The sequence below is a fragment of the Lissotriton vulgaris genome, unplaced genomic scaffold (assembly GCF_964263255.1).
Source record: "Lissotriton vulgaris unplaced genomic scaffold, aLisVul1.2 SCAFFOLD_1193, whole genome shotgun sequence".
NCBI lineage: Eukaryota > Metazoa > Chordata > Amphibia > Caudata > Salamandridae > Lissotriton > Lissotriton vulgaris.
This window is the reverse complement of record NW_028249262.1, coordinates 393,286-445,213: the sequence shown is the minus strand read 5'-3', so window position 1 is coordinate 445,213 and position 51,928 is coordinate 393,286. Positions and strand designations below refer to the sequence as shown.

Genomic DNA, 51,928 nt, shown 5'->3' with positions numbered 1-51,928 from the left:
CACGCACGTGCATGCGTGTTGTCTCATGTGCATGAGATGGCTGCTTAGACACACTTGTATCTAACAGCCATATGGACATCTGGGTAAGGACAGATGCTGTCCTGTAGGGGCTGCAATGGCATATTTTATGTGGCCTATTACATTATAGGTCCAATATGTCAAAAGGGAAAAAAAAAGGGGGAAAAAAAGAGTTGTCGGTAACTCACTACCCCCCTTGCATATGGCTCTTTCACTGGACATGATGATGCCCAGTCTCTGATATATACCCGACTCTGTGGGGCTCGAGTTGGATTAAAATTTACTTTACAACTCATATTTACTTCACAATTTGTATTGTGTCTTTGATAATAAATAATACATACCAGGAGTGCTCTTAGCAAGCATTATGGCGTGGCTTTGCTAAAAGGTAAATAAATTATCATTCCATGCATTTTTAGAAATAAATTAGAATTTTAAGTCTTTAGACTTCACTTAGCTACATACAATTTATAGTTATCTCTAACTCCAGATGGATGCCCTTGCATAGCACCTCCGTATGTCACTGTTTTTAGTTAGCAGGAAGTGAATATTTGACGCTTCTCGATCATCGTGTTTAGTCCTTTCTCTAGCTCTCAGAAATGAGGCCAAGTGATCTACACGTCACGGATAGCGTAGAAAGAAATGATGTACTTATACCTGCGAACGATGCGGGTTAGTTGTTTATTGCTGAGGACCCCAAGCTACAGACACGCGGGACGCTTTATCCGGCGGCGCGAATAGGTATGATTTTAAACATTTGTTTCGCTAATCGAAAAGCCATCTAAATCCCGCGATTGATGCACGCACAGAACCTTTCTAATTCTCGGCGTATTTGACCCCTAGGGAACGCACGTTTGAACTACGGCGGGTCCCGACTTGTTTTCAAGTAAGTAATACCAAGTATAGGAGAATAGCTAATATATTTATGATATTGAAGGATATCATCTAACCACTAGGTTTCTGCCCACAGACCTACTTTGCCCGTTACGGAAGTCAAAATAATCTTCAAACACAGAGACCCCGTTCTGCCGGGTTTAATTAACACTTAGTAAGTGATATTCCATCCTGATATTTCATCTTGGTTAGGCTGGGGTTTATTCTTATATTTAGTTATCAAAGTCTTTTTAAGTAAGCAGGGGGAGTAAATAGAATATCATGGAATAAGCTATAGCCTTTTGTTGTCTCCCTCTTTTTCACAGCCTTTCGATAAAAAACTTTTTCTATATGTGAGTTTAACATACCGCGTGTCAAGACTGACAATATCTAACGACTTCGTAAGTATAAATTAGCTAACCTTTGAAGCTAACTTATGAGCAGTCATTCTAGTCATTCCGATCATTGGCATTCGGTCTTGGTCCTATTAGGATATGCTACGAACTGGTTGGCTATATATTATCTTCTCGCATTGGTTAATGATTTGAGCATATATCCTTATCTCGCACTCTACACTTCGGTTATACCTTAGGTAGATGAGCCCTAATGTTATCATGGGCTCTTTATGTGTGCATTTTACTATTAGGAATACTCCTAGTCTCCGTATGTGAACATACAGCCAACAATGTTGTAGCTACTACTGTTTGCTCGTACCAGTAATCAAATCACTTGAGCACGGTCAAAATCTGGGAAGCCTTCAAGTTACGGTTATCTACCTCGTAATGGATTTAATACCGTTTCCAACTATTACAGTTTTTCTGAATATGTGGTATCAATGAGGTTAATAGATATATCTGACTCTTTAGTCTTTCTAGAATACTAGAGGTGAAGACCATTCACCATACAAGCTATCGCTAATTTTTGCTCATTTCCCTACATAGGACTCTTTTTATACATTGAAAGTGTGAAGATATTTCGCTGGACGAATATCTTCTGCCTTGGGTAGAAAGGAGGCTGAGTACCCCTTAAATACGACCCTAATGGTTCAATGAGGTAGGTGATATATTTGATATTTGATATTTATTGGTTTTTGTAAAGCGCTACTTTCGCTCCGGAGGGAGCATCTTGGCGCTAAGCCCACAGCAGATCTACTTTGGATAGCATGGATCAGATAGCTGCGAGAACTGAGGAGTCGGATTGAGTGTAAATCCATGTCTTCAGGGATTTCCTGAAAAGGCTTTCTGAGGGGGCATGCCTAAGATTGGGGGGGAGGCGATTCCATGCCCTAACAGCAAGGAATGAAAAGGTCTTTCCGCCCTTGGTTTTTAATTTGATTCGGGGTTCAGAGATGAAATTAGCGCCTGATGACCTCAAGCAGCGAGTTGGAATATAACGCTGAAAGCGCTTGATCAGGTAAGATGGGCCCGTACCCTTGTTAGCTTTGAAGACAGTGACTAAAAGCTTGAACAAGATTCTCTTATGGAGGGGCAGCCAATGGAGTGCGTTAAGGGCTGCAGAGGCCGAAGACCTGCGGGGGAGTTTCAGAACGAGCCTGGCCGCTGCGTGTTGAACAATTTGTAATTTTTTTAGTGAGGACTTCTTAATGCCTGCTAGGAGGCCATTACAATAATCCAGCCGGGAAAGGATGAGCGCAACCGCGACTGATTTCCTGGCTGAAATGGGCAAGAAATTAAAGAATTTCGTTAATTGCCTGATTAGGCTGAAGCAGCGCCCTGCGGTGATACGCACATGTTCATCGAAGCTGAGGGAAGCATCGAATTGAACTCCCAGATTGCGGGCTGACACAACCGCGCTTGGTGGTGCTTCGGAGTTATGAGGCCACCACTCTTTAGGGGAAAAGAGTGTACCTTTACCGAGGGGTATTATTTCGGTTTTGGCGCTGTTGCATTTCAGATGATTCAGGTTGAGCCAGGAAAAGACTTCTGACAGGCAATTTTGGAATCTGATGGCAGCGTCAGGGATTCTTTTGTCGATAGTGACGACGAGTTGAGTGTCGTCAGCATAGGATGTCACTAGAATCCCATGTGACTCAATCAACGTGAGGAGGGGGGCCATGTATACATTAAAAAAGAGAGGGCTCAAGATGGAACCCTGAGGCACACCTGAGGTGGTGGGGCGTTCGCCAGAAAGATAAGGGCCTAAGGAAACCGTTTGAGAGCGGTTGGACAGAAATGAAATTATCCAAGCAAGCGCGAAGCCCGAGACACCAATCTCACGCATTCTATTGATAAGAATAGCATGAGAGATGGTGTCGAAGGCCGCGGTTAGGTCGAGCAAGATGAGGACAGCCTGCCTGCCCTCATCTTGCAAGAACTTGATGGTGTCAGATAACTCAATCAGAGCGGTTTCTGTGGAATGGCCGGGGCGGAAGCCAGATTGCTGTGGGTGCAAGATGTGTATATTTTCCACAAAGTGTTTTAGTTCCTCATGGACTAATTGCTCGGTGATTTTGCCTAGAACTCGGAGAAGGGAAATTGGGCGCATATTAGTCAAATCAGTAGGGGATTTATTTTGCTTTTTCATAAGGGGCTTGACTATGGCCTTCTTCCAGTCAGTGGGAACAATACCGGAGTGGAGAGATTGATTCACAATAGCATTGATCAGAGGATTAACGGCCTCGATGAGGTGGTGTAGGATGACTGGGGGGCAAGAGTCCGTGGGGGCACCTGATTTACAAGCCAAAATAGCTTTTTGCGTTTGCTGTAGGGAGACTGGTGTGAATTGGCTAAGTAGGGGCGTGGTTGTGTCGGGTTCTTGGGTTGGAATGGGTGGGGAGGGAAAGTCCTTATGGATATTGTGAATTTTCTCCTCAAAGAAGTCAGCGATTTGGTCGCAGAGAATTTGTGAGGGGGGAATTTCAAGTGCCAGAGCCTTGGGATGAGTGAAGGATTTTACGATGTTGAAAATCGTTTGCTGTTTCTGTTTAGCTGAGTCTATTTCTTGAGTGAAAAATACAGTTTTTGCCCTTTTTATATCGGAAAGATATTGTTTTCTCTGAAGGATGTATAGGATTCTGGCAGTAGGGTCATAGGTTTTTCTCCATTTTCTCCCCATAAGCCTACACTTAAGATGGCAGTCAGTGAGGGCTGGAGTATACCAGGGGGCGCTAGGCTTCTTTTTACCACGAGCTGGTTTTTGAATGGCAGGTATTGAATTAGCAGAGACCATTCTGTCAATCCACTGATGAAAATTTATGGAATCTAATGTTGCATCACCCATTATGGGAGGGGGAGGGACAGTCGGTAGGGGGTTGAGTTTGATGCACTCAGCTACCTTTTTCCAATTGACGGGAAAGGGGGTATGGGAGTGTTTAGTGGGGGGAGGGAGCAGAGTTTTGGATTGGATGGAGAAAGGGATGAGACAGTGATCTGTCCATATTTGTGGTAGGGGGGGGGAAACTTCTAAAAAGGCCAAGTTTGTGCAGATGCCGTCCAGGGTGTGCCCGGCACAATGAGTGGGAAGGGAGACTAATTGGGAGAGACCAAAAATCTCGAGAGAGTGGTGGAAATTAAGGGAGTGTGGGTCAGTACAAGATTCCAAATGAAGATTGAAATCCCCTAGGAGGGTGAATGAGGGGTAGTGGGTAAGGAGGGCTGCCAAGGTTTCATCAAGGGAGTCCAAGAATGAAGTGGCATTTCCAGGGGAGCGATAGACAAGCCCTCCGGAGAAAGCGGAGGAAGAGCTAATTTGGATAACAAATCCCAGGGACTCACAATCCTTGAAGGCGGCCAGATCGAATGTATGGCACTTGAATGTTTTCTTTATAATGATGGCCAGCCCGCCTCCCCGACCAATGGGTCTGTCCTGCCTGATGATGGTGAAATCAGGAGGAAGGGCGGTTGCAAGATCAGGGTTAGAGGCATCATGCAACCAGGATTCGGTAATGAATAGGGCATCAAGATCGGCTGATACAATAAGGTCGTGGATGTCTTGTCCGTGGCGTGCTAAGGATCTGGCGTTAATGAGGCCACTATTGAAAGAGGTAGTCTTAAGGCAAGTTTGGGAGGGAAGGGAAACATTAGGGCTGGCGGGACAAGAGGATGACCAACCACATGATTGACAGAAGAAAGGGCCCCTGAGGTCGTCTGAAAAGGCGAAAACATGACAGGAAGGACTAGATAAGGTAGGACGCATAGAAAGTAATGCAGGCAAGTCGTACCTGAGGACAGGGAGTGCGGGAGCAGCATGGCCCGCGCTCGGCGCGATCCTGGCGCGGACGGGCGCAGACGGGCTTGGTTTAGGCGCGCTTCGGCGCGCAACCGGCGCGCCCGCTGCGCCAGCCCGCTGCGCCGTCTGGCTGGTCTACACATAATATAGGGAGAAAAGGGGGTGGGAGTATGGCGCGACTAGAGCGCTCTCCCTGCCTCCCTCAAGATGGCGCCCGCCGTCGTCGAGAATCAGCGAGGCGGCAGTGCCAAAAATAGGCTTGTAGAATGTGTCAGCGGTGCCAGAGTGCCTAGTAAGTATTTCCCCTTAACTCTGATGAGCCCCCCAAGTATGACACAACAGTAAAATCAATTTACATAAAAAAACGTTCTGGTGCAATTTTAAAAAGATAATGCGCTTTTCCAAATTGACGAGTTACTGATAATCACAACGCAGCTCGCAGCCCCAGTTGCCTCACCGGGGAGAGCTACTGTAGGGCACCAAGCGCGAGAAAGAGGCGGATTAAGTATTCCAAGGGGGCGGGAGTATGGCGCGACTAGAGCGCTCTCCCTGCCTCCCTCAAGATGGCGCCCGCCGTCGTCGAGAATCAGCGAGGCGGCAGTGCCGAAAATAGGCTTGTGGAATGTGTCAGCGGTGTCAGAGTGCCTAGTAAGTATTTCCCCTTAACTCTGATGAGCCCCCCAAGTATGACACAACAGTAAAATCAATTTACATAAAAAAACGTTCTGGTGCAATTTTAAAAAGATAATGCGCTTTTCCAAATTGACGAGTTACTGATAATCACAACGCAGCTCGCAGCCCCAGTTGCCTCACCGGGGAGAGCTACTGTAGGGCACCGAGCGCGAGAAAGAGGCGGATTAAGTATTCCAAGGGGGCGGGAGTATGGCGCGACTAGAGCGCTCTCCCTGCCTCCCTCAAGATGGCGCCCGCCGTCGTCGAGAATCGGCGAGGCGGCAGTGCCGAAAATAGGCTTGTAGAATGTGTCAGCGGTGTCAGAGTGCCTAGTAAGTATTTCCCCTTAACTCTGATGAGCCCCCCAAGTATGACACAACAGTAAAATCAATTTACATAAAAAAACGTTCTGGTGCAATTTTAAAAAGATAATGCGCTTTTCCAAATTGACGAGTTACTGATAATCACAACGCAGCTCGCAGCCCCAGTTACCTCACCGGGGAGAGCTACTGTAGGGTCAATAATAGCATGTTACTTACCTCCCGTGTCTATATTGAAGGAGTAAGGGCACTAGTATTTAGAACTGTCATGGTATTAAAACACTTCAGGGATACCCAAGAAAGAAAAAAAGAGATAAACTCTGGATGTGTTTTATAGATACAATGATGGAATGATCAATGGTATTAGCATATTGTGGCAATACTTATGATTATTATGTTATATTATTTTGCTATGTTATACTATGATGTTTTTTGTAATGTCTGTTCTCTGTGTACATGGAAGCAGTGTTGTCAGAATTCCTGTTAGGGTAGCAATATCTGTTTACACTATATTTTTTAAGAAGTAGATGTCATTATGTTGCCATTAATAATAATTGTAATTAAGAATGGTTTTGTTTTAATTTTAGAATTAATTGGGAAACTATCTTAAATGTCCTGATGAAGGTGGTAAAAGATTCTTTCACTCCACCGAAACGCGTTGATGCCTAAGGAGGAATACATGGTCAAGGAATAGAGGAGAATTCTGTATCATTGTGTGAATTTAATCCTCTACCTGTACCTCCTTTTTTACTGGAATGTTTTAATGATTGATTGTATATGATTTTCTTCCTGTCTGTTTCCCATTTTTTAACAAATATAGTGTATACTAATAAACTGTTTAGATTAATTTTACTAGAGTGTTTTTCACTTGTTTCCAATTCTGTTTATATTGCTTCCTGCATGTCCATGTGTTATGTATTGTTGCATTTTTATCTGTTTGGTCTGTAAGAACTAGCTGTTCTATGTTCATTCGTCCAAAGGGAATTCCCTTTTTTGACTTATAAATGGTCAGTCCTGGCACTCCTACAATAGAAATAGCCAATCTAGTATACTCTGTTCTTGAAAGCAAGTCAATATTGGAGTCACAATCCTATGATTGAACAGCGGCTCTAGAAGAGCGAATACATGTGACATAATACATGGGAAAAAGCATAAGACTTAATCGTGATAAGGCACAAGGTCCTCCAGTTATGTTAGCTGGTATGTAAGTGTATGAAATAGTGCCACACGAGAACAACCATCCCTTAGGTAATTTCACATGGTTAACATGGCTAGCGGCTAATACTGTGTTATTACAGACCATATAATTGGCAACATTAGTACAAAAACTGCCAGGTCGTGACTGACATAATGTTTGTTGATCAGTGGTCAATTGTTTTGTTTTCTCTAGTTTCAGTTGGCCACACTTGCCAATTGTGGCAGGGTCACAAGTTAGTTGATAGCAAACGTCTGCAGTAGAGATATTGTAGGTAACAATGCTCGTCATGTACCTCCAGAGGCTATCTGTAACCTCCGGGCAAAAGCAACAGTACTTATAAAGACTCAGATGTGTTTGTACCTCAATTTCCTCCACTACCCCTTCAAAGTTAGTTTGGTTGAAGATGTGCAGAAGCACATGTGCAGGGTTAGGTATGGCGACAAGATAAGTGGATATCATATCAGCTGTATTCTGAAGATTTCTCATACAGAAGTGGGAAGTGTACAGCACATTCCCGGCAAAATAGGTCCAGATGTGCAGTTACGTGATCAGGTATCATTCATCGGACCCTTGATATGTGGTGTCCCGCAGGGCTCGCGTTGTCCCCCTTGCTCTTTAATCTATACCTACAACCACTGGTGGAGACCCTGGCCCAGCTGGACTGCCAGGTCTTCAATTATGCAGATGACACCCAGCTACTCAACAACTCCAGTGTTACTCAGGAACACGTTCAAGAGGTGCTGCGCTTCAAAGCAAGCTGGATGAACGACAAGTCTCTTAAAATAAATCCAGACAAGACGGAAATTCTGTCTGTCCCACACATCAACAGCCCCTGGTGTGACCTGTTTTGGCCAGTGGTTAGAAGCTTGGGCATCAAAATCGACGCCGAACTCTCAATGAACAAGCAAGTGTCGGCAGTGGTTGGTACCTGCACAGGGCTTTTGAGGTGTTTGCGAAAACTTGTCCCCCTCCTCACCACAACTTCCCTACAGGTTATTGTTTCTGCCACAATAATGTCCAGGTTGGACTATGGGAATGGCCTTTACATCAGCCTCCCTTGGAAACTAACAAGAATATTACAGGTTGTGCAGAACGATGCGGCCCGCCTCATTTTTGATCTACCAAGACGGACTCATGCCTCTCCACTGCTCTCCAAATGACATTGGCTCCCTATCAGGCAGCGAGCATCTTTCAAGGGCCTTTGCATTGCCCATAAGGCCATCTACGGTCAGGACCCAGCATACATCAAGGTTCGCCTGACGAGTTACATCCCTGCTCGGACCCTCCGTTCCTCTGTAGCTTGCCGCCTGGTCACCTCTCGGTTTCATTCTTCTCGTAAAGGGGGCATAGCCTTCTCCACCTTGATTCCACAGCTCTGGAACAACCTACCTGAAAACTTGCGCAAGGAACCTGTCCTCCTTTCGTTCCGAAAAAAACTCAAGACTATCTTGTTTGTGGAGGCACTGACCACGAAATAATCTCGTCCACACTAGCTCACACGCACTGTCTGTTGTAATATTCCCCTCTAGAAGCGCGAAGAGACCTGATGGTGAACCAGCACTATACAAAAACCAATTAACATAACATAACATAACAGATGTTATCTGGTTGCTGCAACAATGCTGTCATTCGAATTGGGCGGTTGATCCCCTTCGGCATTCTGGGCCCTCCCGGACCCCTCCGGACACACCCAAACACCGACCACACAGCGCAAGCGTCGCAGCGGCAAGCCATACTGTGATCTAGAAACAGAAAACAGACTGGTATAATCACTGTCGCAAATAACATTTCTCAGCAGTTACATTTTCCTACTTTTCCTGTCTGGGTCTCATGATGACTAGAATATTATCCTTGCCCTTAGCGATTAATTCTGCAGGTTTAGGAGGTTTGTTTGGGGACTCCACCCACAATTTCGCCCCTGGGTTTTTGTCAGTAGATCCGAACCCACCCTTTCTTCGCACAGTTAGAGGGGCTGGGGCCGTCCCCTTCATGACATTTCCTCCATAAACCGGCATGATGACCATTTGGGCATCACGGTCACCGGGTTGCACAATCAGATCATTGTCTCCACTGTTCAATAGGATAACTTTGATCTCCCCCTGGTAATCGGCATCGACCACCCCTCCTAAAACCTGGATGCCTTTAAGGGCGAGCCCAGATCGAGGAGCAATTCATCCGAAATGCTATGGGGGAATCTGAACTCCAATTCCTGTCTCAATCAAGGTAATGTCTTGTGGTTGCAATTGATAGTTTCAAGGCATGTAAATCAAGACCAGCAGCCTCTGGTGTGGCACGATATGGAGCTAATGCTCCAGGAGCTGTCTCCCAATACAGAATCGTGTTTGTGGCCACATGGGGCTTAATCTGCAAAGCTGGGGTCAACATGCACATCAAAGGAGTCTCTGCATTGGCAAGGGGTCGGTTGTTCAACATTTGAAATGCATCAGGCAAGTGATCCCTCCACCCCTTCAATGACCCATCAGACAACTTTTTCAACTGCTCTTTCAGCAAAACATTCATTCTCTCAATCAAACCCGCTGCCTGTGGGTAATGGGGTATATGATAGATCCACTCAATGTTATGCTGTACACAAAAATCTTGCATCATATTTCCTTTAAAGTGTGACCCATTGTCACTTTGGACCTGCATAGGAATTCCGTAGTACAAAATCAACAAATTCAAAGTTTTCAAAGTGTGAGACTGGGTTGCTCTCTTGCATAGAAAGGCCATGAGATAGCCAGAATAGGTATGCACCACCGTGCATGCATACTGACATCCTCGACTCATTGGCCCGATGAAATCAATTTGCCATATTTGCCCTGGCAACTTCCCTCTGCCTAGCTGGCCTCACACTACCTGTGGAACTGGTCTGTGCTGAGTATGCTGACAAACAGGACAGTGAATGATCACAGTCTTAATCAAATCTAGGGGAATATACATCCCTCTACTTTCAGCCCACCTGCTGGTGGCTCGCTCGCCCAAATGTCCGCATTTCTGATTCGCCCATTTAGCCATGCCGTACCAAGTCGGAATTCTGCGTCGCCACCACAGCTTTACAAATCTTTGCTTCTTGGTCTGCAAAAGAATTGCACGAACGCTCTAGGGAGTCAGTCGGGCAATGAGCATCGACATGATAAACTGTGACTGTACTCTGGGACAACAATTCCCAATTCTCCTGCCACAACTCCTTTCCCCAAACCTCCCTGTTGTGAATCATCCAATTGTGAGCTTGCCATGTGGGTAGCCAAGTGGCTAATCCATTGGCCGTGGACCATGAATGAGTATAAATGTGACATGTACCAGGGAGCTCTTGCTTTAACGCCTGGTAAAACGCGTACAACTCTGCAAACTGACAACATCTTCCCTCTCCGGTAGTCGACAACAACTTTTTGGTCACAGGATTGTATGACACCGCCTTTCAAAGTCTCTTGGTCCCCACATATCTGGCTGAGCCATCTGTAAACCACACATGCTTTTTGTCCTCCGCGGACAACTCTGAAAAAGGCTTGCACCATTTCACCGGGGACTCTCGCACTTTGGGGACATCTTGCAACATTTCTGCATCTGCTACAGGAGTTTGCACCACTTGCTCATGCAGCACTGCGGTACCTTTAGGACCAACTCGTGCTCTGTCATGTATGTACCACTTCCACTTTATTACGCTAGCCTCCTGTGCATGCCCAATCCTGTGTGCCTTGGGTGAGCTGATCACCCATTGCATGATAGGTATCTACGGTCTCAAAAACACCTTGTGCTCCAGGGTCAACTGCTCGGTATCCACCAGAGCCCAATAACATGCCAACAACTGCTTCCTAAAAGGAGTGTACCGCTCTCCAGCATCAGGTAATTTCTTTGTCCAAAACCCTAGGGGCACCTTCTGTCTCCCCTGTTTTTGCCATAGGCTCCAGGTCGCATACTGATCCTGGACCATAACATTTAAATCAATGCCTCCCTCTCATATGGGCCATAAATCCAAGGCACGCTGTATAGCCTCCTTCGCTAACTCAAACGCCTGTTGCTGAGTCTCCCCCCACTCAAACTCATGCTTCTTCCGCATAACCTTGTACAGAGGGGCCAAAATCTGACTCATATGGGGAATGTGCTGTCTCCAAAAACCAAACAATCCAATGAAACGCTGTGCCTCCTTCCTGTTTCGCGGCACTGCAAACTCTTTGATCTTTTGCCTTACTTGTGGCAGCACCTCTCTATGCCCCTGATGCCACTGAATGCCTAAAAATTTCACACTCTGGGAGGGTCCCTGCACCCTCTCGGGGTTAATCACCCACCCTTTGCTTTGCAAGTGCTCTACAATTCTGCCTAGTTGAGCCTGCACCTGTTCTTGGGTCTCTCCTTGAATCAACACATCATCGATGTAATGGTAAAGATGTACTCCAGGAATAACTGACACCTCATCCAATTGCTCTGCCACCAGCCGGTGACAGATTGTAGGACTATGTAAATACCCCTGGGGTAAAGATGTGAACGTGAATTACCTACTGCTCCAGGAGAAGGAGAATTGTTCCTGAGACTCGGGGCAATTGGAATCGTGAAAAAAGCATTGGCAATATCAAATGCCGCATACCATGTCCCATTGTGTTTCTGAATTTTTTCAATCAAAGTCATGGTGTCTGGGACCGCGGCTGTCAACGGGGGCGTATGCTTATTCAGCTCGCGGTAATCCACTGTCATGAGCCAGCTCCCGTCCGGTTTGCCCACGGGCTACACAGGGTTATTCCACGCCGTGGTAACTGGTCTGACCACCCCCGCCTCCACCAAGTCCCGTATGGTTGCGGTAATCTCATCATGTCCCCCTGGAATCCTGTACTGCTTTATGTGAAATACTTTTGTTGCTTGGGGCACCTTCACTGGGGAAATCTTCAAGCTCCCCACCCTCACAGCAGCCACCGAGAAGTACTGCTTTGACCCAAACTGATAGCATCCATCATCTAAATATAGGGTCATACCTTTCAGAATGTCAATGCCAATGATGTACTCGGGAATAGGCACAATCAAAACAGTGTATGTTCTCTTGGGAAGTCTGCCTATTTTCATCTGAATTACCATTTGCACTGCTGGTGCTTCCTGTCCACCCAAACCCGTGATAGTGAAATACTGTCCTTTAAATTTTCGTGGATTGCCATGTATCAACGTGGCCTCCACTCCGGTGTCTACCAAAGCCCGCACCTCCTGAACGTTTCTATTTCTCAAATAGAGCTCAACCCTCACTTTTTTTTTTGTATTATTTTTTTTTAGAGTTTTATATAGCGCAAACTTGACCCGACTCGGGTATCAGAGCGCTTTACATAGCACCAGATATGTTACATGAGGACACATTCATTTTTGTTAGGCACAGGGAGATTAAGTGATTTGCCCAGAATCACAGGATGTTTGGCCTCGTTGGCGAGACTCGAACCCAGTTCCCCAGGTCCGAGGTCGAGCTCCCTAGCCGTTAGGCCAACTCCTCTCCACATGCGGTCTATTATCTTTGTGAGCCCATCCCTGCACCAGAGCTTGGACCATTTCCTAATCTAATTTTCACCTGCGCAGCTCTGCATCTGCCCGACGCAGGTCCCGGCGTAAATCTAAATACAGTGTTGGGTAACCCTCAGGGAACAGCTCCTCCTCTTCCCGGTCCCCATCTGAATCTGTGCAATCTCGGTCCCAACCTTTCTCTTTTGTCACTCTCACATGAGATTCCCTCTCTCTCTCTCTCCTGACTTGCTTTTTCGTGCTTCTCCTCAGGCTCCGCTTCCCTGCGACTTACTTTCTTGTTATCTTTTCTATTCACATGCCTACTCCCCTCCTTCCTATCAAGTCCTCGCTTGCGGTACATTTCCCACATGCTTTTGGTCTCAATACCATCAATCTCACTCCTTGACACCCCATCCTTTAACAGTGCCAAAAACATATCACGTTGCGTTACTCGGTGTTATCAGCGCGGGACTCTGAGCGCGAAGCCCTGTCTGGCTTAGCCCATTCCCCAAGCTCTCCCAGCACACGGACCGCCTCAACTACTTCTCCTATGGTATTGCCAGTTTGTTTAATTAACAGAGTTATTATAATCGCTTTGTATGCAGGTGGTGCCAAACAAATGATTTTGTTCCGCATCGACACAGTCATTATCTGACCCATCAAATTATGAGCCTCATTTATAAGAATAGCCAGCTTCATCCCCTCCTCCTTGATTCTCTGCGAGGCATCTCTTAGGGTGAACCATGGTTTTTCATTCCCAGGTCAGTCTGAATCTGTGGGGTACCTGTGACCCCACCCCCACCCATGCGCAGCTAGCTGCAACAGGGTAGTTTGGTCATCACCGTGGAAAGTCCGGAAGTGTCCCTGCACAGTGGGATCAGTACTGAGAGTACAACATTTGGCAGCATCCCCATCGTCTAACATGAACCCAGAAGCGCCCTGGTCATAGAAGCGCACCATTCAATAGCGTCTCGACAGGCTTCTGTCTAAACCTCTGTAAAATATCACTGATTTCCTGCTGAGTGAAATCCTCCAGACTATTTAACATAACTCCATCTGGGTTCCCTGGAGCGACTTGAAGTTTCTGTCTTAGAATGGGCTGCGCTTCCACTCTCTTACTATTTTTTCCCTCCTCCTCCTGTCTTTCTCTCTGTAAGGGCTGCTCTCCTTCTGAGGAGAACTCTGAGGAGTCCCAGATGTTAGAATCCCAGGTGGACGGATCAAAATCTAAGCCAGCTTTGGCAATCGCTAAATGGACTTTCCTCTTGCTCACTCGCCCCCTCCTTTTCCTGTATCTGTATTCAGCAACACGGACTGCAGCCCGTTTTGCTATATTTTGATATGTTTCTAATTTGTCTTGTAATAACGTATTCTGACAGGAAAGAATCGTGGAAATATCCTTAGCTTCAATAAGTTGTTTTTCTAAGCTCAACTGTTCCCACTGCAGAGATAAACATTTGTCAAAAACTAAACGGTAGACATGCAACAGAGCCCAACCTCTGCTGCCCACTGAACATAATTCTTTACCTTTCTCCATAGGAACCTTTCGTGAACAATTTAAAACATCTTCTGGCGTTGCTTCGCCCAAACAGTCGAACCAGCTCTCACTTTATCCTGAGCTTTTAGAGTACTCATGCGGAGTACGGCGTTGCCTCCCATCCAGGAATTTGAATGGGGGCTAATGTGATTTCACTTTGTGCCAAAGAACCAAAACCACCTTTTGTCTTTTTAAACATGTTCCTCCCCGCGTAATTTACAAATTCTGCCGACTACGCCAAAATGTATTGCCTTGCCCACTTGCGTAATCTGAACTTACGCACACCACTTACTCACACAGAAACTCCAACACTCCTCTGGAGGTAAAATGAGCTTTATTAATATCGTAGACAAGGGCGATAAGTCACTGAAGCTATTAAATTCTTAGGCACCGAGTGAAAGGCAATAAACAATGGAGACCACACTCTATATATAAATATGAAACTGTGAATACAGGTATATAAACAGTTAATGTACAAACAATCTCACCAGATGCGTCTGCACCGGAGTTTTCAACATCCCTGGCCAAGCACCGAAAACACCAAGTCAGGAACCCTGTGGAGACTGGGGCACAGGAAGTAATCTCTCCGGGCTCCAAAGTCGTTCCGCAAGTGCGTCCACTCCAAGACTGAGTTCCTGAGCTCCATTCCACAGACACCGCTTTTTATAGTTAAATCAACACGTTCAAGAAGCCCCTAGTACGTTTTTCTCGCCCATCTATCCATCATAGGTGCTGGCCGCATCTCTGCATCAGATCCACCCAAACAGACCTGGCCAGATTCTGCTTGGGTGCGCCGAGGCAAGACATTCCTTTCACTATCTCCAGCCTTGAAGTGCCTTGCACAGCGCATCCTCCCTCTGTCCTAGAGATAAGCATAGAATGCACAAAAACAAGCTGAAGGTACACAATAACCTCACAAGATGTCTTGCACCTGCTCGTACTGGTTTACGTGAAAAACATGTTTATGTTACTGCTGAAGTTAAACTCCAGGGCAAAGCAGCACAAAATGGAAGTGCGATGCAACAAAATGGAAGATCAGAGCATCGCATGGAATCAAGGACAACATGCAATTAAGCACGTGTAAAATGCCGAATGCAGTACAAGACCGGACGCTCCACTACCAATGCTTAGTAATTGGAGATTAATTAGTAACTAGTTGTCATTGTTCATCTACATCGTAGATCAGCCATCCACTGGTGTTGTCCTGCATATACTTGGGCACAATGTGGTGTACCAGATTACTGCATTTATTAAATAAATATAGGAGGTTAAATGTTACATGAGTGGATTGCAAAACATGCATCACTTTGTTGGATTTAGTAGAATAGGCCCATTGTAGCAAGGAAGTTCTCCAAAAATAATTCATTGACCTCTTTAAATGTAGACTTGGTACACACTACAACAGATTGCAGGTAAGATTTTCATGTTATCTGCTTATTTTGTATTTATGGATTCTGAAGAGACTGGTCGAACCATACCTGATATCTCAAACCCGATTTACCTACTATCCTAGGAAGAAAGCATCAGCAAGAAAGAAGCAGCGGGGTAGATCTCGGCAGCAACATTACATTGACTTTTGACTTTTGTTTTGGGTGTCTGAAGTCTCAATTTTCTTTAGATTATGTAAATGTTGCGGGACAGAATAAGGGACATGAACACCGACTCTAGTTAGTGAGGGTTTTATTTTGCCCAATACACGCTTTCTATATGAAGCCAGGTTTTAACCAACAATAGTTTGTTTTGAGGTGAGAATTGTCCTTTAGCAGAGAAGGGGGTTCCATCCATCGCCATCCTCAGAAGTGCCACCGTCGTTGGAAGGAGGTAGTAATGACGACTTCTTCTTAGCCTCACCACCGACGAAGGGAAATAAGATCCAGCTACACCTCCGCAAAAGAAAATGAAGGGTAAAATGCGCGTCAGTGAGTTATACCAACTAATTCTGTTTAGGGGAAAAGGAATGAAGGAAAGCAGTCATGCACCACTCTTAACACGGTGACTGGGTATCAGATAGGGGTGTGTAGTGAGAGTGCATGGGAAGGGGTATTTACAATGATAAGGGCGGCCGGGGAAGACCGGGCTACTTTGCGGTGATTTGCCTCCTCCCGACCCAGCCAGTGAAGCACTTACCTGGGTGAGCCACGCTTCTCCTGGAGTGTGGCTGGATGAAACGCGTTGCCGTTGGCCTCCTGGCTCTCCCACGCCGTGGGGCAGATCCTGGGCACGATTCCGCTTCTCTCAGCTCTCGTGGTTTCTTTCTCCGTCACTGGCGTCTCCTCCGGCTTCTGTGTTCTCCTTCCTGGTGATGTCACATACTATAAAAGGGGAATCCCAGGCTTTTATTGGTCCGGACGTAGCTGCGTCCTGGAGAGGGGGTGTGTTGTTTCTCTCTCTGCCTTACCAGTTAAAGGGACCAGTGTATTTCTCTGGTTGGTGCACGCAGGACGGCGTGGCCCATTCATCCGCCTGTATGGAGACAAGAGGGGAATATAGGGGTATCGGAGTCCACCATTCCCCTCCTCTCACTTTTCCGACCTCCCTTCGTTACAGTAAACCAGTGCATTTGGTATCTATAGTGGGAAGTAATTGGCTAAGGGAGTGCTTGAGCGCAGGCAAAGAGTAAGTGGCATGATCGATGGAACTTAAATAACCGGAAGAGACCTTGGAAGACACAGGACCCCGGAGAGAAACAGTGAGAGATATATCATTATGGGAGAACTGAATAGGAGACTGTTAGAACTGGCTATTTCTGGTAGGCTAAGGCTGACGCCAAAGCCAGGCAGAAACCACCATTCTAGTCAGGGCAAGGAAGTCACACGCCAAGATAACCTCTGCTCACCCCCTTGGTAGCTTGGCTAAAGCAGTAAGGCTAAACTCGGAGGCAATGTGTAAAGCATTTGCGCCAGCGCACAACAGCAACAACATACTAGGTACACCACAAAAGAGACTCCACACAAGGTTATTATAAAAATAACTTTTGTATTGTAAAAACATATCAGATAAAATCACACATATACATTGTGCCAACTGGCACGGGCAATATTCACAGGGATTATGTACACCAGACAGGGCCACATGGGCGCCTGTCAGAATCAGATATAGTACTTCTAGATAAAATGTAGAATATAAAATCACTTCTAGAATAAAGAATAAATGTAACATAAAATAATAATCAAAGATAACAACCAGTAACCACTGGTAACAGGAACCAGGACCTTACTAGGACCACCTGTACTAAGAAAGAAGAACCACCTAAGTATCACACAGCATTTAGGGGTCTAAGAAAGAATACATTACTCATGATGCAATAAACCTACATTCAGAGGAGTAGAAAAGACAACCACCTAAGTATCACACAGCGTTTAGGGGTCTAAACCAGAACACCTTACCCATGATGCATAAAACTCATTCAGAGGAGTAATAAAGAGAAAACACATGACGCCCAAGACATTCAGAGGTGTTAAGAATAAAGCACATGATGCAATAAAATACATTCAGGGGTGCAGCGCAAGAAGACACATGATGACCAAACATTCAAGTCAAGTCAAGTCAAGTCAAAAAATTTATATAGCGCACTACATACCCAGAGGGTCTCAAGGCGCTTAGGTAGGGGAGGAGGGTTACTTGTCAAATATCCACGTTTTAAGTTGCTTTCTGAATGCTAGGTGGTTCTGGGTAAGGCGAAGGTAAGTGGGGAGTGAGTTCCATGTTTTAGCTGCCAGGTATGAGAAGGATCTACCTCCCATGGTCGTCTTGTTGATGCGAGGTACAGTGGCGAGGGCTTGGCTGGAGGAACGTAGTTGGCGGGAAGGGGTGTAGAAGGACAGTCGTGAGTTGAGGCATTCTGGTCCGATATCGTAGAGTGATTTGTGTGCGTGGGTTAGAAGTCTGAAAGTGATCCTCTTATTGACGGGTAGCCAGTGGAGGTTTTTCAGGTGACCAGAGATGTGTTCGTTACGCGGGATGTCTAATATGATCCTGGCTGAGGCGTTTTGGATTCGTTGGAGTTTTTTCTGGAGTTTAGCGGTAGTACCTGCGTAGAGGGTGTTTCCGTAGTCCAGTCGGCTCGTGACCAGAGCATGGGTGACTGTTTTTCTGGTTTCGGTGGGGATCCAGCGAAATGTTTTTTTGAGCATGCGAAGAATGTTGAAGCAGAATGAGGAGACGGCGCTGACTTGTCTGTTCATTGAAAGTGAGGAATCCAGGATAACGCCTAGGTTCCGTGCGTGGTCTGTCGGGATGGGTGCTTTTCCAAGGGCTTCCGGCCACCAAGAGTCGTCCCAAGCAGAGGGGGATGTACCTAAGATGAGGACTTCTGTTTTATCTGAGTTCAGTTTCAGACGGCTGTGTTTCATCCATTCGGCAACTTCTTTCATTCCTTCGTGTAGGTTAGTTTTGGCGGTGCTGGGGTCATTGGTGAGAGAAAGGATCAGTTGAGTGTCATCCGCGTAAGAGATGATGTTGAGGTTGTGTTGGCGGGCGATGGCCGCGAGGGGGCTCATGTATACGTTGAAGAGGGTGGGACTGAGTGAGGATCCTTGTGGTACGCCACAGATGACTTCAGTGGCCTCGGACTTGAATGGTGGAAGGCGGACTCTCTGGGTTCTTCCGGTGAGGAACGAGGTGATCCATTCAAGTGCTTTCCTTGTATTCCGATGTTTCTGAGGCGTTGTAAAAGGGTGTTGTGGCAGACTGTGTCGAAGGCTGCAGAGAGGTCGAGGAGGATGAGGGCGACTGTGTCTCCATTGTCCAGTAGAGTTCGAATGTCGTCTGTTGCTGCGATGAGGGCGGTCTCAGTGCTGTGTTTTGCTCGGAAGCCAGACTGTGAGGAGTCGAGGGATTTGTTGGCTTCGAGGAAGGCGGCGAGCTGGTTGTTGACAGCTTTCTCGAAGACTTTGGCCGGGAAAGGAAGGAGCGAGATGGGGCGGTAATTTTTGAGTTCGGTGGGGTCCGCTGTGGGTTTTTTCAGAAGGGCGGTGAGTTCAGCGTGTTTCCAGCTTTCCGGGAAGGTGGCGGAGTTGAAGGAGCAGTTGATGACGTCTCGGAGGTGCGGTGCTATGACGGAGTCTGCTTTGTTGAAGATGTGGTGAGGGCATGGGTCTGTGGGGGATCCTGAGTGGATGGAGTTCATCAGGCGGATGGTGTCCTCAGTGGAGATTGGGTTCCAGTCGTTAAGGGTGTTCAAGGGGGGAGAATGTTCATCATATGGTTGGGTGGGTTGGTCTCCGGGTTGGTTGTCGAAGCTGTTGTGGATGTCTGCAATTTTGTTGTGGAAGAATAAAGCCAGGGAGTCGCAGAGGGCTTGAGAGGGGGTGATGTCGTTGGAGTTGGCCGAGGGATTGGTAAATTCCTTGACGATGTTGAAAAGTTCCTTGCTGTTGTGGGCGTTGTTGTCTAGTCGATCCTTGAAAGCTGTTTTCTTGGCCTTTCGGATTAGTTGGTGGTGTGTGCGGGTGGCGTTTTTGAAGGCGTCCTTGGTGCTAGTGGTTGGGTCTTTTTTCCAGGCTTTTTCAAGGGAGCGGCAGAGTTTCTTGGACTTCTTAAGATCATCGTTGAACCATGAGGCCTTCTTGCTGCCAGGTTTGCTTTGACGTTTTTTCAGTGGTGCTAGGATGTCGGCGCTATTGGATAGCCATAGGGTGAAGTTGGTGGCGGCTTGGTCTGGGTTAGAAGAGTGGGCTGGGGTGTTTAGACGGAGCGATGAGGAGATCTGGTCGATGGTGATTTTGTTCCAGTTTCGTTGCAGAGTTGGTTGGGGGTGGTTGATGGGTTTCGGCTTGTTGTAGGTGAAGTGAACGCAGCTGTGGTCAGTCCAGAGGAGATCCGTAGTGTGGCTGAAGGAGACATGATTGCTGGAGGTGAAGATAGGGTCGAGTGTGTGACCTGCGATGTGGGTGGGGGAAGTGACCAGTTGTTTAAGTCCGAGGTTGGCGAGGTTGTCCAAGAGGGCGGTGGTGTTGCGGTCGTTGTTCTTTTCAAGGTGAAAGTTGAGGTCTCCCAGAAGGATGTAATCTTTGGAGGGGAGCGCGTGTGGAGTGATGAAGTCCGTGATGTCTTCACTGAATTTTGCACGGGGTCCTGGTGGTCTGTAGAGGAGGGTGCCTCTGAGTGTGGTCTTGGGGTCGATGTGGATCTGGAAGTGAAGGTGTTCAGAGTTGGCGAGATTGACGTCAGAGCTAGTTGAGATGTGGATGGATTTCTTATGGACAATAGCGATTCCTCCTCCTTTGTGGCCGGTACGGTCCTTGCGTATGATCTTATAATGTTCTGGGATGGCAATGGTGATGTCCGGGGCGGAGGAGGCGTTCATCCATGTTTCTGTTAAGAAGGCGATGTCCGGAGAGATGGTGTCAAGTAGATTCCAAAGGTCAATGGCGTGTCTGTGGACCGATCGGGTGTTGAGCAAGATGCATTGTAGGTAGTTGGGGTCAGAAATCTGTGGTGTGATCGTAGCGGAGTTGTTGAGGGTGCCGGTGAATTTGCAGGAGTAGCATGAGAAAGGTCCGTGGGTTTGTCCAGGAGCGGCTTGGACGCAGTTGGGGGAGCGGCCGGGGTTGAGGGCTAGGAGGGTGGTGGCATCGTAGGTAAAGCGGGAGGGCTGGACAATGCGAGGACCAGGGGGTCTGGCACTGGGCGCGGTCCAGGCGCGGACGGAAACGTGGCAGCTGCCCACAAAGTGCTGGGCAACTGGGAACATCACAGAAAGGCCTAAACGGTGCAGCTGCCCACTAATTACTGGACAGCTGGGTACTAACAAGCTGTGGCAGGGCTCTCAGTAGCCCCTAGAACAAATCTGTGCCACCTGAGCCACACAGGCTCTAAAACAAACACTGCGCACGTTGGAGCCACACAGGCTCTGGCCAATACTGGTCAAACGTTGGAGCCACACTTGCTCTAAAGCAACATGCCCCCTGGAGCCTCCCTGGACTCTCCAAGCGTTGGGGCGACCCACTGCCAACCGGGGCCGCCCTTGAAGCCCTCGTGACTTTAGACACAACTGAGCCCTCTGGAGACGGGCAACGACAATCTGCCCCGATATGCCCCGAGCCCTCTGGCTCTTCAACAACAATGCGGCCGACTCGGGAGCCTTCTCAATCAATAATGGCCCCCGGGCCTCTCAGGCTCTAATTGCAGGAATGCCCAAGCCTCGTGGGCTCTCTGGACGGATGTGTCCCCAACATTGGAGTAATAGCGCCACGCAGCCATGTCGGAGCGGTCCACTGTCACACGGGACCGCTCTTGCCCTGGTGCCTCCACCGGCACCGCCAGCCACATCACGGAGCCACCCCCCAGCCCTCTTGACTCACCGGGCTGTACTCGGCGGGGGATCCTCTTCGCTCGCGGTGGGGGCAGGCACCGACAATGTGCCTCGCGCCCCCGCCGCTACCGCTCCTCCAGGCGCGCCTCCTCCTCCTTCTCCGGGGCTCCCTCAGGTCACAGGAGCCCCGTAACGGCCGCCCTGCTTCTCTTCTCCCCGGGCCCGGCGGTGATCGCTTCTCTGCACCCGGGCTGCGGGGGCGGGACTTCCGGCCGGCCGCGCTGAGATTGGCCGGCCGGCCAGGTACTTCCGGGTCGCCGCGGGCAGCGCGGCGGCCCTCGCTAGGCAGGCAGGCGGGCAGGAATCACGAGGTGGGCACTCGGCAATTCAAATAAAGAACTGGGCAAATCCAAAATCGGAAAAATAAGCGGAGTGGGCTCCCGCGCCGATCCGCCGCCGGCCTCCATCAGCCACGCGCTTCCAAGCACTATAGAAGCACACACAGCGCTCCAGCACTAGAAGTGCAACCAAAGCGCCATGGGCAGGAAATGAAGCGCTCTCAGCGCTATAAAGGACAAATCCAGCGCTCCCAAGCGCTAAAGCACAGAAAAAGCACTTCCAGGTGCTTAGGGGGGCAGAAAGTCCAGCAAAGTCCCCCCCTCAGCCCAGCAAGGCAGAGGGGTCCCCCAGAAGTCCTCCAGGCATCCAGGGGCTGGGCAGCGCCCGCCCCTGGTAGATGCAAGTCAGAAACAAGAACATTTTGGAAGGGGACACAGCCCCTTCTTATACACTGAAAAGCCTTTGAAGTCCTTTGAAGTCATTTGAAGCAGGCAGTGTGAGAACCAGCTAGACTGGTTTAGAGGGAAGTCCCCTTCAGTATCAGGGACAGAGGTGTCAGTCGCCCAGCGGGAGGTGGAGCCAGCTTTGTAGTTAGGCAGGCACAGCCCTTCACTATCAGGTGCCATCTCCTCCCACTTCCCTGGCAGCAGATGCTGCCTTTCATCCATGGGCTGACTTCAGACAACCTCCTGGGCTCTCTAGCCCCTGTCATCCTCAAACCAGACAGTCAATCCACAAGCAGGCCCAGGCACTCTGGGCCAGGCTCACCAGCCAATCACACGCTAGCACCAACTTACACAAATATTCCAACTTCCAAAAGTAGTACTTCTAGACTAGACACAGTCATGCCGCATACATCATTTTGCAGCATTCACTCTCACAAGTTCATACATACCAAAATCGCCCCTGCACTCCCCACACATCAGGAACTACCATGGGCATACATATTCCCCATTCATTCCTATGGGAGGGCATGTCACTCACCACACATACAGAGAGCTCAAGCACTTTACACTGTACCACAGTGAAAAAGTGCGCAGAGGCCTAAAATCACCAACACTAGGTTCCATAAACAGGCTAGGAAAAAGCAAAAAGTCTAGGGGTGAACCTGCCCAACGGGCCGGGTCCAACAGAGACAAGGACATTGGTTTAGTCAATAGAGAGTAAAGGATATGGAAAACGTGGGTAAAATAGAGAAACTGAGACAAGATTGATTGTGAGTGATGGAAACAGCAGGACAGCTATTAGCGGTGAGTAAGATGGAGATAGAATAATAGAGAGGCTGACCTGTAGAGAAACGTAGACAGAAAGAAGCTGAGTCGGAGAAAGGTGGAGAAACACAGACAGCAAGAGACAAGGCATAGAGACTGCTGCGGAGAAAGGATATCGAGACTGACAGACAAGTTTTGTCACTGAGTGCAACTGAAGATGAGAGAATTTGGATTGTGTGAACCTCACCAAGACAGTTATTGCCAGCATGGTCTGGGAGCCTGCTTTACTGATGGGTGGTAACAATCTTCAAAATTGAGGAGAAAGCATGAAATCTGATGCCTTTCCTCCACCATACTATTCCTGTGACGTAGAGAATTCTACTAGGGGATTTTTAATTTCCTCCTCAAATCAGAGGATTTTCCATTCTCAACAAACTCTAAATCTCACCCCTAGTTTCACCAAGGCTGTTTCTCTTCTGTCTCTTTTAGTGTGAGCCACTCAATTTGAGACAAAAATAGGAAGGCAAAGAGAGACTGAGACTAGGTGAGGGAGACCAACACAGGGTGCAAGGCTGAGAAGAGAAGCTCCAAGATGGCCGATCCATTTGCGAAAGCTTTTATATTGACCATTTGCAACAGTTGAAATGGGAATAGAAATGTACGGCAGCAATAAAGTCAATTCTACTGCTATTAATGTTTCTAATCATTTAGGAGTTTTATAGTGTGCCGAATGTAACCTTTCACTTACTTCCCAATGCACAGAAATATCAGTACTGTTGAACTGAAAAGGAGCTATGTAGGGGAAAGACACATCCACCAGCCCATTCCTGATGTTATCCAGTCGTGATGCATAAAAGTCTAAAGATCATTTTAGAAAGTGAGTCTAAAAATTAGGGGGGATATTAGCAACAGCTCGCGATAATTTTTGCAAAACGTGCTTAGCGCGTTAGTTTTTATCACCGCCTATCGCTGGATATTTTCGAGCAGATAACTTGCTATTAGCAATCTTTATCTTCACTGTGATAAAATATCCAGCAATAGCGGCGAAATGCCTGATTATCTCTGGAAATCCAGCGATATTCACGCATTAACGCCATGGTGGACTTAGCCTGACAATCAACCTCCCATTGTAGGAACAGGGCAGTCATGTTTTCAGTAGGTGTTAAATACTAGCGATAATCACGCTTAGCGCAACTTTTTTTAACGCTTCGCCTGCATTTCTAATAGGGTTTAGTTGTGTTTGCGACTGTTTACAGTCGCTTTTAGTTGAGAACGCCTACCTTGCATGTCATTAGCGATAATTATCGCTGGCATGCAAGGCGATGGGAAGACCGTCAGCTATCGCCAGAAAGCTGTCGCTAACACCAGTTAGCAACAGGTTTCTGATAGGGCAATAAAAAAATTGTCGCATTAGCGGCAAAAAGTGCAGCTAAAGTGGCGATAAAGCCCTTGCTAATATGCCCCTAAGTTTTCAGTGGTGTCCTAAAGAGCTTCAATTGTGTTCAAAGCGATGAGAGGGTGCCGCAAGCGTTCTACAGTCTTGAGGCTTTCTCTCCTAGACACCTGCCACACTGTGCTGATGAGTGGAGCTAGCTTTTACAAGTATTTTGTGTCTTTGTCCTAGTAGCTTTGTAAACTGTGCAGAGAACCGTGAAAGTGATTTTAGCTGCATCTGATCGCTAGGGGGTGATTTTAGAGCCATGGTCACACTGGTGCAGGTTGAAGCATATTCTGGTGGCCTTGTAATCTTTATAATCTGGCACTTAGCGCTTTGTGTATAAAGGTCAGTACAAATTAAATTACAGTATCCATATGTGAAATGAAAAGTGATCTGATAAGTTCCATCAGATGGTTAATTTAGAGCAATGGCGGTACTCTGCAGGACAGGGAGAGGTGAAGATTGATGCTTTAGACCACTCCGTTGACCTGTGAAGCGAACATTAATTCAGAATATAATAGTATCTCCAAGCTTCAGTAGTCGGAGGAGGGCGAGGAGTCAGAAGGTTTGAGGAGAGTCGTAGAGTAGTAAGACAGCCTCACTTCTTCCCATAATTATGTATTTTTCCTAATTAAGTACAGGTAGCTCTCCTTCATCGACTGCTGATGTGGCCAAGGTATGAGGTGATGTTAGAGTTATTTGAGCTGTGGTCTAGCTAGAAGTGAATGTGGGGATCTTCGGCTTATATAGTTTATGTGGTATTGTTCAAGAAGCTCTGCCAAGGAGTGTGCTTAGGTGTTGAAGAAGAAGCAAGAAAGGGAAGAGCCCTAGGGATGTCGTGGGGTGCTGAGATGCATCTGATCTGATCGTGACTTTCTTGGCGGCATTTGGAAAGAAGGGATTGCACTCGCGATAGGGCAACGTTTGGTATTTCTGCTTGCATTTCTTTCCTCTCCAGTAGAGCCATGTTATCAACTGTGTTAATGCTGCAGACAAATAAAGGACTTTGTCTGCCCTACATCAGAAAGATCACTCCTCCCTACAGAGATCATGTCTGACACTAAATCGGTCACAGAACCCTCCAGAAAGGTTCTACACCATGGCACCAAGCAACATTTTGCAGGATACGTAATACCAGAAGACAGGCAGAATCTGGAAACTGGAGCTCCTCGTTAACCTTCTCCGCTGCCTCCAATCCATCTTTCGTGATAAACTAGGAGATGGGCTCTGTTTTAGGGCACAGAGCCAATAAGATCACAGCTGAAGTCACGCCCCTCCAGCAAGAAAAGCAAATATAAATGTATGAACATGAAAACGTAAACAACAACAAGGTAGCAGGGAATTTATCAAATAAACATAGCTAATGCATAGCCCCTGATATACTTGCATTTATTTACAAAGCTGTGCATCCCTACAGCAGTGCTATATCATGAAAATGGCTATAGGATAATTCCCCCAATGCATCCATTATCAGGATATTGCATGCCACCAAGGAGTTCCCTGACCAAGTACAGGATTGAGGCTGAAGGCCACATGTGTTGTATTAAGGCCCTGGAACTCCAAGGTGATTTGCAATATCCTCTCTTACGTACCACAGAGGTTATTTTGGGCCATAATGTATGAACACATTTTTCCATAGACACAGAATGGGTAAAACCCTTTGATACATCTGACCCTTTATTCCTTATAATACTTTGTGGCAACATTCCTCTTCCCACAAACTTGTTAAATACTTGGATGCTTGCTTCTTCATATGAAAAAGATTGTATGGATTCCACATGGAAAAGGCATTTGATAGCCTGGAATGGGGGTTCCTATATGTCGTGTTAACCAAAATGGGCCTTGGACCGGGGTTCCTATGCTGGGTGAGGCTATTATATACTGTTCCGGTAGCGAGGGTCCGCACGGGGCGCACAATATCGGAGCAATACCAGGTGGAGAGGGGTACGCGCCAGGGGTGTCCTCTCTCCCCACTACTATTCGCCCTGGCTGTGGAGCCATTAGCTTGCGTACCGCGATCTGAAGGGGCTTACAGAGGGCTCCAATTGGGGAGCAGAGGCACCAAATAGCGTTATATGCGGATGACATTCTACTATTCTTAAATGACGTGGGGAAGAACTGCCAGGAGCAAAGGCTGTGATGGAATGATTTGGGTCATTGTCGGGCCTGCACGTGAATTGGCAGAAGTCCAGATTATTCCCCTTGGTGAGGGACATGCAGCCACCTGGGAACCTAGGCGATCTGCGATGGGAACCCCGCTGTTTCCGATATTTGGGAGCGCACAACTTCCACACCATGGAGGATGTGAAGGAAGGTTACACTATGGCATTCTGTTCTGGGGAAAGCTTCCCCTTTCAGCAATAAGAGCAATAAGTCACATCTCTCTACTTAAAATGGTGGCTCTCCCCGTCTGCTGTACTTCTTTGTCACGCTGCGTGGATACCAGCGGCATGGTTCCGGGAGCTGGACTTCTGCCTGTCAGCGTTCATATGGGGGACAGGATGCAGATGAGTAGCCCTTAACACTCTAAAACGGCCTAGAGGGGGGGGTTGGGGGTGCCAGATATGGAGGCCTATTATTTGGCTGGAAACCTACAGAGGTTCCCACAGTGGGTGGCTGGGATCTGGGAGCCAGACACCCCGGTTAAAGCCAGTGTGTTCCGCACCCTGCTCGGGACTGCCAGGCCTCAGCAGGTCCGCAGCAACGAAGACAGAGTGATGTTGCTGTTGGGGGCCCTTCCCCACGGAGGACAATGGTGGGGAATAGACGATTGGGTACAAGCAGGAGCCACGAAAGTAGGAGATCTCTTCCGGGACGGGGAGCTTCTCTCCTTTGAGGACTTCAGCGCTGACAGGGAAATACCACAGGGGCACTTCCTGCTCTACAGGACAGTCACGGGGCCATGAGGCGACACTGGGGAACGGGTACAACTGAACTGAAATGCTGCGACACGCCACCTGCAAATATATAAGTCTGGCTGGGGGATCTATCAAAGCTGCTGCATGCCTCTACAGAGCTATAGGGTGAGACTCCATACAACCGCTGGACCGGTTGAGCACAAATGGGGGGAAGACATCGACAGACCACTAGAAGACAAGGACTAGGACAATATTTTAGAACGGACCGCCAAAGTATCTCGAAACTCCCGTTTTAGCTTGATCAATTTCTATATACTGCACCAAGCATATGTAACCCCAGAGCGTATCAACAGCTATTTCGAGATGCCCGAGATGCAACACTGAAGGGGTGACTTTTATTCACATGATGTAGAGGTGCACCTCCTTAACGCAATACAGGCAGGAAATCACACGGGAGACAGCTAGAATAATGGAAAGGGTGGTCCCCTGCACACCAGCCCACGTATTGCTCAATCTGTTCCCACACACTGCCAAAACCAGGACCACAGACAGGTTTCAAGACCTTGCCTTTATACTCTCGAAACGAGAAATCAGTAGTAGCTGGAAGAAGCCGGAAGGCCCCAATGTGCACAGATAGAAACGAGAGCTGGAGAAATGGGCTGACTGCGAGGGCAGGGTTCTGCTTAGAAATGCGGGCTGGAGAGGGGGCAAGCTGGAAAGAGCCCAGGCGTGGGAAGGGTTGGTGGAAGAGAGATGACAGAGAAACTGAAGCTTCCACCCCTGAGAGACCACCACAAATAGAGAACCCCCAGGGCCAGGTTAGGACAGAGTGGCACTGCAGATCCCGAGCAACAGGGATATATAATAGAACTACACAGGAGAGGGCAGGGATACGACATGGAGGCTCCGGCGAAACACCATCACACACACCTCAAGTACAGGGGAGGCGCCACAGCAGAGGCACCCCCCACATGGTCGCACCCCCGAATCCCAATAACTTCAGACCACACCAGTTTGTTTTATGGAAGAATTAAGGCCACAGTTTATTAGGCATTATCACTTACAAGCGATCCTTTACACGCCATTGTTTCCGTCTGGCGACCCTGCGTCCTTACACCATCAGCTCTGCACTGTGCCCTACATTCAGTGCGGCTCTCTTTTTCAGTGACTTGTCCCCGTCCTTAACCACCATTGCCCCTGCACTGTGCCCTACATTCAGTGCAGCTATCATTGCCAATGTAACCCCCTCCCTGGGACACACCTTTTCCTTTCTCTCCGGGCAAGCTTCTGCTTCCGGCCTGACCGGGTAACCTTTTACCTCCGGTTTCCAAACACTCCTTGGGTAAGCGTCTGCTTTAACCCAACCGGATGGCCCCTTTTGCATCCGGTGTCCACTCACTCCAGGGTAACCAGCAGGTTCCCACCCGGCCGGGTGACCTTTTCACTTCCGGGGCCCACACATTCACTTTCGGGTTGGCGTTTGTCCCCGCCCAAGTTACGCAATTAATTGTTTACTTCCGGTTCACCTGAACGCAGAGTGAAACTTGTTCTTGTTAACTCTGCTAGGAGCCCCCTAATGGCCACCAGTTCCACTTTGACACAATCTATGCCTACCTCCTTTAGTGCCTATTCACCACGAGTGCCCTCCAAACGATATAATGCTGTTGCTACATGTATGACTCCTCTTATTTTTCGTTCTCTTTGCATCGGAGGCCTAATCTCCGAATGGCACCGCAGTTATTCTTTCCTTCCCCTTATTGTCGAGGGCCACTGTCTAGGCGGCAGCCCACGTCCTCACCCTCGTGTCGGCAGTCCCGCCCACAAGCCCTCGCCCGCCCCCCTACCGAACACCCCTGCCCCCTGTCCGGCCAAGCCATCCTCGTGCTCCAGACCAGAACCACGCATCCATGACCCCCCCCCCCCCTGCGCCCCCCAACACTTTACAAGCAGGCACCCTTTCCCAGGCGCCACTCCCTGCGCACCTGTCCCGAGGCCCACTTCTACCATCCTTCACACCTACTCTCATGCGCTCGGCCTCGCCCCTCTGCTGTTATTATTGTTACCCGAGCACCCTGGCAACCATGCCCCATTCTGACGTGTGCCACTGCCCCACCGCCATAGAGCCGACCCTCTCTGTGCGCGATGCCTTTGCCACCATTCCTTGGAAACTCTGCAATGTCCTTGCCCGCACGCGGAACGAGCCCCTCAGACAGCACCGTATTCCGCCAAGCGCCTTGTATTTCCCACCCAGAGTCCAATCCCCCAACATCCCCCCATCCTCTAAGCGCTGTAAATTAAGGCAAATCAATGTACTGTGACTTAGTCTGTCAGCCTCGAGAATATCACAGAGTGAGTTAGCTAGGGGCCAGTTTATTGCCTATGAAAACCCTGTGTGTGAGTTACGTTTGGTGCTGTATTTTATGCGCTGGTACGTATGTGACTTTTTAACTTAAACTTGTTTTTATTTCACCACATTCATACTGCCCCTGGAGAGCTTTCTGACAGACAAAACAGTGACAGTTCCCTCTGCTATTACTACTCATACGCTTGATGCCCGGAGGCTGTGCCTTCCCTCGAAAACAGAGCCCCCAGTAAGGAGAACCGGCCCCTCCCCTCTTGTTACGCCAAACTTCGATCCTCCGCCCCATGACACTAAGGGGCATCTACTACCCGGCCCCCATCTCAGTAACCTTTAAACCAGCCTCCAACCCTTCATCTCCGTCCTCCTTTTACCCGCCGCCCGGGGGAGGGTGTGCACCTCTCCACACTTATCCTGGCTCGCATTACCAACCACCCCTTGAATATCCTTGAGCCCCCCCACACCCCCATGGAAGAGCACACCCTCTAGTTCTGGCCCCTCTGGCCACAATCCCTCCATGCCCTTCCTTATTCTAACCTTGCGCCCAAGCCCTCCCGTGGGCCCCCCTCCCCAAGACTTCGCACCTGACCTACTCGTGCTCGGCCTCCTCCCCCTCTGCTATTGTTGTTGCCTGGGCACTCTGACGCCCTGCCCCAGAACGCCGCCTCGCCCTCCGCCGTAGGAGCCTGACCCCAGCGTCCCGTGCCATTAAAGCCCGCGCCACGGACCCTAGCGACCCCCCCCCACTTCCACAGAGGTCCCCTTGCCCCATCCATTGCTTGTTGATATTGCAGGGAGTCTTTAACTCGCTACTCCCACCCCTCCTTACATTTCTTAATATTGCACACTCTCTTATGGTGTCCCTTCCTTTACTTGTTACTCTGCACACCCAGCCCCCGCAAAGTCTCCCCACCCTTGCTACCCCACACATTCTCTTCTGTACCCACTACACTGCAGCCCACCCTAGATCCATCCCTCCCTCCCCTCGCCTCACCTCGCACTTTGTCGACGCTGCACCTCTTCTCCTGCCAAAATTTCCCGGAGAAAGAGGGCCTTGTGCCCGGCGCCCATCCTTAAATAGCCCTTATCGTCCCTTCCACATTCCTACCTTAAATTTATGGCTGAGCTGGCCCAGCCCCAATGCTTGGTGGGCCCGCTCTTTCTCTTTCCCTGCCTTTGCTCCCCTTATCTCGCGCCAATCATTGATGCCCGGGCTCTGCCTCCCGGGGGGCGCCTCCACTGAGACCCCCGGTCCGGCCACTGTCCCCCTCCCCCTGGGGAGTGGGGGGGCCGAACCAAGGGGCAATCTGGGATCAATAGAGGCAGTGGGGAGACAGCAGTGCAGGGCGGGAAGGGGGAGGGGGATCAGCCATTTGTTGGGGGAAGGGGAGGAGGGAAGTGGAACATTCAGGATTGTATGCAGAAGCCTTACCAGACCGAGAATGCGACGGATAAAATCCGGACTCACGACTGTAAGACTAGGCAGGATATGCAATGTAATGCGTTAGAATGACCATGCTTTGTATTCACTGGTACGGCGAGCAGCGGATTTACAATGCAACATGTAAAAGACAAAGTTTGTTTAAAAAAAAATGAAAAAGTATGGATGCAGACATGCAGAATATAAGTGCAAAGACTGAACACTTTGGCATCATTTTTGCCATCAAAATCAAATCACAAGGACAAATGGTCAGTTCTACTTTTCATTGTTAAAACTGAAGCTTCTATGGCGTTCTGCAACTCGCCTTTCACCTCGACAGCTGGATCCGGCAGCTGGTATTATGGCACAGCTCAACTGTAATATGTCATTACAGGTGACGAGAGACGTGAAAACTTGACTGTAACAAGGACATTAGAGACATGTCCCTATGCTAGGATCAATCAATCTAAGCGTATTTATAGATGCTACTTGTCACCCGTGAGGGTATCCAGGAGGTGGTGGGAAGAGGGGTTGGGAGGGGAGGACAGTACTGCAGCTCCAGGCTATCTGTTGAATAGCCACGGTTCTAGTCTCTTCCTGAACTCCTGAGGGGTTGGGGCTGTTTGAAAGTGGGGGTTGTTCCATTGTTTAGCAGTCAAGTGGAAGAAGGCGCCACCACTGCTTCTGAGGATGCACCGAGTGTGAGCAAGATAGAAGGACGCTGAGTGTAGGAGTCTGGTGGGTTGGTGAACTGGCATCATTTGTTCACAGGGAGCCAGTGCAGTGGTTTGAGGTGGAGTGTTCTGTGTGTTGTGCTTGCTTTGCATCTAAACTGGTCACGTTGGTCATGCAACTATGGAGGTTAGCTTTGGTGCTGGAGGGGTTTGAGGAGAGGGACATCATGAGTTGAGTCATCTTCGTAGGATATGATGTTCATGTTGTGAGATCTGAACAGGGCGGCTAGTGGGGCCATTTAGAAGTTGAAGAGAGAGGGGGAATCAGGGGTGATTCTTGAGGGACGGTGCAGATGATGTCCTTGGGTGCCAAAAAGTATGGCGGGAGATGAATCCTCTGGGTTTTTGTTGTGAGAAGTGAAGCAATCGACTTGAGGGTTCTCTCTTGGATACCTATCTGGTAGAGACTGTGTAGGATGGTGCAGTGAGATACGGTTTGAATGCTGCATAGAAGTCGTGGAGGATAGGGCAGTGGTCTCGCCCTTGTCCATGAGGGGTCTTATGTCATCAGTGGCTGCTATGTGGGCTGTTTCTGTGCTGTGGTTAACAAGGAATCCTGATTGAGAGGGGTCCAGGAGTTTGTTGGTTTCCAGATGTTTGGTAAGTTGGATGTTTATTGCTTTCTCCAGGACTTTAGCGGGAAAGGGGAGTAGGGAGATTGGTCGGTAGTTCTTGAGGTCTTCAGTACCTGCAGAGGTTTCTTTACGAGGGCTGTGACCTCCGCGTGCTTCCAGGCTGCTGGGAAGTATGCTGAGGAGATTGAGGTGTTGAACATTGTGGTGAGATCCTGGCTGAGGGGGTTGATTTCTTTGTTGAACATAGGATTGCAGGTGTCCGTTTATCCTAAAAATCTTGAAACACCAAAGAGCAGATGTAGGCTTCCCTTTAGAAGCATATCCCTGCAAGCGGGATGGGGCCTTCCTCAGTGGCGGCTGGCATGGGTGGCAGGGTGAGTCGTGTTGGCGGAGGGGGAGTCACTTAGGGAGGGGATCCCGCATGGAAGGGGGGTTGTCCAATAAAAAAATATTAAAAAATAAACGTACCTTGCCACTGTGTCCCACGTCTCCGCTCCTGCTCTCCTTGTCGAACTCGAGGAACAAAAAGCATGCCTGCTGACTAATCACAACGCTGCAATGCAGCGTTGTGATTGGTAAGCACCCCAGCTTCCTTGACCATTCACAACACTACCATGCATTGTTGCGATTGGTTTTGAGCGTCCTGGTTCGACGCTCAACCAGGGAATGGGAGCCTGGGCTTGTTCTCTACGCAGGCTGTAATGTAGCCTGCTTGGAGAACGGGTAAAGTACGCATGACTGGTTTGGGCGGCCCGAGGGGGCCGACCAAACATTCATTGCGTACTTAGGAGTGGTCGAACCACTCCTCCCCTGCTCTGCTCCGCAAAGCAGCACAAAGCATGAAATGACAATAACTATAAGTTATCACTTTATGTTTCTTCTTCCTCGCACTGCTTGAAAGCAGAGGGGCAACGCTCCTCCGGCATAGCGAAGGAGAGCTCTGCGATGATGACAGCTGGCAATCGCAGCTCATCTTGTAGAGAGGAAAGGTTGCGAGATGCGCAGTGAGCCTCTGAACGTCAGGCATGGGATCAGGTGTTAAAAGGTGGGCTCGACATTCCGTGTCATGTATTTGCCAAATGACCTTAGAAACCTATAGTTGAATATACATAGACTCCAAACCTGCGTTGGCGTATGTAAATAAAGTTGGCAGCAGATACAGAAGAACCAGTTCATGTAAAGTTGCCCTCTGTGTCTGTTAATCACCTCATTTATATGAATTTGCATCTTTAAAAAAGGCCATAGGTGTCCAAAAGTCAAATTCTCATATATTTGTGGAATGTTTAATGGTTTGCCCTTTCCTTTTAACATCTGGTGGAGCTGAGCACGTCATTTTCCATTCATAGAAGAGAGGGCGAGGGTTGGGGGGAGGGTGGAGGAGAGATTATTTGTTTTTTTCCAATATCTGGTGGGGCCTACTTGTCTGCCAGTTGGTCTGGATCACCACGGAACTACTTCATGCATTTATCACCAAACATTTGTAATGTCCGACTGTGGTCATCCGACTCTTGCAGGATAAGGCTTTCAGTGCCCACCTCCAATAATGTCAGCAGAATTCTCTTCCCAGGAGGCAATGTTTTCTCTGCTTTGAAGGGAACAATAAGTAGTTTCTGATCCAAACCCTTTCTGAGAGAAAAAGTGGGCTTTGTGAAAACTGTCTTGAAGTGGAAAAATCTAACCTTATAAGCCAAAGGGGTCTAAATCCTGTTGCAGCCAGCATGGCTTGTGAGTGGCCAGGCGGGCGCCTGGGTAGGGGAGGAGGGGGGCGTCGTGCGTGGGGAGGTCATTGCGTGCATTGGAATACTTACCTTGAGGCCAGGTCCCACGTATTCTCTGCTCCTGCTCTTCTGCCTCTGACAGGAACAGGAAGTAGGCAGCCAGGCTCTCTCCCCTAAGCCAATCACGATGCTGCATGCACCATTATGATTGGTCCTCAGCCAGGGGCTGGAGGGGTGGGTATGTTCTTCATGTAGGCTGTAATGCAGCCTGCATGGAGAACAGGAAAGTGTGCATGACTGGTTTGGATGGCCCGACCAGTCATTGCCCACTTAGGAGTAGGTAAACCACTCCTGCCGTGCTCAAAGAGCAGAGCAACTAACCCACCCGCCTGCCGCAAAGCAGCGGAACAGGAAACATAAAATGACAATGTTACTGTCATTTTATGTTTCTCACTGCTTAAAAGCAGTGAGGCAGTGCTCCTGCGCCATTGCGGAGGAGCCGCCCCTGTCTAAATCCTTGCATTCGAGTTTAAAGGCAATCTGAGTAATGTCTCAGAATGCCTTCATTTATGGAGCCCTAGTGATTCAGTTTGTCAGGGCCTTTATGATCTCCTTGTTTCTAGTTTATGATGCCACTGTCAAGCATTCTCAGTTCCCTTGCTCAATTCCAGGCCCCAGAACGGACTTTCTTTGTCGTCAGTAGGACAGGACAGGCGGTAAAAGTGGAAGTTTCCTGTGATGACCCGCATAGGATTACAACTCAAGAAGGACGTGTACGAGGAGATACTTCTGTGACAAGTTGTCCTTGCCAGCAAACAACTTGCCTGAGAATCTGAGAAGAAACAGAGATGAGAACCCTGCCGCACCATCCTCAGATGTGTCACTAATGTAGATAGTCAGTAACGTTGGTCTTAAAGGCTCAGGATTGTAAGAACCACTTTAACTCTTCGGGGACTCCCCCAGAACATACTTCTGCTTTAAAACACCACCTGAATCCTGGAAAAAAACCAATCCGGAGAAATGACGTTGATATTGCCTAATCCCAAGCATCTCTTCTCCTCCTTAGTGTTAATATTTTAACATGTAGCACCCCACCCTCCCCCGTTGCCATGTCCATCGACCCATGGCTTCTTTTGCTCCAGATCATCTAACTGCTATCAAAATGTATCTTTTTGCGAAAACTGGAAACGCTGCAGTAGCCCAAGAGGCTCCTCCTGGTGCAAAACACATCATAAGTACCAAGCAATCAGGTTCTGAAAAGACGGCTGGCACAGCGATTGCCACCCTGCATGTCTCAGAGAAGAGCAGAAAGAGGCAGAATGAAGGTCAGAAACAAGCATAAAAAGGTATAATAAAGGTCAGCAATGAGCAGAAAGAAGCAGGATAAAAGTGAGAAACGAGCAAAAGAGGCAGAATAAAGATGAGAAATGGGCAGAAGAGTCAGAATAAAAGGTCAGCAACGATCTGAAAGGGGCTTAATAAGGTAAAACATAAGCTGCAAGAGGAAGAATAGAGGTCAGAAACAATCCGAAAGAGGCAGCATAAAGGTGAGAAATGAGCAGAAAAGGGCACAATAATGGTCAGCAACAAGCAGAAAGAGGCAAGATAAAGGTGAGAAACGAGCAGAAAGAGGGATTATAAAGGTGAGAAACAAGCAGAAAGAAGCAAAATAAAGGTTAGCAACGAGCAGAAAATTTAAAAAAGGTGCGAACCGAGCAGAAAGAGGGTGAATAAAAGTGAGAAACGGGCAGCAAGAGGTAAAATTAAGGTCAGAAACGAGCAGGAAAATCCAAAAAAAGGTGAGAAACTAGCAGAAAGAGGGTGATTAGAGGTAAAAAATGAGCAGAGAGAGTGAATAGAGGTAAAACAAGCATTTGCAATGCAATAGGTTTCGCAGCATTAAAGTTTGAGTTACTGGCATTGTAAATGACAATGCTTTGCATTATTTTTTTATTTTTTTTGCAATTGGTATATAAACATTGTTTGTGAATGGTTAGCTGTTGCTTACCCATTTTATCGGCAAAAATCATCATGTTGCCTCTGAGAGCAGCCCAACTCCTTGGAAGGGAGGAGTGTCAAGCAGAAGCAGATTTGTTACTGTTTCTGCATCGCTCTGCACATTTACCCAATTAAGTCTGCCTAAAGAAGCCATATGGTCGAATTTAGAAGGAAAGTACATTTTTTTTCTCCATGTCAGTAGTCCAAATGCAAAATCCATCATATCGTAGGTGGAAAATGCATTCAGTCAGTACACAGTCCGCAGGTGTGCTCAATCCTCAGAGGAAGAGAAAAGTTTAGATTAAACCAATGTTAGATCGTGTGACAACAATAGGGTCCGACGTCAGGACAGGGGCCATTAGGTGCAAAATTGAAACAGAACGACAGGGGCGGGAAACGGCAAGAGGCGTTTACACAGAATCTTAATGCGCTGCTTCAACGTCAGGTCTGACACAGCTTACGGATGCGGATATCCTTGCTGCACGTACCCGTGCCTATCTCCACTTCAGCACGCATACGAGGAAGACCTATCTGAGCAAAATATCAACAACACTTCATCACTGGGTGACCTATTCAAACACAGGATCAGTAATCCATCATCACTGGGAGACCTATCCGAATAAAGTATCAGTAATACATCATCACTGGGAGACCTATCCGAATAAAGTATCAGTAATACATCATCACTGGGAGACCTATTCGAATAAAGTATCAGTAATACATCATCACTGGGAGACCTATCCGAATAAAGTATCTGGAATGAAAAATCTGGGAGTCTGGTTAGACTCGACCCTTAGCTTCTCTACCCATACAAAGAAAGTTGCCGCCACCTGCCCAGACAGATGATAGTCCAGGCCACAGTGATGTCTAGACTCGATTACGCCTGCTCATTGTTGTTGGGCGCTAATCAGGCAGAAATTGTCCGAATGCAACGTATTCAAAATGCGGCTGCTAGAGCTCTAGTAGGTCTGCCTAAATTTAGCCCGATCTCTGCGACCACTGGCTACCTGGCTACCTGTAGCCCAACGAAAACAGTTTAAGACTCTCTGTATTTCGTTTAAAATCTTAAGACTGACTACTCCTAGGATGCTCTACCCGCTTCTGAACCTGTATGCTCCTTCAAGAACATTACGTTCTGCGGGCCAAAATTTGGTTGAAGTTCCTCGGTTCAAACGGAGCAGGGCGGGAGGACGTTCTTTTTGCGTTCTTGCAGCTAAGGCTTGGAACGCTCTACCCACTTACATTAGAGAAATTCAAAGTTTGTCCGTCTTTAGGAAAGCCATAAAAACTCATCTATTTCTGTAAAATTCCTCTGGAGGTGCCTATTCACTACTTCGCTCATGATTTTTCTTATTCTGGAGTCAGCGCCGGAACGCATAACATAACATAACATGACACTCAATCCTTGTCGCAGTTAAAGCAAGCCCTGTCAAGCAGAACTAGGGATAAGTCGATTGTTAATAACCTGAGATTAGCCTATAAAGAACAATTAAAACGGAGGAAGAGGGAGCTTCAGGAAGATGCCTGGGACAAACTAACTATGGCAGTGGAGATATCCAACAGTAAGGTGTTCTGGGATAAAGTTAACTCCCCTTTTTTAGAAATGAGGACTCCCCTGACTTAACATCTCATGTTAGTGAGGAAGCATGGGTCGCACATTTTTCCAGTATTTTTGACCCAGGGGATGTGGCCTCAGAGGCCCGCTGGGACATAGGCATCTGGCCAATTCTCCCTCTTAATATTACACTTCTAGAGGTTGAACATGGCATTAGTAGCAGCAAGGGCGGGAAAGCACCTGTGCCAGATGGCATGCCAGTTGATCTGTATAAAGCCAAACCAGCACTCTGGGGTCCCGTCTTGACCAGAGTTTTTAATGCAGTGGTAATGGAAAGCGCACCATCCACATGGGGCGAATCCACAATTATTCCCATATTCAAGAAAAGATTAGATCTGAAGCCAAAAATTACCGACCAATTTCTCTCCTAGACTCATCTGTCAAGATTATGAGCAGGGTCTTGTTAGTTAGGCTAGAGGAGCGGGCCGAGGATAACAGGATTTTGGCTCAGTCACAATATGGGTTTAGGAAAGGCCGGGGAACCCTGGAACAATGCATTAACTTGGACCTTTTAATAGGGAAATACGCGTGTGCACAGCAAGGGTCTCTTTTCCTCTGCTTTGCAGATCTAAGTAGTGCATTTGACTTAGTAGACCATGCCCTAATATGGCCGATTTTACTGGATCTTGGTGCTCCGGAGCCGATTATTTGTTTTTTTGGCTAGGCTTTACACTAAATTATCCGCATACGTGCGCTATGGACAAGCAGGTGAATGTACCCCCACATTTAAGGTTAACCTAGGTATTAGGCAAGGTTGTGTCCTTGCGCCCCTCCTTTTACCCTTTTTATCAACGCTATTGATGCTGAACTTAAAACGGTTAAATCTGATGCACCTCAGGTGGAGGGCCAGGATGTACCGGTGCTGCTATACGCAGACGATACGGTTCTCCTTTCAAGGACACCATTGGGCCTCCAGAGGTTAATTGATAAGTTCACAGATTTTATTAAGGGCAGAAAGCTGCAGATTCATAAAACCAAAACATTTGCCCTGATCTGTGGCCCAAGCGCAGGAAAAACTAAATCCTTTTATGTAGACTGCCAAAAAATTATAACAGTCGAGAAGTTCTGCTACTTGGGTATAATCTTCACCAGCAATGGGATGTGGACACAGGAGGTAACGAATGTCAGGGCTAAACTGGCCAAAAGTGCTTACGGGGTTTTTAAATTTGCTGTTAAACTCGGGGACGGTCGCATCCGTGATATGTTGCACATTTACCAAACTAGATGCACAACGATAGCACTGTATGGAGCTGGGGTTTGGGGCTAATGCCGCCATGTAGAACTACAAACAGAGGAAAATAGGTTTCTTAAAAAACTACTCTGTTTACCAATGTCAGCCTCCTCCGAGCTTATAAATAATGAAGTGGGGATGGAATACTTGACGGATCTAATTGGGCTTAGACCTTTGTTGGTATGGAGATCTATCTGGCTGAAGGAAGAAACTACTTTTAATTGAAGTATTATTAATGATTGCCTTCGCTTGGACAATTGTCCACAGATCCCATGGCTCAAATACGTAGTGCCATCATTTAAGGACATATTGAATATAAATATCATGGAAAACCCCAGCAGTGCGACTGATATCCCCAAAAGTGAAATAAAATATACTTATCTGAGGAAGAAAGTTCTTGATCGTCAAAGTATTAGTGGGCAGTTAACAACTTTCAAGTTTTATACTTCCTATGTGGATACTGAGGGCTTCCAACAATACCTAACTATGGTTACTAGAACTTCACACCAGTTTGTACTCACTAGAATGAGACTAGGTATTGTACATTACCTGGTGGCATTCCCATGTATTAAAAAGTATCCTGCTGTCCCATGTGCTTGTGACCGAGTCACTAAACAGAGCACCATGCACTTTCTCCTCATTTGTGATTTGTACTTGCACCTCCGTATCGCTTTTCTTAAACCCCTTTTTAAAAAATACAGCACCTTATCTGTGAATACTACTATGAGTTTGCTGTTTTTATTACATGAGCTAGATATCTGCTTTTTTACTGCAACTTATATCCTAAAATCAATTGCTGTTAGAAAGAGTATGTTATTTTAATATTAATATCCTGGGAGACCTCAACTTTCACCTTGAAAAGATCAACGACCGCAACACCACCACCCTCTTGGACAACCTCGCCAACCTCGGACTTAAACAACTGGTCACTTCCCCCACCCACATCGCAGGTCACACACTCGACCCCATCTTCACCTCCAGCAATCATGTCTCCTTCAGCCACACTACGGATCTCCTCTGGACTGACCACAGCTGCGTTCACTTCACCTACAACAAGCCAAAACCCATCAACCACCTCCAACCAACTCTGCAAAGAAACTGGAACAAAATCACCACCGACCAGATCTCCTCATCGCTCCTTCTAAACACCCCAGCCCACTCTTCTAACCCAGACCAAGCCGCCGCCAACTTCACCCTATGGTTATCCAACACCGCCGACACCTTAGCACCACTGAAAAAACGTCAAAGCAAACCTGGCAGCAAGAAGGCCTCATGGTTCAACGATGATCTTAAGAAGTCCAAGAAACTCTGCCGCTCCCTTGAAAAGGCCTGGAAAAAAGACCCAACCACTAGCACCAAGGACGCCTTCAAAAACGCCACCCGCACTCACCACCAACTTATCCGAAAGGCCAAGAAAACAGCATTCAAGGATCGACTTGACAACAACGCCCACAATAGCAAGGAACTTTTCAACATCGTCAAGGAATTTTCCAATCCCTCGGCCAACTCCAACGACATCACCCCCTCTCAAGCCCTCTGCGACTCCCTAGCCTCATTCTTCCACAACAAGATTGCAGACATCCACAACAGCTTCGACAACCAACCCGGAGACCAACCCACCCAACCATTTGCTGAACACTCTCCCCCCGTGAACACCCTTAATGACTGGAACCCAATCTCCACTGAGGACACCATCCGCCTGATGAACTCCATCCACTCAGGATCCCCCACAGACCCATGTCCTCACCACATCTTCAACAAAGCAGACTCCGTCATAGCACCGCACCTCCGAGACGTCATCAACTGCTCCTTCAACTCCGCCACCTTCCCGGAAATCTGGAAACACGCCGAACTCACCGCCCTTCTGAAAAAACCCACAGCGGACCCCACCGAACTCAAAAATTACCGCCCCATTTCGCTCCTTCCATTCCCGGCCAAAGTAATCGAGAAAGCTGTCAACAACCAACTCGCCGCTTTCCTCGAAGCCAACAAATCCCTCGACTCCTCACAATCTGGCTTCCGAGCAAAACACAGCACCGAGACCGCCCTCATCGCAGCAACGGACGACATTCGAACTCTACTGGACAATGGAGACACAGTCGCCCTCATCCTCCTCGACCTCTCTGCAGCATTCGACACAGTCTGCCACAGCACCCTTTTACAACGCCTCAGTAACATCGGAATACAAGGAAAAGCACTTGAATGGATCACCTCTTTCCTCACCGGAAGAACACAGAGAGTCCGCCTTCCACCATTCAAGTCCGAGGCCACTGAAGTCATCTGTGGCGTACCCCAAGGGTCCTCACTCAGCCCCACCCTCTTCAACGTATACATGAGCCCCCTCGCGGCCATCGCCCGCCACCACAACCTCAACATCATCTCTTACGCGGATGACACTCAACTAATCCTTTCTCTCACCAATGACCCCAGCACCGCCAAAACTAACCTACACGAAGGAATGAAAGAAGTTGCCGAATGGATGAAACACAGCCGTCTGAAACTGAACTCAGATAAAACAGAAGTCCTCATCTTAGGTACATCCCCCTCTGCATGGGATGACTCTTGGTGGCCGGAAGCCCTTGGAAAAGCACCCATCCCGACAGACCACGCACGGAACCTAGGCGTCATCCTGGATTCTTCACTCTCAATGAACAGACAAGTCAGCGCCGTATCCTCATCCTGCTTCAACATTCTTCGCATGCTCAAAAAAACATTTCGCTGGATCCCCACCGAAACCAGGAAAACTGTCACCCATGCTCTGGTCACGAGCCGACTGGACTACGGAAACACCCTCTACGCAGGTACCACCACTAAACTCCAGAAAAAACTCCAACGAATCCAAAACGCCTCAGCCAGGATCATATTAGACATCCCACGCAACGAACACATCTCTGGTCACCTGAAAGACCTCCACTGGCTACCCGTCAATAAGAGAATCACTTTCCGACTGCTAACCCACGCACACAAATCACTCTACGACATCGGACCAGAATGCCTCAACTCACGACTGTCCTTCTACACCCCCGCCCGCCAACTACGTTCTTCCAGCCAAGCCCTGGCCACTGTACCTCGCATCAACAAGACCACCATGGGAGGCAGATCCTTCTCATACCTGGCTGCTAAAACATGGAACTCACTCCCCACTCACCTTCGCCTTACCCAGAACCACCTAGCATTCAGAAAACTACTTAAAACATGGATATTTGACAAGTAATCCTCCTCCCCTTCCTAAGCGCCTTGAAACCCTCTGGGTATGTAGTGCGCTATATAAATTCCTGACTTGACTTGACTTGACTTGACTGCTGTTATTTCATAGTAACGTACTGTACATGTTTTAAATGTTTTATGTGCTTTTATGATTGTTTTCTAATCGAATAAAGCTTACTGAATTCAATTGAAACAAAGGTTACACAGACGTTATAGTTAGAAAATAGAATTTTAAAACAATTCTTAGAAATCACTGAAAAAAACTAGGTTAAAGGGAATTTATAGTTAGCCTCACATTTCACTTCTACAAAACCGGAGAAATTCAGCAGTTATAGTTACCTGAGCTAACTGTAACTTATGTCCCCGCAATGCACTTCTTATGACCTCACATATTAAATCATTTACAACATGATCAGTGACATCACTGATGACATCATACACAACCACTCACACACCCATTCACACCCCACACAACCTCTCACATACCCATTCATATATCCACACAACCCCTCACTCAACCAAAGAGCCACTCACACACCCACTCACTCATCTATACAAGCACTCATTTACCCTCTCAAACACCCATACAGCTACTCATACAAGTCACTCACCTATACAGCCACTCACATAGCCACACACCCATACTACTCACACACCCACTTATTCAGCCACTGACCCTCACAGCCTCTCAACATAACCACACACCCATACCAGCACTCCCACCCCCCGCAACCACTTGCATATACATTCACACATCCATACAAGCATGCCCACATCCGCTCACTCACCCATACTCCCATTCACAGAGAAACACTCTCCAATACAGCCACTAACACATCAACTCACTTAACCAAACCCCCACCCACTCACCCAGTCACTTACACACCCAGCCACTCACTCACCCATACAGCCACTGACACACCCACTCACTCACCAATGCAGCCACTCACTCACTCACACATCTGTTCATACACCCACTCATACAGCCACTTATACACACATACAGCCACTCACACATCAATACAGCCACTCAGACACCCACTCACACACGCAGTCACATAGCCACTCACATAATATAAGTTAGAAATAGAATTACTCATTAGTTGCACAACTACTATACTAATTTAACTTTTGTAGTAGCTCATTATATGTTTAACAAACTCTTAGAAAAAACGTACTCACTGCATGATGTCATCAGTGATGTCATTTGTGATGTCATCAGTTATATCACTGACCATGTTATGAATGATGTACTATGTGATGTCATAAACAGTGCATTGCGGGGCATAAGTTAAAGTTATCTCAGGCAATTATAACTACTGAATTTCTATGGTTTTGTACGAGTGAAATGTGAGCCTAACTATAATGTCCCTGTAACCTTAGTTTTTTTTTTCAGTGTGTGTATATGTATATATATATCCCATACTCCTTCTTTTGAATACTCAATAAAGAACGGAACGGACTCCACTTAATGCGTGCTGCAAATATTTATTTTGTGCTTGTTGCCAATATATATCGATGGGCACCTGTTTTGCCCCCAGCTATGCCAATCTATTGGTAGGCTGGTGGGAGGAACAGGTGCTCAGAGACGATGCCCTTGAGGAATGGACTAAGAATGTAAATGTTTGGGTCAGGTTCATTGACGATATTTTCTTTGTCTGGGAGGGAGGTGAGAACAAACTAACCACGTTTGTGAAAATGTTGAATTCAAATTGTCTTAATTTGAAATTTACAATGAAGTATAGTCAAAAAACCCTAGACTTCCTTGACATTAGAATGAATATCGTTGAAAACAAGATTGAAACTGAAATTTTCAGAAAAGAGACAGCAGGAAACTCACTGTTACACTCCACCAGCTGTCACCCCCCAAGCTTCAGGTGGGCAATACCATTTGGCGAATTTTTACGCGCCAAAAGAAATTGTAGCTCCCCCAATTCATTCGAGAAACATAAGAAAGCAATGTATGGGAGATTTGTAACAAGGGGATCCCATCAGAATATGCTCCAGAAAAGTGAGGCTAGAGTCTCTCTAATAGACCGGAAAGACACCCTGTTTCAAGCACCAAAGTGCAGACAGGACCCCTCTACTGAACCAATTAGGTTAATAACTACCCGTAACACCCAATCGCCAGAATTCAGCAAGATAATAAGGAAAAGATGGGATATCCTTTTACCGGATAAAACATTAAAAGACAGACTAGGCAAACACCCGTCAATAACTTACAGAAGAGACAAATCGATTAAGGATTTAATCGTACAAAGCCACATGGAGAAGAAAAAGACATGGCTTGAACCTAAGGGTGGATTCTCAACATGTGGTAAATGCAAAGCCTGTAGGTATAGTACAAATGTGAAGGAGGTGGTACTCAGCAGGGTCAACAAAAGGTGGAAGATAAACAAGAAAATCACTTGCAACACAGAATTTGCCATTTATGTTGTAACATGTCCCTGTGGGAAATGGTACATAGGGTCCACCACCTTTCCAGCCAAAAAGAGAATTCTGGAGCATTGGCGTGCCATTACCAACAAAGATTTCACTTACAGCACAGCCAAACACTTCCATAGCCATCATGATGGGGACTGGACTAAGGCTAAATTTTTCGTCCTTGACTCTATACCAAAACACGTGAGAGGTGGTGATAGAGTAACAGCACTACACAGAGCAGAATCACGATTCATTCTCCAGGCAGGTAGTATTGTTCCAATGGGGATGAACGTCGACGAAGAAATGTACGTTCATTTGTAAATTACTCTCTAATCTGTGAACTTCTTCCGTCAACCTTTAGGGACTCTGATTCTTTTTGACCATACGGTTTTTAAACACCCACTCATATTTTTGTTGATATATAATTTTGTGTAGTCGTAAATCATTGTGTGAAGGGTAGGAGAACTGAATCTATGAGTTATGATACAATTAATTGACTGTATAAATGATTATGTGATAATGATGTAATGACCAACATCTCTTTCTCTCTGTCTTATCTCCAGAATACAGGCTATGGACGCATCACTGAGATTAAACCACCTCACGGATATATGACATCGATATGAGCACGACTACGTTCACCGACTGATAGTGATACTATGATAAGAGCACGGAATTGCATGAACAAATTGAATAGACACAATACACTCGTGCGAATTAGTTTATAATAAATTGGGTTAAGACTGTCACAGGATAGTTATTGCCATCATAATACGGAAAATTCCCCCCACTCATCTATTACTTTAACGAACTGCAACTTTATCTCTTAATTTGTTCTCACTATGGGTACTATACCCGGGATTTTTGAACTATAGTCACCCTATGCTCGATCAATTCGATATTTATTTTCTCATAGCCAGTGTTATACTCCCTGCTATGTTCTTTTATTAACAGTCGTTCCTCTGTAAATCTGATGAATCAATCAATATATCATTCTCCCCCACCCTCCTACAAGAACCTTAGCTAAAAAACGAATCGGGTACTACACCCTTAATTTTGTACTAAATGAATTAACAATTGTACAATGTTTTGCCCCAAAACACAAATGTATTACAACTGTGCTTTATTTAAATAATTTCCTTTACATGTATTCACATGATTTAATTTAACCTTTTTAAAGCACATTAGAAAGCCCAATGTGATGTAAACATTGAGTCTTTTCTTCACCTCTATGATTCTATGTTGTGACATGCTATTTAAAGAAACAATATGTCTGTAATGGTCATGTGACCAAGAGCCTGTGCGCTCGAAACGCGTCTTCTTTGTGCCCATTAAAGAATATCTGAAAACCTACCCGGCTGGAGTGGCTTGTGATTCCTTCACGTTGCTGTGCTGTGCAGGAGATTCGAGTGAATATATATATATATATATACTCTTTTTGTGCGAGACCTGGCTATATGACACGGATACCAGCCTACCCAATCTCACTCTCCCTGATGGTTATCTGATCAAACTAATTAACAGCGAGACTCGAGGTGGTGGGATTGCTGTTATTTTCAAGGAGCAATATACATGCTCCTTTACTAGAGCTGACATTCGCGACTGCGAATGTGCCAGATTCCAGATAGCCTTCTGTGGTAAATACATTAAATATCAATAAGGATAGCTCAATCAAATGAGAGGCAGAGTCCGTGGTATCTGAGTCATACGGGCTTTAATTATGCTCCTCGAGGAACAGGACATCATGTTCCATCACCACTAAGGTTCAGGAAGGGATATTCAACGTTTTATTAACATCACACATTATATATAGTAAAACAGTATGATTGAAATGAATACAGTAGGCGTAACTAGTGAAAAGTAAGAGATAAGAACACATGTGCGTAACAGAAGGCGTGTAAAAAGGCGTACACGTGGGCGTGCACTGGACATGTCAGAGAAACGTCACAAGAAACGTCACAAGTGGGTGGATGCATAGAGAAAGTTTGCAGGATCAGCAGAAACTTTTGGCCTAGATGCGCGCGCAACTGAGCATGGCGTGTAACTGGGGAGAACTGGGGGCTTTGACTTTAGCACTAGTAGAGGAGACTGGTGTCTGGGATGTCAGAACGACCTGTACCTATAGCATATCTGGTATCTCATGTTTGGAGGATGTAGTGTCTGAAGTAAAAGGTCTCTCGAGCAGAGGCCGTTCAATACTGGATGCTAGTGCGTGCATACGTATCTTGGTGCAATGCGCGGGGCCATGGACCTACCATGGTAACGGGTACTGTAAATCACTTGCAAGGAGGACAGGAAGGCCGGGCCCTTTGCTCTGCAGCCGGGAATATGTTTACCTATTTCACTAGACTGGAATGTGTTTTCGAGGAGGCTGAGCTGATAACTATAGGAAAAATAACGATCTTGGCAAGCAGGCCAGGCTGGGCCGGGCACCCCTTCGTTGGGCAGGAAGTAAGGCAGAGGTCATGGATGCATACCTAAACTATAGCATTCAGAGACAGAAAAGACTCGGAGCCTCGATTAAGGGCCTAGCTCGACGGAGCCAGGAAACATGGAGAAAACGTGTGCGAGATTCAAAAGTGTACCATGTAAAGACGTTGGCACCATAGGCCTAGAAGCCTAATTAACGTGATTTTCTTGGAGAATTATATAACTGACATGTTAACGTTTGACGCAAATGCATATGCGTCTTTCTAGCATGTACGGGAAGGAAGTTACATGACATACAAGGAACATGGGTGCATGGATGGGGTGCGAGTGGGGGACATGTTAGCTACCTGAAAATTTCTATTACCTCATTCCCTCCTTGGCCCCTACTTCACCCTTTAGGATATATCTATGTTCATGAGACCATCTATCTGTTCATATAGCATCATTTGTTCTTCTTTCTTTATTCGGGAACGGGAACGTGTACTTGGACGGGGAATACAAGCTGTGGCGCACAAGCAGCAAATCGCTGGCCCACATTGCAGACAAAGACAACAACTGAATACTATGAGCAGTATAATTCCTAGGAATGACAATACTTTCCATCCCCAAGCGGATATCACACTCCAGAGCCAACCGGACCAAGTCCAGGTGCCTGGATCCTAATGTAATTGATGAGCTATCTCATGAAGCCGTGTTATGGCCTTATACACAGATGGCGCGTTATTAGGAATGAAAATGCAACAACTGGATCCGATGACTCTACAAGCCCCGCCCCTATCGGCCAGGATGACGTCAAGGACAAGGCGATTTTGAAGAACAACAAGTCTCATAGCAGACTGCTCTTCGGTCAGGTTGCCTAAAGCAGAAGTAGTCTCATTCACTACTGCTTCCAAAGTTCTGGTCAGTCTTCGTATTACCTTACTATTTTGGACAGGACCTATGAACCAGAAGTACCCTTTGATATAATCCTTATACTGATCCCATGCTGACTCAGAATAATCGATAACGGGAGGAAGGTCTCTCTTATGTCTCACATGTACAAGATGTGGATTTCTTTTCTTTTTTTTTTTTTTGGAAACCTTTATTGTGCATAAGCAGCAAACAAATACGGGCCTACAACCACCTGGCCGGCCACGAAACTGTAAGCACTGTTGCAAACCATACGGTACATCGACAGTAGGATGACATTATTGGACAAACAATTGAAGTTACACTGGGTCGTACTATACCGCCGATATGCAGGATAAATGAGGTTAATTTAAAGTTTTATAAGACAATAACGAGAATTAGGTCCAGGAGAGCCATTGTCCAGTCAGTCCCACTACAGAACAGGTAGTCTGCGATAAACAGGCGAGTCCCATGAGACAGAATAGCGTTGCAATCAAACTAGCGGCATCACGAAGGTCACAACAGGATAATTAAGCCAGCAATATGGCGAATGGCGACAGGAAACCAACCCAGCTACAAACCAAACAACAGCCCAAGGACAGAAAGAAGACGAGAAAAAGTGAAAGAGAGAAAAAAATGAAGGCCCATAGAAACGAAAGAAAACGTACATTTAAAACCCCCCACCCTACACGCATGCAGAGGCTACGGCCTACCCCCCCCTTGCAGTGTGTCTGTCGCCCAATAGAATACCCGAAATATAGAACAAGAGACAAAGGAAGAAGAAAGAGGAAAGTAACCCTTACTAGAAAGCCGGAGGAGGGCCCAATATTATCCTTCCCGGTCATACCCGCCGTGCAGTCCATCCCCACCCCGTGAGATAGAAAAACAATAGCAGTCTTATTTACGGTATGAAACGGAGTGAGACATTCCGGTTTGCACAATCCAAAGCATAGCCGTAGATGTTCCAATCCGAGTCCCCATCAGCCTGTCAGTCCCGATCTTCGAACAGAGTTCTTCAGCCCTGGCCAGAGCGCAATAGTCCCCCTGAGCACATCAACCGATGAGGGCCCGATCCATACAGAGCCAGGATGTAAAATGGCCACCGTCGATGAAAAAACGGGAGACGGGGACAAAATGGAGGTCCCCAGGCAGCAGCCGAACCACAAGCAAACAGGAGAAGCACCCCCATACTCACAGACGGACAAACCTTCCGTCGCTGGGAAAAAGTCACTTGAGAAGCAGCAAGCTCAGGGGGATACAGTTGCAGCGTGAATGGAGGTTGGGGAAACAGCAACTTCTCCACAAACAAGGTCACAGACTCCAGTGATGTTTGCAACAATGTATCCCCAGTACCAATGTCGGACTGCCATTCACGGGAGTCGTGGCGTAGATGGGCAATCCTCACCACCTTATCAGTGCTCGGTCCCACGACTTCCCCCTCCGCACTCATCAATGCCGAGTCAGCCCATCGCCGGGAGGCGGCCGGTCGGACCCACTCTGACCGCCATGCTGTGTTGTCTCCCACCTTGCTAGAGAGTGCTCGCCATTCCGCCCCGAGCTCAATCAGTGCCATAAAGACATCCCGGCAGGTTGGCTCCGTCTGCGTGTTATGCTGCTCCTCAGCGCGAGGCTTTGTGCGCAGCACAGCTTCCCATTTGTTGTCTGGCAGGGGGTAGCTGGTGCGAAGCGAGAGGACAGTCTCCGCAGTAGGGAGGGCAGCCGCCATTTTCAGTGTCCGGTGGGGCGCAGTACAAGAAGGGGGCAAAGTCGGTCCCAAGGAGTTCGGGACCGGGCCAACGTGCCTGTCGGTTCCGGAGCGTTGCGATAGAGAGAGCACTGCCGCCGCGGTGTAAGTCTGGGCAATCCTGGGGCGACCCACTCACACCGGACTGCGCAGGTCAGCCTCAGCCAGGGAGACGATCACAACAAAGGAGCGCTGCACCCCCACGTACCGATCACACAGGCCGGGGCGCCAGGTGCTGCGAAAAGGATCCGTTCGACTCCCCCAGCGACGCTGCTACCAGAAAGCGGATCCCCGCTTCCAGGACTCAGCGGACTTCTGCCGGTCTGGAGGTCCACGGCAGCAAGGAGCAGCACTGGTCTCAGCGCCTGGACATGGGGACCGCCGCCCGACGCGACGATATCTTCGGAAATCTGGCAGGTAGGGACCTCGGTGGAGCACTGGGAGTGTCAGTGCAGTCGTAGCTATGTTCCGCTGCGGTGCGAGGCCGGATTTGGGGTCAGGATATAGGTGCGGAACGCACAGGCTTGCGGAGCCGGGAATCGAGCGTCCGTTCAGGTCGCCATCTTGGCTCCTCCCCCAAGATGTGGATTTCGATGATAATCAGGCGGGGCTAGGAAAACAGGTGGCATTAGGAATGCAATATAACACGTCCCATCCCAATCTAATGGCAGACGTACATAAGCTGTCTGACCACATATAAAATAAGAATGGTGGGAGGCTTTGAAAGTAGACTTTCCTTTATCACTGAATTCGACCACAGTATTACAATCACTGTGTCCTAGATGTACTGAACCATTCTTTCTGACGCATAATTCGCCTTTCACTGGCAAAACTGTAATAAACGGTAAGTCCGAATTAGTCTCAGACTGCACATTCAGAATCATAAGGTTAAGTGTAAAATTACCTAATCCATATACTTCATTTTCTAGATCGGCCCCTGTCCGTTGGGGAAGACCTTCCTTGTCTAGGAAACATATTTTATTCATAACTGTATTCAGGTTCCCCCATATCCAATCGCCTTGGGAAACTTTGGACTTACTGTCTAGGGAGGACATTAAAGTAAACCATGCACCACACCAACCATTATGTGTAAACGGATAAGGAAAGAGGGGCAGAGCTCCCTTGTATTTCTGATAGGGAGGGAATCGGCCACATACCCAGCAATTGGTGGCATTGCTGGTCTGGTGAGAATGATGTAACATACGAATGAATGTATTGTTGCGCATTGCTAATCGATAGGACAGTTCGTGAGGGGGCAGGTCACTGAAAGTGTGCTCTACAGTATCATTAGAGGAAGTATGTACATGAGAATCAAGAGGAAAGAAAACATGTAGCATTAAACTTATGCATATAATCGTAAGACTCAGAAGAAACATAAAAATTAATGCGATAACGCATCGACTGTGCAAATTCTTGCAATATTTTTCTCTTTTCAATTCGCCTATCTCTCTGACTACTTGGGTCTATCTTATACATGTCAGAAACCTGTCTAACCGCTTCACCCGAGGGGGACTTAAACAATTAAACGCTGTCTGACTTACTAGACCTTAACTTGGCTCGGTACTCCTGCTGCAGAGTTTTCTCTAACAGGGGGAGTTTAGAGTCAGTGTCCGAAAGGGGGCAGTCCTTTATTACAGTTTCTGGACACAATCCATGAAAGCGCTTGATATGACTGGAGTGCAACCACCCCTTCCGGCCTTCTATCTTCACTGCGGTCCTCGTCGTCAACAACACCAATTTCGGCTGCTTCCACCTCGGTTCCAAAGGGCTCGATCGGTCGAAATTTCGGACGTAGACCAGGTCTCCTGGAATGATTTCATGCGGTTTCACTTGGGTGTTGTCCGGGAAGGCAGCCGCAACCTGTGAACGACAAGATAGTAGTACAGACATCAAGGAAGCTAGGTAATCTGTCAGCATAGTACTGTCAACATCGGTTATTTTTCGGGGCATAGGCGTACCCCACATGTTTGGGGGACGTCCAAAAACTCTCATATACGGGGACAATCCAGTCCTAGAATGGGCTACCATTCGCATGTAAAAGAGGGCAACTGGTAAGGCTACTATCCAATCTACACCTTTTTCTGCACAGACCTCCGCTAATCGTGTTTTCAGGGTTTGATTATGTCTCTCAACGAGACCAGCGGCTTCAGGGTGTCGTACACAGTGGAATTTCCACTGGTAACCTAACAGGAGTGATACCTGTTTC

General features: G+C 47.4%; 1 long non-coding RNA gene across 2 annotated transcripts; it reads left to right on the top strand.

Annotated features, from left to right (window-relative positions):
- Nucleotides 1-663: 663 nt before the first annotated feature.
- On the top strand, nt 664-46,013 carry LOC147663637 (uncharacterized). 2 transcript variants are annotated; one of them, XR_015305263.1, is made up of 6 exons: nt 664-759; nt 862-904; nt 989-1,066; nt 1,218-1,292; nt 1,833-1,944; nt 45,224-46,013. It is a non-coding gene; the product is annotated as an uncharacterized LOC147663637 (long non-coding RNA). The 2 variants fall into 2 exon arrangements; XR_015305262.1 differs by lacking the exon at nt 45,224-46,013 and adding an exon at nt 6,659-6,866.
- Nucleotides 46,014-51,928: the final 5,915 nt, after the last annotated feature.